We start from the raw sequence: 63,696 nt of genomic DNA on the forward strand, positions 1-63,696 counted from the left end.
GCGTGCACAGCCTGTGTAATAGGGCTAGTACATGCCACACTTCAACTTTCTATTATTTCTACATTACCATTATTACACTGGCTGACACCCGTGTTCCTGCTTTCATATGACAGTAGCTTTTCATTAATACTGCACCTAAAACATTATTTTAAGTGAGGTGAAGACAGGCTAAAAAGAAAAGATCCTCTGATTTTTGCAAAGCTAAGATTTTATTTCCCGTGTGTGCACTCTGAAATCCTGGAAGCAGCAGACAATACGTGATGTTTTTAGCAGAAAGCCTCACAAAGTGTATTCCCATATTCAGATGAACAGGCACAAATGTATAGATTGTTTTACAAGCACATGCAGTGTTGGGAGAAAGCAGTGTTCTGTTTTGATTTTGAGTGTGAAAAGAGTGGGTGCCTCGATCCAGCCAGTGCTCTGCAGAGTCTCCTTTTCAAACGCTGGACAATAACCTATTCCTCACAATCAAAGTTCAGTGAAGGGAAATGGCTTCCAGGAGAGCACAGTAGCCTGGCCAGCCCCAGAGCAATCTCACTACGTGACAGAAGGCAAAGCAGGAGCTATCAGAATAATTGTCTCTGGAAATGACCACAGGGGAGGGCCTGATCCAAAACCTCACCGCTCAATAAGAGGCTCCCACTGATGTGGGCTCACATCATCAGTGGTTATAGCCAAAAGATTTTTTTCCAGGGCAGCAGTTCTGATTTGAATGTTCTTTGCACAGAGCAACAAATAGAGATACCCAGCCAGCAGATGAGGCAGGGGCTGATTAGGGGTGGTGACGAGGTTGGCACAAGGCTGATATGCTCATCATACAGGGTTCACATCAGCTCTGCAAAACCCCACAGGTCTCTCTGCACTCACCCTATTCAACTACTGATACATGAGGTAGGCAGTAAAATGCTGTAGCCAGTTTTCCACACCTCCATTTTGCTGAATCCTGCAGCATTTGTGCAGGGCACTGTCCCCTCGGTGGGCAGGGACACACAGCCCTGTGTGCTGTCCTTGCAGAGCAGGCCAGAGCCCCGCAGATGCTGCAGGTTACAGATGTTTGTTTGTGCTCCATGCAGTGCTGACATGCCAGGCCTGCAGGCTCTCCTGGGACACCTCCCAGGCTGCAGCACCCTGAGCAGAGTGCAGCCCTGAGCCCCAAACGCCCTGGGCACTTGTCACTCACATCCCCATTGTGTGCAGCCCATTACAGGTTTTACAGTTTCCAGTGAGGGCGATGTGCAGCCTGGCTGGGGCCAATCAATATGCTCCAGGACCATTATCCTATAAAATTCCCACTTATTTAAAAAGGGAGTGAGGGGCACAGACCTTCAGTTCTGATCCAGCTCTGTAAAGTCAATGGCCAAACTTCCATTGATTTTCAGAGGCAAAGAGTTGGCATGTGCTTTAAAATATTCACAAGCCAGGAATAATAGCAACAAGCAGATATGGAAGCAGCATCTTTATTCCATATACTATGGTCAGTGTGCTACTTCTGCCATTAAAAAAATAAACAGTCAGATGTTTGGGAGAAAATAAGAGTACATAAGCAATTGTGCATCACAGAATCCTTCAAAGCAAATGCAGGGATTATAAGGGAGAAGCATAAAACCTGGGAGGTGTTTTATTTGCATGCTGTCACACTGGTTTTTGAACCACTTTTCCCTTTCTCCTCACTAGTGTTCTGCTCAGCCTCGCTGTTGTGCTCATTAGCCTGGTAAAGCTGCACTGCAGGATTCAACTTGTTGTTTTAAGTAAAATAATTTAATTAATCTTTTATTCCATGATTTATTTTATTTTGGGAAACAAAGATATTTAATCTGAGTGCAAGGGTGTTTGTTCCCTAACCCAGGAGCCCTGGATTTTAAGCAGAGCCAAGAGATAATTTTCAGAGGGAATTAGCCCAGCACTCCTGTCTGCAGTGGTGTCTGTGTCATGCCCCTAATCCTGCTCTGCTACTGTGCAGAAACAACAGGGAGTGCAGAGCTTGTAAAGACCTTTAGGAATTAGGTAACTTCCTCCAGGGTATGAAGTTCTGCTGTCAAAGGTTCCCAGCATCTGTGGGGTTAGTGCTGATTTGTGAGGATTGCATTAACTGATTCTCACTGTCATGGTGCCACTGCTGAAAAGGAACATGATAAAAGACTTTCCTGAAGAAAAAGTGCTGCCATTTTCATTTCAAACAAGACGTTGCTGTGGTAATTTTAGTTTCATGTTCACTGGACAGTGTGGATGAAAAGGCAGCATAAGCAGTTTGTTTTGTAGCTATAGAGGGAATGGCTGGAATTCCTGGTGAGTGTGTCCTTGGATGCTGGGGTGGGGACAACGTGCTTTGGGGGCTCCCCACATCTGTGCTGGTCACACAGGTGGGGTGCTGGGTGCTGGGCATTTCCCTGGAGCTGCTCACATGCTGTGGTTATAGGGACAAACTCCAAACAGGGGGGAATATATCAATCTCTCTCTCTGGAAAAGTTTCTAAAATCTCTAAAAACCTTCCTGCCTGGCCATGCCATGCACACAGCCCCAAGCCTGGGTTCACACTCTGCTCTCCCCATGTCTCTGAGTCTGAGCTTTGGCTCTGTTCAGTAACACTTTGCTATTTTTCCTGTAAATGCTGCAGTCCTACAGCTTTGTGGTGCTTCACTATGGTGCAACCATTTCTATCTTAACAGCCAGTGACCCGGGAGGTTTATATATATGGGAGGACACTAACCTTTGGTCTAAGTGTTTCATCCTTGTTCTCAGCTCAAAGAGGGATTTTTATTTTCCTCTAAACATCTGTGAAATACTTCTTGGCCATTTTAGAGACCTCCACATATGGGACTTGAAAAGACAGTTCCTTCTCTGTCAGTAGTATTTCAGATGCTTTTATACAAAAGGTAACAGGAGATGACTATTTGCTTGTGTCTTTTTTAATTACATCAGTGCTTGAATGAAGTGCTTGGCCAGCAGGGCCCATCCTGCCTGCTAGGTGAGTGCCTTTCTCTCTCAGTGAAATGGTCAGGCTCTCACTGCCCCCAGGGACCTTTCCAAATTGCATTTCTCAACAGGAGGGGTGAACAGCAATTTCTCTCCTGGTCCCCTCACAAGCTTTTCCTGTAGAATACAGTTCAGTAGCCCCAACTCCCTGAACACAAACCTCTCAGGCAGAAGAGGAGAAACCCAGGTTTCCCTCTGCCTTAACCACAGGGCTTCACTGGGAAAAAAATAAACCAAGGGAATGGCAGCACCTCTCCCCCAGCTCTGTGAAAAGAGACAGCACAGGTAAGGCTGGGGGATATGAACAAAAGCAGAGCAGATGGAAGATCATCCCCTTCTTGTTGGCACCTCAGGAGGTGACAAACTACTGAGCCTGGTCCTGCTGGAGGGTCTTCTGCCAGCACAGACCTGTGTCCACTCGAACCTTAAACTTGGAAAATTAAGTTTAAGCACCTCAGAAATTAAAATACAACCAGGTAGTATTTCTAAAATCAGAAAACTTCCTTTTGGACCAAACCTTTTACAGTCTCTACAAAATATTATAAAAATTTGTTCTTTATGGCTTGACAGAGTTTCCACATGATTCGAGAGTGCTGTTGTGTAGGAATGGAGATAAGTACATGTTTAAAACTTAGGCAAATGCACACATGCTTTTTTGAACCTGGGAGCCCAAGAATATGTAATGAAACTTCTCCTGGCTTGACCTGAGCCAGCAGGAACAGAAGGAGGGTCATCCCTTATGCTGTATTCCATTTATTCATTCCGAGTGTTGTTTTCCCTCTCCTTTGAGGTTGCATTGTAACCAATCAACTGGAAAATTTCCAAGCCATTAGTGTATCCCAAATAGGAAAGCCAAGTCTCCCCATGGCCAGAGAGGAGGAGGACAGGGCACAGTGGCAGCACATCAGGGTCCCAGCCAGTGGCCAAGAGGAGCCCTGGCCAGCACCAGCAGTGCCAGGCACTCATCCAGCCTGCAGGTCCCTGCCCTGCCACAGCCCAGGGTGGCAGGGCTGCTGGCTGCCTGGGCTGAGGCTGGCTAGAATACCAATTTCATGAGGGATTTATTGGAAACAAGACTTCAGATTGAATTATGGTGTAATTATGAACTGTTTTTGTGTGTGCTACAGGACTGGGCAGCTTGCCACTGGGCACAATCCACCGTGCATCAAGCAACCACAGGAGAACCTCACAGTGCTGCCAGCCCTCCCCTCTCCCTCAATTAAACACTCCTGGCTGCCAGTTACAGGAATTAAACTGGTTTAGCCTCATTTACAATATCATGAGTGAGGAGCGACAGGCTGAACCATCAAACACCCTCAGCTTTCAGCAGCCTTACTCCTGCAATCACCATATGCTTGTGCACAGTTGTCTTTCTCAGCTGATCTGATACAGAATTAATTGACACTCAGATTTTAGCTTTAACATACCAGCTGTTAGCTGTAAACCAACAATCAGGGCTGCTCTTTAATCAGAAAATGTACTAGCTACCTTAAGGCTCTAATTTTTTTGACAGCTATGAGTGATTTCTTATGCTTACATGATCCAGGCATAATTTTAGATGAAGCTGAAATAGTGCTAAATGTGCTGCTTAAAAAAAGCCAAGCATATCCCACTCTTTTTGGCTGGGTGATGTTGGGCAGCTGGCAGAGATAAAGGAGATAAAGGGTGTGTGGATGTGACAGAGGGGCAGATTTCCAGCCAGGAATCCCCCAGTCCTGGCTCCTGCCAACCAGCACCCTGAGCCTGATGCTTCTGTGGATATCTGGGAAACCTCCTTGGACAACTTCTCAGCTGGTATAATAGAGCATGAGTGATTTACCCCAGCTGGAAGAATGGGTTTGAATTTGGAAAATACATTTTACAATGAAACACTGCTCTTAAAAAGCAATTGTATCACAGGATAAACTGAGCTTTGAGGGCATAAATTGGACAGCAAATGTGGTTCTCACAGTACTTGGACATTTCACATAGGCAGCCAGTTTCTAAATTTGGGCACCTCAGTCTCAAAATATTTAAAAATATGATTTTTTTTTTTTTTGTTTTTGCTGATCTTTCATATTGCTTAGAATGATATTTTTCCTTGAGTTCTAATAAAATGAGTTAAATAATTAATGCCACAATCCAATAACTGATTATAGAATTTTTTTCAAAATTGCATGTAGCACTGTTCACATACTAAATCTTTTTTTGATTAATGATTTTTAAAGACAGCTTGTTACATCCATAATATAAAAAGGTAGAGAGATGTAAGCTACTAAAGTATAATTCTAAATACCTTTTATGAACAGTAATTCATTTTATAAGCTTGATCATTGATGTGTATGTAGGAAATACTAACATGGAAGAAATACTCAAAAGAAACTGCAGATAGAAGCCTCCTCTTCCATACCCCCCTGAAATCTAGTTTATGTCCATAGGTGAATTGCTGCTGTGAAGCCACTGCAATTTGACTTTGTACAAAAAGGGTCATTGAACAGAAGGTCAGGCAGCTGGCCATTTCCATTTCAAAGATGCTATCAAAAGGGCAAGAGGCAGTTCATCCAGCAGCCCTTTAGCAAACAAGATTTTCTCCTTTCTCATTTATGATATTTTTTTATGCTAAAATAGTTTATAGGCTACTGAGGGAAGGGCCTTGATTCATTTTCTTCGGAAAGAAAGTGGCCTAAGTGGAGCTTGGAAAGGACTTTGGTTCAAGAATTCATAGGAGCTTTTGAGTAATGAGGAGCCATTTGGTGTCCACTTATCAAGAGCCAGGCAGTAAGGCAATAAATCATTACAGGGGACTCTCTGCTTCAGCTGGGGACAATTGGAAAAGGTAGCTCTTTTATTACAAATTATGGCTTATCACCTCCTCAATGGCAGGCCTCAGCTTTATGAATACTTGAGCTTATTAATCAAGATAAACCAAACAAGTTCAGGAAAGTTTGGGGGTCCCACCTGCCAGCATGCCATCACGGGGGGAAGGAAGGTCTGCAGGCTCCTGACAGCCAGAGGCACAATCCATCCTGCCTGCCATTGCTGACAGCTCAAATGATACTGGTTCTTCTGGGACTAGAGAATTGCCTCTCACCAATGAGCAGCTAAAATTCACCCATTACAGCCATTAGAAAGGGGCTGCTCCTCCCCCAGTGCTCGGTGTGCACCTGCAGAGTGGGACAGAGCAGGAGCTCCAGCCCTGCCAGGGCAGCACCTGAGGGAGCCCCTGCTCTGGGAGGGGGTGCCAGCTTCCTGTCACCCAAAGGAAAAGTGTCCTGCTCTCAGGGAAAGAATGCTAAAAACGATTTGGTTCCCATATTTTGCTCTCCCACCAGCTCCCTTTGGGACTGATTACCAGACTCCTGTGGGCAGGAGGTGTGGGTGCCCATTCCACAGCCCAGCCCTTGGGAGGAGCAAAACACCAATGGGGACATTTCTGAAAAGCAAATTAACCAACCTTGCTCAACAAATCAGTGGGAAAATTTTGGGCTTCATTAATTCTTTTTTTATTGATGGATAGAACAAAGGATGATTTATGGAGCAAATTTTGCAAGTGGGTCCCCACTGCAAACAGACTCCTGACCTGTGCTTGGGTTTGAACATGCAAAACAACTGATAAGAGCCCAAAACTCTGGTGAATCTTTGGTCATTCTCCCAGCCCTTGCCATGTCAGAAATAACTGACTGAGCTCACAGCTTCCTCACCACCACAAATATTTTCAGAAACATGTCAGTGTGCATTCAAAATATGTCATTTTAAAATGTTTATACAACATTGAGCTGAAAATCTATCGATATATCTGTGCTATACCAATATATCCTGATAATAAGAATGCTTCATCACAGCAGGTCAATATTTATTGGAATAAATCAACCCCTTGCCAATGTGGAAATGAAGGTGTCTGTTACCTGAAATTGGAAGAGTTGTATATTCAATTATAAAAACTAACAAATGAAGGCTTTAGCTATAATACAACATCACTCCATTGACTTGATGGAGCTGCATCAGTTTACATCAGATAAGTCTGATAGGTCTTAAAAGCCTTTGTGGAATATCTGGAAAGGACTTAGGTGATCTTTACACAATGCAGTTGCACAGGGCAGTGCAGGCAGAGGTGCAGCAGGCAGAGGGGTCCCCTGGCACCTGGCAGAGGGGGTGGCACTGACACCAGCCCAGAGAGCAGCACTCCCAGGTGAGCACTGCCCCTCAGCCCCCTGCCATGCCCTGACACCAGTGTGCAGGAACACCAGTGTCCTGTCTGGAGACACCTCTGACAGGTGGAGAGGAAGTTCTGAGTCCCCACAGGCAGGAGCTGCATGAGCAGGAGCATCCTGGTCCTCTGGAAACCCCTCTCCCAGCTGCTTTGAGAGCAGTGCCAGCAGCACATCCCACTGCTGCCAGCTGCAGCCCTCAGTGCAGAGACTGAGATCAGGGATGTGCTAACAGAGGGCTGGGGAGGGCTGTGCAGATAGAAATGGATAAATATTTTCTGTCATCCCTCCATAACTTTATCCCTGTTAACCTTATTGATTGTGGAAAGTGAAGTACATAGTTTTAAATACAGATGTTGCGAGTCATAATTCAAATAAGGACATTTCAAACATGTCTGAAGCATGGCAGTAGCAATCAGCAGTGCAGGGACACTTGAAAATATGGTCATAACAGTCCTCTGAAAAGTATGAGGCAAATTGCCAGCTAAATAAGAACTAGAGGAGCACCACAGCCTGCTGTGTTTTCCAGAATGGTCAGTTCTGAGTTAGTTCATTACGTCCTTTGGGGAAGGAAAAGCATTTCCCACTGGCAGATTTCTCCCATGCCCCTGCTCCACAAGCTCAGCTGCTCTGCCACTGCCCCCCAGGCCTCTGGAGCACAGGGATGCTGAGGAGCACAGGGATGCTGTGAGCACAGGGATGTGGAGCACAGGGATGCTGTGTGCACAGGGATGTGGAGCACAGGGATGTGGAGCACAGGGATGTGGAGCACAGGGATGCTGTGAGCACAGGGATGTGGAGCACAGGGATGCTGTGAGCACAGGGATGTGAAGCACAGGGATGTGGAGCACAGGGATGTGGAGCACAGGGATGCTGTGAGCACAGGGATGCTCTGAGCACACGGATGTGGAGCACAGGGATGCTGAGGAGCACAGGGATGTGGAGCACAGGGATGCTATGAGCACAGGGATGTGGAGCACAGGGATGTGGAGCACAGGGATGTGGAGCACAGGGATGTGGAGCACAGGGATGTGGAGCACAGGGATGTGGAGCACAGGGATGCTGTGTGCACAGGGATGCTGTGAGCACAGGGATGTGGAGCACAGGGATGTGGAGTACAGGGATGTGGAGCACAGGGATGCTGTGAGCACAGGGATGCTGTGTGCACAGGGATGCTGTGAGCACAGGGATGTGGAGCACAGGGATCTGGAGCACAGGGATGAGGAGCACAGGGATGCTCTGAGCACAGGGATGTGGAGCACAGGGATGCTGTGAGCACAGGGATGTGGAGCACAGGGATGTGGAGCACAGGGATGTGGAGCACAGGGATGTGGAGCACAGGGATGCTGTGAGCACAGGGATGTGGAGCACAGGGATGTGGAGTACAGGGATGTGGAGCACAGGGATGCTGTGAGCACAGGGATGCTGTGTGCACAGGGATGCTGTGAGCACAGGGATGTGGAGCACAGGGATGTGGAGCACAGGGATGAGGAGCACAGGGATGCTCTGAGCACAGGGATGTGGAGCACAGGGATGTGGAGCACAGGGATGCTCTGAGCACAGGGATGCTCTGAGCACAGGGATGTGGAGCACAGGGATGCTGTGAGCACAGGGATGTGGAGCACAGGGATGTGGAGCACAGGGATGTGGAGCACAGGGATGCTCTGAGCACAGGGATGCTGTGAGCACAGGGATGTGGAGCACAGGGATGCTGATGAGCACAGGGATGTGGAGCACAGGGATGTGGAGCACAGGGATGTGGAGCACAGGGATGCTGAGCACAGGGATGCTCTGAGCACAGGGATGTGGAGCACAGGGATGCTGTGAGCACAGGGATGTGGAGCACAGGGATGCTCTGAGCACAGGGATGCTCTGAGCACAGGGATGTGGAGCACAGGGATGCTGTGAGCACAGGGATGTGGAGCACAGGGATGCTGTGTGCACAGGGATGCTGTAAGGACAGGGATGCTGTGAGCACAGGGATGTGGAGCACAGGGATGTGGAGCACAGGGATGTGGAGCACAGGGATGCTGTGAGCACAGGGATGCTCTGAGCACAGGGATGCTGTGAGCACAGGGATGTGGAGCACAGGGATGCTGTGAGCACAGGGATGTGGAGCACAGGGATGTGGAGCACAGGGATGCTGTGAGTACAGGGATGTGGAGCACAGGGATGCTCTGAGCACAGGGATGTGGAGCACAGGGATGTGGAGCACAGGGATGCTGTGTGCACAGGGATGCTGTGTGCACAGGGATGTGGAGCACAGGGATGCTGTGAGCACAGGGATGTGGAGCACAGGGATGTGGAGCACAGGGATGTGGAGCACAGGGATGCTGTAAGGACAGGGATTCTGTGTGCACAGGGATGCACAGCCAGCAGCACTGCCTGCCCCCAAGGTGCCCTGCCCTGTGCCTCTAATGACCCTGCTCTGCTCCTGGGCAGCAGCAGCAGCAGCTGATGCTGCTATTGTTTCTTTGATAATAATACAGATTTTAGACTTACCAGTCACGGAGACATTTTTCTTCCTCTCTTCCTAGTGCAGCATAAGCTACTTTGACACCCCAGGGACGGGCTTAGGCACAGCTCTGCCGTGGGTTTGGTGAACCTGTGACCCCTAGCACTGCTGTGGGCATGCAAGTGAATTCAGAGGGACCAAAGGTAACTCTGGGGCTCTGCATCTTCTGCTCATCAGCTCTGCTTCAGCATCACAGCTACACCTTGTGCCTTTAGGCTTAGCTCAGTTTCCACTTGCCAGAAGGGGAATGAATTAAAATGTTAAGATCTGCAAATGTAACTAGACCTTAAGGTGTGGCTTCCCCCACCAGACTGAAGGGTGGGCTCCTGTGGGATTGCAAACAGCAATTATAAAATGAACTATGCAAAAAAACTGTGAAGGAACCCATCAGCTCTCAGTTGGCTTTGAAAACGCTAGAATTTGTCCTCAGGTGTGTCAGAGGGGCCTCCACTCAGCCCCAAGTTAGGGCTCATTTCCATAAGGGACATATGTTAGGCTTTTAGCTAAACCTAAAACCTCTATCAGATTTTAAGGTACTGGCAACATCAGATTCTCACCTTGAAACATAATAATGTTTTCTCCTTAAATTCAAACATGGTTTTTGTAACCATCAAAGTCAATGAGAGTTTTGTCAATGAGACCACGCTTATGTAAAAATACTACTGAAGAGGCAATCATTTTGAGGTTTTGTATTTTAAAAGTGTTAAACAAAGAGACCTTCCTTTCTACAAAGCAATAACATGTCAGAGAACTGCAGACTTATAACCCAAGGATCTATACCAAAAACCTGTAAAGGGAAAAGCTAACAAGAGGTTGTAAGAAAAGGTCGATGAAGCTGTACAAAAGGGTAAATATTCTGATGGTTTCTTCTCAAATGCATTGATATTAGGTTCAGGAAGAATTCTCCAGGTATGTCTGGTGCTCAGTTTCCCAAGTAAATACTGTTTACTTCTGCTTTTAATCCAATATAAGGCCATTGGTAAAGGTCTGAGGAGTTTGGGAAAATTCACCTGAAATTTTCAATCTTTTCAGTGTGAATTCATGCAGGTTGCAGAGCTGCAACAACTGCTATTTTATTTTATAAAATGCTAGGATTAAACTTGACAGCAATTCCAGGGCACAAAACTTCAGCAGAGCAGTGGAAGTGGTAGAGCAGCTATCTTTGACCTTTGGGCCATCACAAATGGAGAAAGAGATGTTTGTCTGGAAGGGAGAAAGTGGTGTGCTTTTGGAGGCTCTTGCTGCTGTGCCCCTCCAGCTCTGGAGGATGCCTGCACCAAACCTCATGGAGGGAGAGAGCTGAGAAAAGCTCAATCAGACTTTTGGGTGTATAAGCCATACTGGGTTACCAGCTAGAGATGCCACAAAGGGCTCAGGAGTGATTTGGGCTGAGTGAACAGCAGTATTAAACCCAAGGTGAGTACTATCTCTGAGCCATGCTTCAAAATGTGATTTTTAAGAGCCTTGAAGTGCTGGGCACAGAAAATATTAAGGAAACATAAAGGACCAGAGACTTCTGGCTTAGCTTAGGGTGGAAGGAGGTCCAAGTTTGAGGGTATAAATTACAAAGGAATGTCTAAATCTGTAATATCCTCTGCAATCTGCTGGCAGCTCCCTGCTGCCCCTCCTGCCCCGTCCCAGCCCGGATGGGATGTGCTGATGATTCCTGCTCCTCCCAAGACAATTCCCTTCCCACCCAAGCGACCCGCCCCGGGTCCCGAGGGGATGGAACGAGGGTGGGGCAGGGCAAGGGCAGGGCGCCTGTGTCACCTGAAGGGGGAAAGCAAAGCAAACCAGCTCAGTGGATTTAAGGCTGGATTTTGCCCCCAGAGAAGCCATAACCTGGTACCTTGTATTCCTGTCAATTCTGTGAGTTTTGAAACTGGTGACTTTGAAACTTTCCTAATAATGCAGAAAATATTTTCCATGGTGCTAATGACAGCTGTAATATCACAGTTAAAATAAATAATTGGCACTTTTAAAAGCAGTATTTTATTTCAACTGTGTTCTTATGGTTCAGATATTTCTATGTCCATTCTATGGAATAGACATATTTTCTTTTGACACCTTTACAAGTCGGGTTCAAAATGTATCATTACAAAATATGGTCAGTTGCATTAAAATTATAATTTAAAAATTACTTTTTACCCTGACATGAAAAATTTAAAGCTGATACCCTGGAACAAAGTACTTTAACCTCCTGGGTAAAAGGAAAGCTATGTTTTATTTTAAAAGTGAGTTATTTTTCAAGAGTTTATTTTATAATAATGACATTTGTGGACCCTTAACCAGAAATATTAGTCCTCACAGTTAATTAGCTCTTAGAGGGAATTTTGCACACCCACAGTATGGATTATAGTTGCTTTTTTCTGGGTTCACAATGAGGCCATCAGGGAGGAAGCAGCACCCCCAAGAGCTGTGTGGGGGCCCCTGAGTGCCTGGGCAGCAGCACTGGGTGCAGGGGACCCTCCCCAGCCTGCTGCCCACCCAGGCACTGCAGCTGCTCTCAGCATCCCTCCCTGCTCACAGCACCCTGCCCAGCACTGCAGCGACCCAGCCACTCCTGCCAAGGGCTTTCCTGTGAGCACAGACTGAAAAAAACAGACAAGAGACTCTGCTTTGGAAAGGTTGCACAGGAAGGTTGATTGTGAAGGGACTCAGTGTGGGAAACACGAGTTTGAGGAGCCTTTCTCCTAGAAAGCCATGAGGTGATAGAAATTGGGATGGATGCGACTTCAAAACCGTGACCAGGAAACCCATGTGAGCCAAACGGTCTCCAAGAGGAGACACCACAGCCCAGGGAATAAGGAAAGCCAGAAGAGGGTGCTACAATATCTAATTATGCAGAGAAATTATTGAAATTAATTTAAAGATTTCTCTGATGGGGCTGGGGAACCCTCCATCTGCCATGCACACAAGACTGGCTCCTGATGGGGCATCACTCTAAATCCAGTTCCCTCCTGGGCTGGTGTGGGCTGCTGCACCTTGTGCTGGAGCCTGCACCCAAGGGGAGGAAATGCAGGATAAATTTGCCACACTGAGACTGAAATCTGAGGGGAGAACATCTCTCTGAGCCTCATCACTCCCACTGCCTGCCTCACACCACTTGTAGCCCTCACTGCACCAATGGTTTCAGCATTTGGAGGTGAGGTTTGAGGGGAGGCAGGGGGCTGCTGCTTGATTTCTGTATTTTTGCTTGTCATGTGGTGTTATCTCCAGGTGGTTATTGGTGTACTGGCCACAGTCCAGCTGATGTCAGAAATGGCTGCTTTGCATCCCATGACCCATTTTAATTCATCTGATTTAAACATCTACCTGACCAAAATGCCATAAAATGTACTCATAAGACTTGGATTGTTCATTACTTTAGAAAGTGCCAAATACAGGAGGTGGGACAAGTCCCTTTGCAGACAGGGAATTGTATTTCCCTGCTGCCAGCCAGGAAGGTGCAGGAAAGGACAAAGAGCCCTGGTCCAGTGATGACATGACACAAAAGCTAAAGTCAGGTGCATTTATAAATAGTTTCTGTAGGTGCAGGTTTAAGGTTTCTCTTCTCTGGGACACTGCAGAGAGAGTTGTCCACTGAGCACCTTGCACTGGGCATCTGAACTCTACAGGAAATCTGGCAACTAAAACAAGCACAGAACAGCCCAGTTGCACTGCTGTGAGTAAGAGCCTGCAAGCTGCTGGGACCACAGCCAGTGTTATAAAACATGAGGACAAGCCATGATTTCCTGTCCTCAGGAGCTTTGCCACAGGGACAGGACGGGTCAGGCAGGAGATGCAGCCTAGCACTGTTTGCAGCCAGAGCCTCTATGCAGTAATTACAAATTCCTGGATGCCATAACTATTAGAGCTGTCAGCATGTCCATTACAATTCCCCTGTGCGTGCAGCCAGCCCCAGATGCCCCAAGGCTTGTGCAGGTTGAGGTTGCATCTCTCAGCTGCATCAGCTTGGCCAGTTTGGGTCCCTCCTGGCCACCCAAACGTTCCTGAGGCACCCAGGATAGGAGAGAAAAAAGGATGTTCCAAATTCCATCTTAATGCTGCACTCAGCTCTTGCAGATCTTGGAACAACTCCTAACCAGGAGACACTTCCAGAGGACAAGAGTATGATGTTCAAGGTGTCAAATTAAATCCCAGGTGCTCAGTCTGAGAACTCAAGCTGCTTCCATCACACAAGCCAAGCAGCAATCTGCAGCAGTTTCCAAATGGAGCAGGTCACAAAGCAGCAGTGGAAATTGATGGGGAATGTTTTAAAGCTTATACTTTTTTCCTAATGTTTTACAAAGTTATGGAGTTTAGAATTTTTAAGAGAAAATATAATCTTCTATCACCATTTTTGGAAATAATTCTAGCAGTGAAAAGTGTTATTGGAACATGGGACACTGTACCATGTTTTTATGCCAGTTATTATATAAGCAGGAGATTTGGAGACACAGGGTGAAAATAGAATGTTTTTTCTTGTAGGACATCGTGTTTCTGTTCCCATTCTGTTATAGCTCACACTTGAATAAGTGTGATTTAATGCATACTATCCTTATAAAGGTAGTCTTTTAAGCCATATGTTAAAATGGACTTATAATAAAAAGAATCTGATTTGTTGTTCTTGGTCTGTTTGTTCCTCCTGTGAGCCTAAATACAGCTTTCCCTCCATGGTCATTGACACTGATTGCAGAGCTAGTCAGTAGAACAAAATGCTACAATACTAGGGCAATATGTGGCAAATAAGATGCTGTTTAAGCAAGAAAATATGTTAAATACCATGGAGACATAAAAATAAACTGCATAACCTTTTCCCTTCTGGTCCATAGGGGAGACACAAGCCTGGCACAAACCTCAGGAGTCTCTTCAGCCTTGCTCAGAGCATCACATCAAGTCCAGCACTCACATGCACCCCAGAAGAATTTGTTGTCATCTGAGGGGACCTGCTTTCATTACCTCAATAAGACCAAAATTAACAGGAAAATTAGGAGGTCTTAACCAAAAGGCATCAAACTGAAACTGCAAAAACACTAATTGGTTTAGAGAAAATCAAATATTAGAAATTCCTTTTGGATTGCCCAGGGAGAAGCTTGTGTGGGGGGTTGTTTGTGTTTTGAAATGCCATGTTATTTTAGGGGAGATTATTTATTTGTCATCAGTCAACAACTGCCTCAGCAGCATGGCTTGCATTTGTGAACAGTTTGCTACACCAGGATCTGAGCCCTGGCATTTTCTGGGGCCATTCCTGGTCCAAAGCTGAGAGGTGGGGACACAGCCACCCTGCCATGTTCCCATGAAACGCTGGCCCTGGATCTGAGAGCTGTTGGGAGATGCCAGCAGCTGGGAGGGCTATCAGCACTTGTCCAGTGCCTGCTCTCTGCAGGCTCCAGGCAGGGAATTGAGAGCAAGGACATCCTGCAAGTGTCCATTTCAGCTCAGCCTAATTGGCTGTGGCCTTTCAATGAGGCACTTCATGAAGACACTTAGGAGTGTGCCTGCTGCTCTTCTGCATGGGCAAGCTGGAGATGATTTGAGGCACAGGTTCAGAAGGGATGGGCCACCCCACTGCCATAATCACCCCTCATCCATCACCACGTCCAGCGTGGATGCAGAAAGGCTGGAGAGCAGCTAACAAGGCTTTGCCAGTTAAAAGCTGGAGCTGAGGGTATCACAAGAGTTAAAACACTCTATTTACTATATGTGAAGGTAAAGCAATCTATATCCCAGTCCTGGAGTCATCTGAGGCTCACAGTTTGCTGACAAATGTGGATGGACAGATATGTAAAGATGATGCGTCATGAGCTCTGCTGATGAGTTTACAGCAGAAGCCTCTGAATTCACATCAAATGTGTCAAAGGGTGACAGAACTACATCACACAAACCCTGGCAGTTTAATTTGGTGTCAGCTATTAGTGTTGACTTTCAGCACTATTGCTGCTCAGTGTTTCTGCCAGCAAGGTGACACAGCCTCCAGATTGCTAAATTTCTTTGTTGTAAGAAATAGGGTTTGCTCACTGCACAGGAGTCCTCTAATAGAGGAAATCCAGAAGGTCAGAAAACTATTTTTCCAGGCTGCAGCACTCCATTTTGTGACCTAGGCTTTTCATTACATTATTTTTGGTTAAGTATTAGATTGTGTCACTACATGAGGAAAATATCTGTGTCTTGGGTTTTTTAATTTGTCTCAGTTGGAAAGGTCTTATTCATGTTATGGGCTCTGCTCAGGGATGCTGGAATTTACCAGATGTGCTGAAGGACTGTGGAAGTGTGGAAGGATTTGAGAACTGAGTTTTCCAATCAAAACAATTTTCAAGGCAAAATGTTGGTTTAATGTGTTTTGTTTATCAAACATTTCCTCAGAAGATTCCAAAATGGAATTCCCCTTCTTCTATCTCTTCTTAGCTATTGTTGCTAACCTTGCAAAGAATTGGGGGGAAAAAGAAATAAAGGAATAAAGTGGAGTAAAAGGGGGACAAGTGGGAGAACAAAAGCTACACTACTTGAGAGCAGGAAAGGTTTTATGGGAAATGCACCCAAACCCAAAACATTTCAAAATGTGTCATGTACAGCAGTTTCCTTTATCAACAGAATAGGGTGGGCAAAAAGAACAGTTGTGTCTTCTAGAAAGACTTTCACTGGTATCTGGCTGTATTTGTATAAAAATGCCCAGTGTGAGCACAGACAGACCCAGCCCCAGGAGCTGCTGGGCTCCCTGCAGGGCCTGGCTGAGCTGCTCCCAAGGATGGAGATGAGAAAATACAGCTCCCATTGCAGGGACAGTGTTTAATACACACTCTCTATCATTCACCAGTGCAAGTTTAAGCAGCACATAAGCCACTCTGACACAGCAATATATCATTCAAAAACAAAACCTGTGCTCCCTGCACCAGGCATGGGTGGATAGATAGCTCATCAGAGGGGGAGAGAGTCTTTCATCAGCTGCCTTTCAGCTGGTGATGACAATAATCATTTCAACACAGAGTACACAACCTAGAGTGATGAAGGCAGCAGAACACATCTGGCCTGATCTCTTTAATGCCGAATATTTTAAAAACCCCAGAACATTTGTCGGCGTGGTTCAACACAATGCCTGAGCCTTAGGAGAGGAGTTACATTTATTAAAAGAAGAGCCAAGGAAAAGGAAGACAAACTGTTAGTGACAGAAAAGCACAGTACGTGCTGCATCTAGTTCTGACCCTGCCAGTAACTTCACACTGGGGATGTTATAAGGTCAAAGGAATTTTACAGCTCCCAGCACCTGATCCCAAACTGCCCAAAGTCAATTCATTGCAGTCCCTGTATGTCAGAAAGCTTGGGCTTGGGACTCTGCAGTTACATCAACTGTGTGCTGCTCTACACAGCAATATTCAGTCCTGAGCTTGTGCTTGTCCTCAGGGTACAAATAAAAGTGGCCAGCATCACTCCCCTGGGTCCCCAGCTGGGAATGGATGCAGAGCAGTGAACTTGATTAACCAAGGCCACCCAGCAGACTCAGGGCCAAGCCACAGCTGGCAAAAGGAAAACTCTAAGCCCTTAGGTAGCATTCAAGGATATTTGGGCTGTTTCCAGCCCCAAAGCAAGCTGCCAGGTCTGGGGTGGCTTTGCCAAGTGTTGTGTTATTTGCTGGCAGCTCACAAGTCCCACACATGTGAAATCCCATGTGAGAACTTCACATGGATGTCTCCCAGGTCGAGGGATATTTTTGGTCTAGAGCTCAAGGACTGTTTCCTGCTTGTCCACTTCCCTTCAACCAGCACACATGAAAAGGAAATAAAGACATCTTCAAACTCTGTGCTAGCCCATAAAGGACTAGGAGTATGGGAGAAAAGGCTGTGTGATGGGACACAGGAGCATGTACTTTCTCTGCCATTCAGTCCCTGATATTCAGGGGGAAAGAGCCTATCAAGGGCAGGAGATCATTTCTGAGCTTCTGAAGGAGCCTGAGTGGGTGCCCACACACAGCTACCTTGACATACTTTTTCTTTCATGTGAGGTACAAACAGTGTCCAAAAAAACATCCTGTTTGCATTCAAGTCAAATGTAATGGGTATAATTCAGATTCTTGATAGTCCTCCAGCAACCAGGAGAACCTCTGCAAGTCTAGAGATAAAGCCCTAAAATAGAAAAAAATTATATCTTTGAGTTTTTCCAAGGATTTTTACTGCATCATCCATGTACAAACCAGCTCTCTGCTCAGCAGCATGAGTTTTTAATTTTCTGTATTTGAGACAGTGACTTTATTAAAAGCACAGTTAAAGATGGATTAAAAATGGATTAAAAATGGATTAAAAATGAATTAAAAATGAATTGGTATGTTAACATGTTGGTCAGGAAAGAAAAAAAAAGAGATGGAGAAGGGTATAATAAACAAGATAATATGAAGAAACAAAGCTAATTGCCAGCCTGGGAGAGCCATGCAGCACATTCCTAGTAAGCTGTCTGTCTTAAACCCTCTGGATCAAAAAGTGATTAATCCTACAGACAAATGTAGCCTTGATGGTAGAGATACTCAAAATCCCCTAAACAGAGCAGTGCAGTGTTATACTTACCATTCTGAAGGCCTCAATTAAAGGGTCTTTAACTTTAGCCTTTCCCATTATTTCCCTGATGTACCAGGAAGCCCCCTCCTCGTGGCAATCTACTCTGAGCCTCAAAAAATGCCTGATGCCAAGGTTTTTCTGGAAAATAGCTTTTTTGTAAAAAATAAAAAAAAAAAAAAAACTGCTTTTCTGTTTAAAAAATACAGATAGCTTTTTGGCTGTCTTCTGGGTTATTTTATTCAGCACATCCCAATTTGGCTTATAAGGCATTGTGTTAAGTGAGTCCTTTCAGGGTCATCACTGGTGCAAGGCACTAAAAGGCTTTAGAAAACACATCACACTGGAAGCATGGGTGCTAGAAGCTCCTGGCACTATTTGGCAAAGGGAGGGGCAGTGTCTGTCAGAGCCAGGCAGCAGTGAAGCTGTTGGTTGCCTTCCAAGCCCAGTTCAGCAGTGGCACTCACAGCACACCTGGGCGAGGCTGGGGCAGGGCAGGGTGACCTGCAGCACTGCTGGGCTCCCACTGCTGTCCTGAGGGCTCTCTTGGATGCCTCTCAGTTATCCTCAGTGCTAAAGAAACGCTCAAAACAAACTGGCTAATACAGAGAGTGAAAGCAGAAATTTGAGGGAAGTCAAAGAGAGCACCTTTATTGATTGAAAAATTAGGATGGGGATTACATGGCTGCGCTGGGGCCTCTCAGAAATATACATGCCCAAGTTCAGGGGACCTGAGTAAACAGCTGAAAACTGGGGAGGCTGAACCCCTGATTGGATGCAAACCTGAGAGGTAATCAGTGTGGAACACATGTACCCTTCAATGCTTTGCTCCATGTGCCAGCTGAAACCAGAGCTGTGGTTCTCACAGAGAAGATCCTGGCTGTACAGTGCAAGACCTGAAGTTCCCTGCAGCACTGTGCTATCTCACATCCCAAGCACTGCTCCTCTACTGAGCCAAGCAGAAAAGACAGGAATCCCAGGGGAGGAGGGCAGGGAGTGAATCCCTTCCTGACCCCTACAGTTGCTCATTTTATGCCGTGAAACATGAAATTTGATTACTCTTATCATTAGCTTAGCTCACATAGCTACAAATGTTATTAGTAGCCATAAAATTATTGAGGCCCTTTTAAAATCCATTTTTAAAGAGTGTGTGACATGTATTAGCAGATCTGAAACCCTGATTTCAAATACCCTCACTCGAACATCAGAAACAAAATGTCGAGCTAAGCAACAGTGACAGGGCTTGAGATGTGCTAATGAAGAGTGGTGCCATTGCCTAAGAGAAACATTACACATTATTAACACATTAGCCCACTAAGGCACTGTGCCAGCTGTAATAAGCAACCAATTTGGCATGCTAACTTAGATACACAGGACCATTCAGGAAACCTTCATTCTTTTTTTCCTCCTCCATGACAAACACGTGCTGCAACCTGTTTCCCATTTCACTAATGCCCCAAAAATCTCTGCTTAGCTGGGCCCTAATTCCTGTGCACATTTGGTCACTACACTATTAATACTCTGACACCAATCTTTCTGATGTGAGGTCCAGTTCACAAATTGGCTACATATATTATCTGTGCATGGGAGTGTGGGAGGGATAAATCATATTCATTATTCACATTCATGAAATTCCAAACACATGGGAAGTACTGATGGTGTCCTTGGGGAGCAAGAAACAGCTTGTCAGAGATATCCAAGTAAAAGGGGTGCAAAATCAATTATGAAAGGAGGTGTTTCCTGCTCTAACAAGCTAATTACTGTACATCAAGTCACAAAAGGAAAACTGATGCTTTTTATTTTTTTAATGGAGGTGCTGTCAGATTAAATCAACTTGGAAGGACAATGTATTCCCTCAGCTGATGCTCTCTTTAACACATTTACATATGCAAACATGTTAATATTCTGTCAGAATCCATGAAATAGGGCTGGCAGGGCAGAACCTAACAAAACAGCTACATGACCCTGCTCCTGCAGCTTATTTACATCATTTACATACGCTGGTAACTCCAGCTCACACTGAGAGTGATTGGCTTGGGAGTTGCCACTGTGAGAGCAGGAGCATCTCAACAGGGAAATGACACATCCCTGCTGCTGGAAAGATCCATTTTAGGAGACAAACCAAACCTATAAATTGCTAATGAACTATCCCTTCCTGTCCAGCACAGCTAGCAAAATTGCAGATGGTTGATTCCTCCTGGGATAATAGGTGAAGCTGGGCTGTTCGTTAGATGGTTTCCAGGTTATCTGCCAGGAGCAAACAGCCATGTCAGGCTTCCTTTTCCATAGCAGGAATCTGAGCCAGGGGTGTTTGCTGCCCCTCTCCAGCCCCTTGGGCAGCCCACACCAATCTGGGCCCACTGGCTTTTCTCAGGAGAAAATGTGCTTGTCCAGGAGAATGCAGTGCTCCTCTGCATCCATTTCTCCATCTGTCTCTGCCTTTTCTCACAGACCCACAAGCCTGCAAAAGCTTGCAGTCAGCAAAAGCTCCCTGTGCACAGAAACCTTCACGCTGGGCAGTGGTGCTCACCTGTGTTAGGGGTCGAGGCACTAATGTTTCCATTCACTGCTCTCCAAAAGATTAATTGTTTTCATGCAACCATCTGCACTGGAGGGCAGGGGTTACACCCCGCCCACAACGATCCCATGTATGAGCAAATACCCAGAGAGCAGTGTACAGATGCACTGCTCAGCTCCTGCTGCCTCCCCAGCACGATGCTTCAACACCAGTCCTGAGTGGCAGGGCAGGTTTGCAGTGCCTGAAGTGCCCAGAGCCCCTGCCCCAGGCTCCAGCCAGCTCCTGCCTCCACCAGCAAGAACCAGCAGTGCCAGGGCTGCAGGGGCTGCTGGACCATGAGCAGACACCTCACAACAGGCACCTCCAGGACAGGGAAACAAACCCAGCCTCAGGTCTCAGAACCTCATCAGGGTGGGCTTGGCAGAAAGCAGCCTCAGTGCCTGGCAAACAGCCTCCAAGGGAAGGGCACAGGCTGTGCTCTGGCCAGCTGCAGCTCTGCTGGCTCCAGCAGGATGGCTGCACCCAGCTGTGTCAATCTGTTCCCACCTCCCAGCTGACTGTAGCTGAAAGACAGATGACCTGTTATATATTTTCTTACTTTTAACTATTCCCACATGATCAGAGCTTTTCTGAGGTAGATAATAGGTACACTCTTGAAGTCTTTATCAGGGCCAGGTTGTCACTGGTCCCTACAACACCAGGTGTACTGGGGAAGATTAGAAAGAGTAATCAGAATTCCATTTGTTCAAAGCAAAGGCAGAAGAAATTTCTATGCTTAGACGTGGTAACAAGCTGCTTTCCATTGTAGTCAATGGGCAAAACTTGTTTTAAAAGAACAGGAGCATCTCCCATTGCACACCATGCACCTGCACAGCCAGCCAGGAGAGAAGGTTGTATTTTTCAGGAGGTGTTTCTGCTTGGACACTGTCACATTGCTCTTCAAGAGAGAAATGTAATCAAACCCTTTACTCAAGCAAAACTACCAGCATAGCTCCACCTAAATGCAAGGGGAGTAAGGATTCAAAACCTGGTCCAAGGTGGGCCAAACACTCATTTATTTGCCTATTGTCTTCTCTCCTGAGTAAGAATAGGCAATGCTAGGGAAACCATGTCATTCATAAAATGGATTTATATCCTTGAAGCTGTTCAGCCCCTTCTTGAGGAAAATGCACAATCTGTGTCTTACACTCAGATGGATTCACTCACTTGTGGAATTTATCCCTTGATACCATTTTCTGACACAGGCTTTCCTTCACACACACATCTGCAGACAGCAATTTCCTATTACAGATGCTGCCCATCACCTCCATGCTCCTTTCTTCCACCCACAAGGAGCTCAGATGCAGGCAGCTCAGAGCAGACAGGGACAGCAAGGGGAGCCTGGCCCCAGCTCTCCTGTGATTCAGCACAGGCCCAGAGGCAGCTGATGGAGAGGGCAGGGTCCAGGCAGCAGTGAGCCAGCACACTGTGCCTGAGGCCACAGGCAGGCTGTGCAGCAGAGCCCCTCTCTCCATTCTCCATCTCCCTGTGCTCCCAGGCAGTGCTCTGCACAAACAGGAGTGGTGATGCTCTGAATGATGAGGGGCACTCCCCACAGGGAGGTGGGGTGGCTGAAACCCCAAAACATTCACCCTGGAGCAGCATGCATGCTTGCAGGCAGATGGGAGCTGATGCTGGCAGATGCTCTGTGCAAGGGCAAGGGGGAAGTGGAGAATGAAGAGATGTGAGCAGCAGGGTGTGCCAAACCCTGCCTTGCCACAAAAGGTCCCCTTGCTCTTTCATGGCTGGAGTAGATGACTTGAGCCTCTGGGAGCTCTCTAAAGAGCTTGCATTGGCCTCACTTGCTAAGATGCACTCTCCAGTGAAGTCTGTCCCCTAGATAAAGGAGAAAATGGAGAAGATAGAGACATCTGCTGGGAAGCTGTCAGGTTTATTAGATACATGCAGGTTTGGGGACGGAGCACCTAGAGGATCTCAAGGAATCCGAGCTCAAAGAAATAAAGGCAACTTCAAAAGGCACGGCCAGAGCAGCAGAATCACTTAACAACAGTAATTTTTTGCTGGAAATACAATTGAAAACACCTGAGAATCAAATCGGGATTCAGCCTATCCCCCTGCCTGGAATTGCAGCTGCTATTGATTCTGGGCACTAGATCTTAGGAAAGCTCCTCTGTAAACTCCTGACACTAGCCATCACAAGTGATCCCAGATGTGAAAGGATTTATGGGATCCCCACACCTTAAAATATGCACAGATTAAAGACTGTGCTAGCTCTAAAGCTAGAGGGAGATAGTGCTGGCTCCCCCCCCTCAGTGCCAGGTGTCCCAGAGGTGTCCCAGAAGTGTCCCAGAGGTGGCACTGGCTGGCAGGGGCAGAGGGGGCTCAGTCTGGGGACCATGGAGCCATGGCAGCTCATGGAGATGGACAAACACATCTACAAACACTCTGCACTAATCCATCTGAGATGACTTACTGTCTCTATCAGGAAATCTGGTACAAATCACGAGTCAGTGATTTGCTGTTAGTAATCCTTACCCAGGAGAGCCCTTGCTCATGACTTGAACTCCCTTGCCAGGGCACAGAGCAGGGCACACCTTTGTCACTGGCTGGAGGAGAACAGGTTCTGACAGGGTGCTGTAACCCACTCGAGTTCCTGCATGCTCCACACCAGCAACTTTTCCTTTTAATTTCATCTCACAACTCTTACCCAGGGATCCCAAGGCAGAAATGGGGAGGCTGAAGGATGGAAACAGTACTTGGAGACTTTGCAAAGAATAAAGCAAGCTGGTCCACCTTCCACCCATTCCAGTGTCCCTAATACCAGGGAAAAAAAATTGTATTGACTCAAGCCAGGAGGAGATCAGCCCCTTTGTGCTGCCAAAATGGATGAGGCTGTTCACAGTGGTAAATACCAGGTCAGCTGCATTCAGAGAAGGCAGTTTCTCTTCTGTGGTAAAAGACAAAAGTGTCTCCTCACTGTGTATACCTGTCAGTATCACTGCAAACAGCAGCATCACCAGAAGGCAGGTTGGTGTGATATAATTTTATTTTTATTTAACAAAACAGTAGTCTTTAAAGCGAAGAAAATACGATCTACCTGATTGGAAAGCTGAGTGCGTGGCAGTTGGTGGGGTTTGATTTTGGGCAGTGAACAGAGCAAAGCAAGCTGCCAGCTTGTGTTCACACACATCTCTGAATCGTCTGTGAGGGCTCAAAACTAATGATCAATATGTTGTCTGTTGTGGTAAACAGACATTTTTAAAAGATTCTTGCTTCATAGTCCACAGGAGAATTTGATTTCCATGCCTATTAAATAATGATAGATTTTATGACAGCAAATGTAAGATCTGTCATGTGACTGGGATCAACTTTTGCTGATAATCCAATATCTGACCCTATAGCAAACCAGTGTTTCACATCTCCAGTGCAGCACTCTGCTTTTACACCCTGATGGGCTGCACTGTCCCTCCTCCCAGGACCTTACCAGTCTGCTGCCAGCTTGTCAATAAGCACAAAAATATTCCAGCATTCCCTGTGTTTCTAAATAACTGAGGGATGAGGGTGTGAGGGAAGCCACACAGATTTGCAGGATCATTGCAGGCAAGGTATCATCTCCTGTTCTTGTGTGTATTTTAATGGAGGGATTGAAGTCATGTTCCTGTGCAAGCTCAAGTAATGACACCCGTGGTTGCTCTCATATGTTCTTGACACATCTAGCACAGTCTTACCATGCCCTGCTGTGTGCTTGCTCAGGGGCTGTCAGGAGGGATGTGAGCTCACGGTGTACAGTGCCTGTGTCTGCCCCAGGGATGTACCAAAGCACCAGGGCACTCTTCTTTAGAAGAGAACTTCACTTTTTGCCAGCAGGTGAGAGATTGAGTCAGCATAAGATACCCTAAGCTTCTCTAACAAATCAACAGAGCTCAGAAACAAAGGCAGCTTCCCAAGGCCTACTGCATCATATGAGCAGCATTGCTGCTACACAAATGCCTTAAAGATGCCAGACCAAGCCCCAGATGAGCTGTTTGGAGCCCCACAAACCCCTGCACTACTCTGGGTGACATTTTCTTTTGCTTCTACAGCCTCTAAGGTGAATAACTTGCAAGACTGTTACAGACAAGAGTTTCAAAGAGCTGCTCAAGTCCTTCAGAAAAACAGAGCTCTGTGACCATTAACAAATACCTGTGATGTGTTACTGTGTTGAAAGAGAAAATTACTATCCTTCAGCAGCAAACAGTAAGCATATCAAATATGAAAATCTACCAAACATACCAAATGGGGTATACAATCTGTCCTTGAAATGAAGGACACGGGGAGTTCACTTGCTAGGTATAATCCCAATGAAATTATAAATATTGTGGGTTTTCATGAGACAGAGGAATTTGTTTTCATTGAAAGAGAATGAAAATTCATTTTTCATTGCCTTGATCCAAAGTCAGAAATCTCTCCATCTCTGAATATGTGTGAAATCTGCTCCAGGCAGAGCAGCCCAATGTCAGGTGATGTGGCCAGAGACCTGATTTGGGGCACCATGTCAGCATCCTCCTAGGCAGAATTTCTGCCTCAGCTTAGCTTCTTAACACACCCAAAACAAGAAGGAAGGCTACCAGGGAGAATCTGCAAAATGACTCAAACGTGACAAGAGCCCCTTTTGGACCCTCAGGGGTCCCCTGGGGGAGGCAGGGACAGAGAATGAGATGCTCAGATTGCCCTAGCCACTTCTGGGGCAAACATTTACTTTAGATTAAGTGGCATGTAAAGAAGAGAGAAGCCTTCTCTGGCTGGCTGCTAGGGTTGATAGTTAAATATTTATAATGTCCAAATTAGCATAGTGGAAACTCAATTCATCAATTTGTTCAGGTCTGTTTTAGGAAGGAGCGGGGGTGCAGCCGTGGGTGGGCAGGGCTGTGTGCTGCCCCCGGGACGGGACTTGCTGCCCTTCCCTTTCCCTTTCCACGGGCTCAGGGAACTGTCCAGCTGCGGGCAGAGCTGCGGGGATCCCTCCTCTCCCCCGAACCCACCTGAGCAGCGGGGAGCTGTGGGGAGCAGCCTGGGCAGGCAGCACCAGCCCGGGGCTACCCGGGTGGGGGCTGGAGAGGGGAAGGGGGCTGCCCTGGAAGGGTTAAGGCTTTTCAGGCCAAAATCCCCCAACAGAAGGCAGGGTCAGCCTCGGAGCTGAAACCTAAGTGCTAATGACTGATGCCCTTCACCCCTCCGCTGCCTCCAAAGGCGAGTGCCCTGGATGAGCCGGGGCCGGAGAGCATTTAACATTTGAACTTCTTCTCGTCGGCGAGGCAGCAGGCCGTTGTGCGCGGGGTCGCTGACCCCCAGCCCCGCTCCCCCCAGCCCCTCAGCTGCCTCCCAGCCCTAATTGAATGACAGATGGTCAGCGGCAGGGAGAGGGCAGGAGCGCCGGGGGCATGGGGCCCTGCTCCTGCCCACGCACCCCCCTCGCCGGCCGCCCTGGAGGCTGCCGGGCACCCGACCCCGCAGCCACACACCTGGGGACACGGGGCAGGGCACCCCGACCCCGCAGCCACACACCTGGGGGACACGGGGCTGGGCATCCGACCCCGCAGCCACACACCTGGGGGACACGGGGCTGGGCATCCGACCCCGCAGCCACACGGAGGGACACAGGGCTGGGCACCCCGACCCCGCAGCCACACACCTGGGGACACGGGGCAGGGCACCCCGACCCCGCAGCCACACGGAGGGACACAGGGCTGGGCATCCGACCCCGCAGCCACACACCTGGGGACACGGGGCAGGACACCCCGACCCCGCAGCCACACACCTGGGGACACAGGGCTGGACACCCCGACCCCGCAGCCACACGGAGGGACACAGGGCTGGGCATCCGACCCCGCAGCCACACGGAGGGACACAGGGCTGGGCATCCGACCCCGCAGCCACACACCTGGGGACACGGGGCTGGGCTCGGTTGCTGCCCTGGGACACCTCGGGGGCAGCTCAGCCAGCCTGATGCCAGCCAACACCTCACCAGTCCTTCTCACCCCTCTGGCACACCACTAAACATCACTAAATCCATGGAGACCTGACCAGTGCAGCGCGCCCGAGGCCTCCCGCTGCTCCTGGCAGCTCCAGAGCAGAGGAAGGAGCTGGGCTGGGCTGCCGGGGCTCCGTGGGGACACGGAGCAGCCGCAGCTGTGAGCGGCCCCTTGCCCTGCGTGCCCCCGGGGCTCCGTGCCTCTCTCTGGCCGGGGGTTCTGGCCGTGTCCTGCCGTGGGAGGAGGATGCCACAGGTGACAGGAAGGGCTTTACCGCAGCCGCCCAGGGCTCTGTGGAAATGCTGCTCGCTGGGGCCCTGGTGCTGGCAGCCAGGCAGAGCTGGGCATCCAGGGCGAGCAGAGCTGTGCAGGCGCAGCCCGCGCCCCCCGCCGCAGCCCGCTGTCCCTTTAACGGAGAGCCGTGATTCCCACAATTACTGGGATTACAAGGAAAGGGTTATCGATTTGCAGCCTGCTCTGTGTGATCAGCGCCCGGGCGCCCCCCCCTCCCCCCCCACAGCCCACCTATCCTACTGTAAGCACGAAACCATTTATAAATGTTTTATTTCACTGATCGCCTCACCCTTGCTGCATAATAATAATAACCCCAGCAGCACGGCGATATATTCTCTGCACTCCCCCTCTCCCCGTGCCCGCAGCCTGCAAAAGGCACCAACGTGATATGCAGCAGCCCCTGATTTGTGTGTATGTTTTAATTACCGCCGGAGAAACCTGTACACAAGCATAAAAAAGGGTGAGGGAAAGGGAGAGCAGGCCCAGACGGCGCAGGCAATGGCAGCCTAATGCACCGCTGGCTGACAGCGACTTCCGCTCAGGCACCTTCTCCAGATCGAACCCTTCGATTGTAACTGAAACAATTTGCATACTGATTCCTCTCATAGCCTCCCGATCCATAACCAGCCAGGCAGCTATTCAAATGCAAGTAGCATCCCTAAATGCAAGGCTAGACTGACCAAAATGCGCTGTCCTACAAGCAGGAGGAGAAGAAAAACCCCTTGATTATTATTTCTATTTTTGTTCCTTTTAACCTTTAAAAGGTTTAGCTGGAAGCTGTTGGTTTATGGCTGGGGATGTAAGGGAAAGAATTGATCCTGAACTGGACTTAAAGATGAAGCAAAATGGGGCGCTGAAGAGATTTTTCGTTGTGGTTTTTTTCTTTTTTCTTTTTCCTATTTTTATTTTTACCTGAGCCACCATCTGAGGCTCTTTGGGGGGAAAGAGGATCTATCCTCTCTCTCATCCCCTTTCTCCACCAAAACCGTCTCAGCTCCTGCAGATCCAGGGAATACACAAATCGCTGCCTCTGCCTCTGGTGCCTGTTGGGCTGATGAAGATCGTGTAATTCTGGCTGTAAATTCTTGCATTTAAGTTGGTCCAATAAAAGATCTCTCCTACACCTTGTGAGGGTTTGGTGCATTATTTTTTTAACGGGACTGGCGTGGCAGCCTCGGCGGTTGCATTTTTTTAAATTTTTTTTCCTTCTTCTTTTTCTTCCTCTCGTTCTCATTTGAAATTATGCAGATAGATTTTTTTTTTTTTTTTTAATTTTGAGTTTTCTCCTCCTAGGGAGAAATGTAGGAGGCGATTGCCCAGCGGATGGCCGTCCCGGGGTAAGCGTGCGGGGTAAGCGTGCCCAGCGGGGCACGGCGCGGGCGGAGGGCCGCGGGCGGGGCGGGGCGGGGCGGCCGCGGCCGCGCAGCCACAGCGCTCAGCAGCGGCGGCCGCGGCCTCCTCCGCGCCCGCGGAGCGCGCAGCGGGGCAGGGAGAGCCTGTCCGGGGCGACTCCGCGCCTGCGGAGCGGCCGCGGGTCCCGCGGGGGCCGCGCCTGAGCACCGGCAGCTCCGCACCCGCTCCGCGCCGCGCAGCCCCGCGCAGCCGGTCCGGCAGCGGGAGCGCTCCCAGAGCGCCGGCAGCCTCCATGTTTGAGGCTGTTCCTTGCTAAATTCACCGTGAATTTCCCCGAAATCGATCCCGATAATTTTCTGCTAATAAGGGCCCCGCTTTGATTTCGGTCGGGCTGAGCAGCGCTAGGACGGCCATTGCGGGTCGGGGATGGATTGCGAGCAGGTTCCTCCGCAGGTTGGTGCGCCGCAGAGCCCAGCCGCACGGACTCCCGAGCGTGTGCCTGCCTGCTCGCTGTACGCGGGAATAAACGATAGAGACGCGTAGATATTTTATTATTTAGCGGCAGCCGAGTGAAAGTTTTTAGGATGCCGTGGAGCTGGCTGGCTCCTCGTCCCTCTAAAATTCCCATTTGCCTCGGGCTAAGACCTGTTATTTGACCTTTCGACACCCCGGAAGATAGCTGAGTTTTTCTTTCGAAATAGAAATAAACCGACGTGGTGGGATGACCTCGCCAAGGGGAGCCGGGCCCGGCCGGGGCTCGCCCTGCCCTCGCGGGGGTGCGCGAACAGGGAGAGCTCTCGGGTGGGGGCCGGGGGTGAGCCCAGGGTGACACGCGCTCATTTTGATTCCATTTGAAGACATTTGATGGTTGTAGATCTTTCTCTGGTTTGTTGCATCACCACAGCTCACTCCTTAAAACAGTAATTCAAGATGTAAGTAAAAGTGTTTTCATTTTTATTGATCCTGCTAACATCTTTCATTACCCAACACGTAACCACAACAAATGATTGCTCATTTGATACGCAGAATTTTATCGACGCTCTCCCTCCCAGGCCGGGGCGCGGATCCTAAATCCCGGCGGCGTTAGGCGCGGTGCTGCGCGGCCGCGTGGGGGCCAGGACGGGCGGGAGGGCGCTGCAAGAGCCCCAAACCCTGCCCGAGCCCCCAACCCTGCCCGAGCCCCCGGCCCTGCCCGAGCCCCCAACCCTGCCCGAGCCCCCGGCCCTGCCCGGCCGCCGCTGCTGCCCTGCGGCCCGGGCCCGGAGCGCTCCCCCCGCGCTGGCCCTGCCGAGCAGACCCCAGTGAGTCCCGGGGAAGGCAGCGCACCCCCAGCTTGCGGGGGGCCCTGCGGAGCGCCCCGGGGGTGCGGGGGCTGCCCGCCGCCGCGCTCGATCCCTCGCAGCCGAACCCAACAAGTAGCGGCAGGAGAAGCGGCCGCGCCGCCGGCCCCGCACCGCCACACGCCCGGCGGCGCCGGCAGCCAGGCGGCCCTCGGCTCTCCTCTTCCCTCTGCAGTTTTTCAGAAATACACTAATTACACGGGGTTTTAAAGGCGGATTTTGTTTTAAAAAATACAAATAGAAATCATCAAATCTTTTGGGTTAATAGAGAATACCGAACGATTTGAAACCGCAGATCCTGTTTTATTTACGCGACCCCTTTCAGCTAACGGCGTGGAAGGTTTTTCAGCCACCAAACAAATGCTACTATTTTGCCTCTATTTGAGAATATTAGTTTTGCTCTTAATACTAGAATAGACGGCAGGTTTATGAAGGAGAGGCTCGAAGAATTGGTTTCGATGCGAGAGACCTACAGTGAAATTAAACTAGGTGGATTCTTTATTAAATGATTTTCGGTCTTCTGTGGTTTTATGAAAATAAAAGGGAGCACTTTGTCATTTTTAACAATGTAAGTAGCCAATAAATCTAATTTTCACATTGATTTCTGTAGGAATTAAGTGATATCTACACTATCTGCTGTGAATTGTTTTTGGAAACAAGTGCGACTTTCTCCTGGCGGAAGCTTTTTTAAAAATAATAATTAGAAAAATATTTCTAAGTAATTCTTAAACCATCAGCTTTTTAAAGTAGGGGGAAATTATTTATGAGATTGATCATGTATATCTAAGATGGCATTTAACAAAGAATTTTATAAAATGCGCCAAGACAGGCAAAGGAAGAGCATTGCGTAGAAAAATATCTAATACGAATAATTACAGAGGAGAAGAGTTTACATAATCCTCGGTCAGGCGTCCTGAGAAGGGGAGAAAAGGATTTTTAAAAAAAAAAAAAAAAAAAAAAAAAAAAAAAGGGAGCGACTATATTCTCTCATACATGTAACTAATAAAGATCTCAGCTGAGGAACCCAGAGCGCTGCGAGCAGCGCTGCCAAATTAAAACGTGTCCCTGACTTAATTGCTAACTCGGGGCCACGTGCTGCCTGCGCGGCCAGGTGCCCTTCCCGGGGCCCTGGCAGAGCATCACCTCTGCGCACCCGCCGGGGATTTAATAGCACCTTTCACTAAATAATGACCCAGAAGAATAGTGCTCACCAAAGCGCAATTGATCCCCATTGTGTTACCCTCCGTGGGTTAGGACAGCCCGAGCCGCTGTGACCTCAAGGATTACTTCTGTTTCGGGGTACCAAGGCGCGTCCGTGGGGGCGAGGGGCGGTGGAGAGGGCAGGAGCCCCCTCGGCCCTCCCGGGGCCGGCCCGATGAGGGGAGGGGCACCGGGGCAGCAGCGGCCCGGAGCGGGATGGGCTGCGGACCCCGACGGCCGGTCCTGCCCGCAAACTCCCGCTCCGCGGGCGGGAGGCTCGGCCCGGCCCCGCGTGTCCGGGGAGCGCCGTGGGCGGCGGGTCCTGGGGAGGAGGAGCGCGGCTCCTTCCCGTTCTCCTCCCTCCGGTTCCCCCAGGTCTGCCCGGCCGTGTCGGGATGGGCTCCCCGGGCCATCGGGCGGGCACAGCTGGCGGCGGTCCTTCGCGCCCCGGGAGTGTTTTCCTGCGGCTTTCCCAGGGCATCCTCACAGGATCTGAAGCCCAGGGTTGCAGCCCGCACGCTGTCACCGTGTGTATCGTGCGCGGATTGTTTGTGGACCACACACCCTCCTGGGGCCGGGGGGCCGCCCCGGAGAGGGGCAGCGCCCGGCCGGTCCCACCTGCCTCCGAGAAGGCGGCAGTGTAGAGTTCAAACGCACCAAACTATCAGAAGTCATTTATCCGCTTTCATAAATAATGTTCTTATTATCTTCAGCCCCCTTAATTCATGCTCCTGTCCGCTTGATTGCGGGGTTTCAGCAGATAAAAAGTTTATAAGTTGGTCGGGTTCTTGTTTTCCTTTTTCCATCATTAACATCATTAATATAAGCTATCAATAACCCTGTCGTTTGGAGCATAGCTTCACAGTATTGATCTGCGCAGCTATTCATCTCTGCCATAGAAGACACGGAATAATTTTCGCATTACAGTAGCTTGGATTTGCTTTTAATTCATATTTAAAGCTGCAACTGGCTCTGTGGAGCTCTCTGCGAAAGACTAGAGGCGCCTAATTAATAATAAGTTAGAAACGAAGGAAGGCACCAGCGGATAAATAATTAATACAGACATCTCTGTCTCTTTGAGTATTGCTACTTTAAAAATTTAGACTTACCAGGGCCATACTGTAAGTCTGCAAGTTATATTGAGGAGATGATTTAAGAAAGCTATTTTTTTTTTCCTGAAATACAATGCTAAATTATTTACGGTGTTTTGCAATCTTCCATAAGTTCCTTCATTAACAAGCGCTGCGGTTTGCTCCGGGGGGTGCGGGAGAGCGCGGCGGCTCGGCCGGGCAGCGCCTCGGGGCTCGCTCGGTGCCCTGTGCCAGCTCCGCGTCCTTCAGCCGGCCGGACCCCAGCGTGGGGGCTCCGGAGGGGACAAGGGAAGAGCCCAGCTCCTTCAGGCGGGTGGCAGGGGCCGGCTCGGAGCGCGTTCAGCCGCCGCGCTGCCGAGCCTGGGTTCCACGAGGCTCCCCTCGGGCAGAAGCCCGGGCCCGGGGGCTGCGGGAGGGGGAAAGGCAGGACCCCCCCGGGCGGGCACCCGCAGCGAGCCCCGGCCGCGCCGCAGCTTCCCCTGAAAGCCGGGCCCTCCCCCACCTGCCCCGGCCGGCGCAGCCCTCTGTTCTCTGTCTGCCCCCGACAGATGTATATGTTTTTGTCGCCAAGCAAGTTTCCAAGAAGCTCGACAGGGGAAAGTCTGGAAAAGTTAATCCCCCCCGGCAGCTGTTGGCTTTGGGAGCCTTCGAGCGTCACCTTTGACACGCTCCCCGTGCGAGGGGACCCGGTGCCGCAAGCTGTCACCGCGCAGGAGGCGCGGGAGGGCGCGGGCGGCCGCAGCCCCCTCGCACGCCGCTAAAAGAAAATCGCAGTGGAAAAATAGAATACAAATAAAAGTAAATTAAAGAAAAAATAAATCAAGGAAAAGAAGAGGGAAAAAAAAAAAGAAATAAAATGAAAAGGAAAGAAAAGCAACTGTGCGCGGCCGGCTGCAGCGCGCTGCGGTCGCTGCCCGGCCCGGCCGCCCCGTCGGTGCCCGCGCGGTGTTTGCTGGCGTCAGGCGGGAGATTACGGCCGTTCGTGGTGTCATTAGCTCGGATTTAAAAAGCACACACACGCCACGCAATTCAAACAAGCAAAGTTGCGTTTTAAGTCCGCTCCGAGTATCTGCTGATCAAATAAAGACTTAAGGGCGGTAACGATTATTCTGTTAAATATATGGTACTTGACTGCACAAGCAGTAATTGATTAGCGCACCGAAATGAGCTCTCTCCGGCGCTCGCCCTCCGCCAGTGGGGCGGGAAGCTCCGCGGGGGAACCGTGCCCGGCTCCGCGACGAGGGGAGCCCAGGCACGGGCACACTCGACGGCGGAGAACGGAGGCTGCGGGGAGGTGTGCCGGCCTCGTCTGCCCTGTCCCGGGCTCCTGCGACCCCATCCCGGGCTCCCGGGGCACCCTGCAGCTGAGACGGGACCGGGGTGGTTGGGCCCAAGTCCTGCTCTGTCTCCGCGCCGGCGGCTTTTGCTCACCAGAGCCGCTTCGTCGTTGGGTTACCCCCAGAGTAGCGGAAAAAAATATTTTAAAAATAAAAGATGCATGGAGGTTTGGGGGCAGCTGGGTGCGTTTATACGGGCACTCTTTTCTAGGGTTAAAGACTGAACCTCGACGGAGGCCGGCGTGTCACAGGACTCTCCAAATTGTTTGCGGTCGGGTTTATACTCATTTCTTGAAGAAAAATTTGATGTTGCAATTTCCTACAAACTCGAGGGAGTAACATATTCGCTATGACGTTTGCTTGATAACTAATCGCTAAATACACGGATATTAAATATTTTTAATTAAACTGTAAATTGTGTACAGATATTGATAATGAAGAAGCTGACAATGTTTCGATTAGATCGGTGACATCACCTTGCGTTGGCTTGGGAAACAATCACAGCTGTTCACTTCGGTCTCGAAACGTTCTCGATTATTTAATTTTATTATTGTCTTTTATTTTTGTATTTTATTGTATTTTATCCTAAACATTTTCTGAGGTCGTTGATTAGGTTTCAGGTTTATCTTTTCTTCTTTCCTTAGCTATTCCTCGCTATCAGAAATGGAGTTACAGATAGTGTTAAAGCTACAAAAATTTAGAGAGCTGTGGAAGCGTTTAGGATTGGGGATGGCTGGGACGGTAGGAACAGTGCTAGAACTGTATGTGGGATATTTTTTAGCACAAAATAAAATACGGGGGAAGCTCCTTGCACCCAGGGAAAATGAATAGCAATGAACAATTGATTTATTTCGGAGACGGGGTTCAATAGCTCAGAATTCTTAAAAGTAAGTGTGTGCATGTGTGTGTATGTGTGTGTGTGAGCGTGCGTTAATTTCGGGAAATACATAAAACCGCTGTGGAAATTCCGAATTTATAGCGGCGAAAAAGTGTACTCGCTTCCAGGACCATACACGCAACAAACGCGCAGACGATAGTTGTGATTCTAAAAGTTTCCTGCGAGCCTGCCGGCGCCTGGCGATTTTTGAGCTCGCCGAGCGCGGGCACCGCAGGTTGTGCCCCCGCAGCCCCGCTCGGGGCCGGTCCCGGAGCGCAGCCCCCGGGCACGGTCCCCGTGAGCACCCCAGAGTCCGGCGGTGTCCGGGCGAGAGGCAGCGGGGCTCCCGCTGCGGGAGGACGGCCCAAACACTGCGGTGTGCGGCACGGACCCGCACCTGGTCCCGCGGGTGGATGGGCAGGAGCGGGGCCAGGCCTGGCTGCGGCCGTGGAGCTGCTCTCTGCTGCGGTGCTTTGGGCTCAGAGCGCGGGCGAGGGGTCTCGCTGCCTCGAGGAACCGGAGACAGCGAGACCCCTCGGGGTCCCGAGCCGTGCCCTTCCCTTCGCACCGAGGGGAATCTCCGCAGGCCTTGTTCCTAAAGTTAGGGCAATAGCTCAGAGAAAATAATCCCGGGGATTGATTTCAACTCGCTCCTAGCGGGGCTCTGCCCTGGGACTGACTCGTGTCTCTGTCCCTGTAGCCTGCCTTCCCCGTGGGGCCGCTGGCAGAGGCTCCTGCCTCTTACTGGGGACGGGGCCTTGGAGCTTCCAGCGGCACGCAGGGGGTGGCAGCGCTCCCGTCACAGAGCTCTGCACGGGTCCCGCGGGACCGAGCGCTTTGCCCTCGCTCTGTGCGCCGCCGGTGCGGGCTTTGCCAGGACAGGTGCTCAAATCCTATCCCCCCTCCATGGAAAAGACACCGGGCTCCCTGCTCGAGCCCCAACGCGGCGGGGATCCGCTCGCTGTCCCCGGGGCGATGGGGACAGGCGGCCCCGCAGGGTGCCGAGAGCAACCGCGGTCCCCGTTGGCAGAGCGGGGGGAAGCGGCGGCGGCCTTTGTGCCGCCCGGCCCGGTGCCGCCCGGCTGCGGCCCCGCGGCTCGGCCCGGCCCGTCCCTCCCGCCGCTCGGCGCCGCGCACACGCTGCACTCTGCCCGGCGTGGTTCGTTATTGTTAATGGGTGAACAATAGGCACATCTGCCCTTTCTTCCAGCATAAAGGCACCTTAGCTAACGAGGGGGGCCGGAGGGCGAGCTCGCTTGTTCTTTCTCCTCCGCCTCCTTTTCTTTCTTTTTGAAGAAAAAATAAAAGAAAACCAGCGGCATGTCCGGCTGCTGGGCGCCTCGGGACATATGCTCGCCTTGCACTGCCGGGCACGCCCGGGGTCCCCGGCGGGGGTTGCCGAGGGCCGGCCCTGCCCATCGCACCGCCCGGCCGGACCCCCTGGACCCCGGGGAGCGGCGGGGGGCGCGGGAGCCGAGCCGCAGGGCTGATCTGGGACACAGCGCCGCGGGGCTCCCACCGCCCATCCCCAGGCCGGGAGACGGGAAGTTTCCCCGCAGGGCACCTGAGAGGAGCGATACCGGGGCAGGCGGCTGCGGGACAGCGTGGGTGCATACTGCGGGGAGTGCGGGGGTCACGGGGGGCACGGGCAGGACGGTCCGGTGTCACCTCCGGAAGCTGCCGGTGAGGTGAGGAGGCTCCGCGCTCGCGGAAAACGCGGAGTCACCGAAGGGGCGGGGCGGGGCGGGGCGGGGCGGGTGTCGCTGCCCGGCGGGGCGGGGCGGAGGGGAGCGGCCCTTTGTGCCCGGGGCGGGGCCCGGGCCCGGGACAGCGGCACCGCCGCTCTGGGCGCCGCCGCGCGGGGCTCGCCCGCTTAATAGGGGCGGTGACGTCACGGGGCGGGGCGGGGCGGGCGGGGGCGCCGCGCGCATGCGCGGTGCGGCGGCGGCGGCGCTGCAGCGCGGAGCGGGGTCGGAGCGCGGCGCGCACAGAGAGCAGAGCCATGGCTGGGGATGGCGAGGGACGCGGCCACACACCCGCCGCGGCCGCGGCTGCGGGGCCCGGCCTGAGGGAGCGGCGGCCCTAGGACCGGCCCGGCGGCGCCAGCCGGCAGCGGGAAAAAACAAATAAATACGTTGCCACAAAATAAAAATTAAAAGGAAAAAAAAAAAAAAGGAAAAAAAAAAATAAAAACCAACCAACCAACCAACCAAAACCGGGAAAGCCAGCAGCCCGGCAACAGCAGCAGCAGCACCGCCACCACCAGCCCGCAGCGCTCGCCCGCCGCCGCCGGCCCGCGGGAGCAACCGGCCGCCGCCAAGAGCTCCGGGACGCCCCGCCGCCCACCAGATAGATGTGCGGTCCCGCCGCCCGCACGGCCGACGATGAACGCGCAGCTGGCGATGGAGAACATCGGCGATCTGCACGGGGTGAGCCATGAGCCGGTGCCCGCCGGCGCCGACCTGATGAGCGGCAGCCCCCACCACCGGAGCGCGGTGGCCCACCGCGGCAGCCACCTGCCGGCCCACCCGCGCTCCATGGGCATGGCGTCCATCCTCGACGGCGGCGACTACCACCACCACCACCGGCCGCCCGAGCACGCGCTGACCGGCCCCCTGCACCCCACCATGACCATGGCCTGCGAGACACCCCCCGGCATGAGCATGAGCAGCACCTACACCACGTTAACCCCTCTGCAGCCTCTACCTCCCATCTCGACGGTCTCGGACAAGTTCCCTCACCACCACCACCACCATCACCACCATCACCATCCCCACCAGCGGATACCGGGCAACGTGAGCGGCAGCTTCACGCTCATGCGGGACGAGAGGGGTCTGGCGTCTATGAACAATCTCTACACCCCCTACCACAAGGATGTTACCGGCATGGGGCAGAGCCTCTCTCCGTTGTCTGGATCGGGCCTGGGGAGCATCCACAACTCCCAGCAAGGGCTGCCCCACTACGCTCACCCCAGTGCCACCATGCCCGCCGAGAAAATGCTCACCCCGAACGGATTTGAAGCCCACCACCCTGCCATGTTAGCCAGGCATGGCGACCAACACCTCACCCCCACCTCCGCTGGCATGGTGCCTATCAACGGGATCCCACACCACCCCCATGCCCACTTGAATGCCCAGAGCCACGGGCAGATACTGGGCTCTGCCAGGGAGCAAAACCCTTCTGTAACTGGTTCGCAGGTCAACAGTGGAAGTAATTCAGGGCAAATGGAAGAAATCAATACCAAAGAAGTAGCTCAGAGGATCACCACCGAGCTCAAGCGGTACAGCATCCCCCAGGCTATCTTCGCCCAGAGGGTGCTGTGCCGCTCTCAAGGGACGCTCTCAGACCTGCTGAGGAACCCCAAGCCTTGGAGCAAGCTCAAATCCGGCCGGGAGACCTTCCGCAGAATGTGGAAGTGGCTCCAGGAGCCGGAGTTTCAGCGGATGTCTGCTCTGCGGCTTGCAGGTGAGCCCGCTGCGGGGTGGTCGGGGCACGGCAGCGGCAGAGCGGGGCCTCGGGCCTGGGCAGGCCGCCCCGGTCCCTGCCAGTCCCTGAGGAGCAGCACCGATCCCCCGCTCCGCCGCTCCGTTTCTCTCCCTTCCCCTCGCCCTCTCCCGGCTCGGCGCACGGGCACCGGCCGGTTCCTCTGCGCCGCGCTCAGACAAAGCCGGGCCGGGGCTCGGGCTGCGCAGTGCGGCTCCCCGGCTCTCCCCGTTCCCCGGCCGGCTGGCCTGCCGCCGGCAGAACGGCACCCAGCGCGCCCGGTAACGGGACGCGGCCGAAAGCCGCACCGGCCGGCGGCAGCGCTGCCAGGAGCGCGGAGGGCGAGGCGGAAATGCTGGAATTGGCGGCTGAACCGGGCCCGAGCGGGCCCGCGGACGGGGTACGGGGGAGCCCCGGTAATGCGCCACCGAGAGGAGTCGGTGCGTCCGCTTTGTGTCGGGGCCGGTGGGCTCCGGTCGCGGCGGGGCTTGGGGCCAGCGTCCCGCTCAGGTGGGGTGAGCTGGGACAGGAGTTTGGGGCGAATGAGCAGAGCCCGGCGGGCGAACGGTGGCTGAGAAATGCTGTTGGCTTAAATCGTTGGATTTTTTTAAATTTTTTTTTTTTAACTGGTTGTAGTTATGATTAGGCCTCGGAGTTTGAGTTTCGCGTGGGTGTCTCTGCGTGAGACAAACCGTGCGTGTCGTGGCTTCGCTGCTCCAGAGCCTCACCCCGCGGTGGTGCCCGCGCTGCTCCCGAGCGGGTCCCGCATTGTCTGCTCAGAGATGGCCGTCCCGTCCGTACCTGTGCTCTGCCGCCGCCTGCCCAAACCCTCCCGCCTGCCCTCCCGGTGCAGAGCCCGGCTTTAATATACCGTGAGCGAGGGTTTGTTAATTAAGTGATAGGTCTCCATTAATTTGTCCCTGGAGAACGCAAGACAGTCAATCCGAGTTGGAGCCGAGGTCACTGATCCGTTTCACAGACAAAAATAAGGGAAGGGCCAAATCTTTCTCCTTTCAAAAGCACAATTGGTCTTGCGCTTTCGGCTACCGAGACGTGAGAAGTTGTGACCGTTTCCCGAGTGTGCAGGGAGGCAGCTGGGCCACCACCGTGCCCCGTGCCTATTTTCAGTCAACCACCTTGTTCCAGAAACCTAAAGCAGAGCTAGGAAGGGTCCCGGGCAAGGCCTCCCTCCCCGCTGGAGCTGGCCCTGAGGTGCCCGCCGGTGGGAGGACGTTGCTCTCTTTGGCTTCCACTCCTGCGGAGTCAGTTTCAAAGGTCTGAGCTCTCAGAAACTGCCTTTCCGCCTTCCCTTTCTCAGCAGCCACCCCACCAGCGAAAAACTCCCGTATTGCTCGTGCTACCCAGGAGAGGAGGTTGGAGTTTATGTTTCCAATATCCCCGTAACGATTGCTAAGGCGAACTTTCTTCGATTTGGAGCGTATTTTTACGACAATTTGGTCGACCTGAATCTCCACTCATTTGCATAGATCGATACTGGAAACAACCCCTCGATCCGGAGCCTGCTGGCATCCTTTCCCTGGCGCTGCCGGCCGGGAAGCGCTGCCAGCCCCGGGAGGGAGGCGGCCGCGCTCTGCCCAGCTGCCGCTCCGGAGGGTCCCATTGTTCGCTTCTGCCCCCAAACCGCCCCTTCTTCCAGCCACCTCAGCGCTGCCCTCTCATAAACGGATCCCGGTAATCCCGTTAGAGACACAAAGCCTCATTATTCCGCCTTCCCTTTCCGATGAAGCCCGAAAGCTGGCACCTTACAGAAACAGCTTCCCCGGGGCGAACGGGCTGGCGGCAAGGGGGGGTCGGGATGTGCCGCCCGCACACCGGGGCGTCCCCGCGTACCGGGGCTCCGGGCCTCGCCCGGCGCTGCCCACCTGGGCGCCGGCAGCACGTGGGCATTTGCATGGCGCTGCGTCCCTGTCAGCGGGGCGGTCCCGGCCCCCGCCCCGCCCCGCGCAGCCTGCGCGCCCCTCCGCGCTGCCGCCGACCGGCTGCAAATGCATAAAGTATCGATTTTATTTTGTGCAGGTTTTAAATGTGTGATGATCTTGCTAAGTGGTAAAAATCTGCCCCGATTGATATTGATGTATGAACATCAATTCAAAATAACATAAATTACTGCAGCCGACGCAAATTAAATTTCACGTCCAAATTATAACTCACTCCCGGGCGTTTAGAGAATTATCAGGTAGATAAATACCCAGAGCTGCCTTCATTTCTTCCCTTTCTGATTTCCTGCAGACAACAACCGGGAGGCAGTGAGGGGGCTGGAGCCTGCTTATTTTAGGCCTTGCGGTCTCGCCTTGCACTTTATCTTGAGTATTTGCCCCTTCCAGCCGTCCCTGGGGGATTCCTACCTCCCAGATTACAGAAGCTCCGACAAATAGAAGAAAAATTGGTAGTTACATGGAAGCAGGATTGAGGTCTTGACACTTCCTGGGCTGTCTCTTGAAATGTAAGCAGAACTGCTAATTGCAAAGCTGACCTCTTCCAGCCTCCATCTTATTCATCCCATCTCCCTCCTCTTCTCTGTTCTTTTTTCCTTTGTCTGTCCCACTCTCTCTCTCCTCTCTATCACTGAATATTTATCTATTTGACTGTCTCTCTGTTAGTCTTCCCTCCCCCCCTCCCTTGCCTTCATTGACATTTGGAAGAGCTGTGAAGGGACTCCGAAAAAATAAATACAATTGAAAAAAAAAAGTACATCCCTTCTGCACTCTGCTGGGATTTAGGTTGAATTTATTTCAGTTTGGGTTTTTTTCGTGTGTGTGAGAGACAAAACAGGAGAGGATGAAGGAAGAAAAAACAACGACTTTGTCTTGCTCAGGAAAAAATAATCTGCTTCGAGCCATTCATTGTCGGAACTGCGACTGCCCGCCGGCCTCGCACGGGCCCGCCGGTCGGGAGGAACATAGCGGAGGGGAAAATGCAGGAAAGGCACATTTTGGGAGCGCACCAGAGGAGTGTAAGGGAGACCCGGCTCCTTAGGATCTACTGCCGGAGCGGGTCCTCTGCCGATGAGCGCCCTCCGAGCGAGCTCGTCCCGAGGGCCTCTCCGTGGGGCTCCCCGAGCGGTGTCAGCAGGGAAAGGCGCCGGGGCACCCCGCGCTCGCTCGCGGCTCTCAGGAGGTGATGGCCTGTCCCTCCAAACCTGCTCCGTGTTTGCCTGCGACCTGACTGGTATTTTTCATATCTGCACCTCTTTTCTTCCCCTCCTCTTATTCTTTCTCCCTCCTGATGTGAATCCCGGCTAAGCTGAAGCCTTGGGAAGCCGGCGAGAAATTCTCGCCAAATTAACTGTAAAGAAATCGATGGAGTAATCAGAGCGTTTTCCACATTAAATATGAAATCTAATGACGCCGTTTGCACCTCTCGCCCGCCGCTGCCCCCGAGCGCACCGGGAAGGTCGGGGCCGCCCCGGCCCCGGTGGCCTCATTAGGGGCTGTTTAATATTTACCCTGCGGGCACTTTGCATAAAGGCGTTTGCATCACGGAGGCGGGGGGCATCGACCGGGGCCGTCACCGCCGACAATCTGAGCGGGAACCGGGACCGGGGGAGAGGCCCTTCCCCTCCCGCCCCTGCGGACGGCCCGGGCCTGGCTCGGCGCTCCTCGGGCCGTGAAGCTGCCGCTCTGCCGCTGCGGTGCGGGGCTCGGCCGAGGCGAGGGGCCCCGTCCCGGAGGGATCGGAGGCTGGCAGAGGACCCGGAGCAGTCGCGCCCGGTGTGCAGCCCGGGGAGCGCTGGGGCGCACTTGTTTGCCGGCCGTGTCCTTCGGCAGGATTGATTTACAGCCGCGTTTGCCCTTCGTTAATGTTTGCCCAGCGGGAGGAGGAGGAGCGGGGCCGGGCGAGCCGCGTTCCTCCGCACCGGGCCGGGCCCGCCCCGCGCCCGTCCTGGCACAGCCCCCGCCCCGCAGCACGGCTTGTCTGCTCGTGCGTGCGTTCGCTCGCCTGTTTGTTTGTTTTAATTACCCGCCGCGTGGCGGGGCGGCACCCGGGGGCCGTGCCCCGGCCCCACCCTCGCTGCCGTTTGAATCAAACAGCCCCAAAACGGGGCCGGGGCCGCCCCGGGTCACACAGCCGGGCTGTGCGATGCCCGCCCCGACCGGCCTGGGCCATCCGCAGCCCTCGCTAGTCGCCCCTCGGTTCCCGGGGGTTCTGCGCCATCTACTGACCGCGGGCGGGCGGGAGCGGCCCCGCCGGGCCGGGCACGGCGCCCGCACCGGGGAGCGGCGGCTCCGGGAGCGCTGCGAGCCGAGGGCTCCGTCCGGGAGAGGCCCTGCCCGGCTTCAGCACCACGGCCAGCGGCCGCCGGCAGGCCCGGCCCCGCTGCCGGCCCGGCCCCGCCTCTCGCTCCCGGGCCGGGCCGGGGCCGGGCCAGCCCCCTCCCGGCTCACGGACGGGGCCGCCCGCAGCCCGGGCGCAGCTGCTTGTTGAGCCTCCCCACGGCTGCCGGCCCCGATGGGGAGCAGCATCGCATCGATTATCCGGAGCGGCAGCCGGCAATTAGCGCCGCCGGGCTGATCCACGGGCTGCCCGCGGCGGGAGCGGCTCGGCTGCGGCCGGGCAGAGCCCCGGGGCGCTTGTTTGGGGGTGAGCGCCTTCGAACGGGTGCGTGGCCAGAGGGGAAGCGAGCTTCCCCCAGCACGGTAACTCAGCCAGCCAGAGGGGTCGGGATACCCCGGGAGGAGAGGAGAGGTGCGTGGCACCAGGACTGTGCCCGCTGCAGGTGCCGCGGTAGGGAGCCCGGGCTGCTGTCGGTGCTACAGCCGGGTTCTGACATGTGCGACCTGCCTTTTACACAGCCAGGAAGGAACGTGATGTTCAGATTGAGACAAAATCATCTGAAAATCTACGGGCCAGGTATGCTTCGGTGCCTGGCTTTGCCGGCATTAAACCACCGCTCCTGATTCACCTCAGGCAGCCTTCACCTGTCTCCGTAGCCGAAGGGTCCGAATGAGCTCCGCGCAAGGGACAAGTTAGTTTGTAGGGAGTTCTTCGTTGACTGAAGCGCAGGAGCTGTTGCTGAAGTTCCGGTGAATTTCACCTGAAGACTCCAGGGCATCGAGGGGAGTTTTTCCTGAGGACCCACCGGGACCCAGCACGGCCGCGTGTCGGGTGCTCCCATGATCAAATCGATAAATGTCGATTCGCGTTTCAGACATAAATCTACCTGGATTAATCATACACGGACAGAGAAGTGACCGATGCTGACAGACTCTTTTGGAAAAGCAGACTTGACTTGAGCCTTTTGCTTAAGAAGAAATCAGTTTTATGATGCTGAAAGAATAATTTATAGGAATAATTTTTTAGCTGAACAGTAGTTTTCAATTTTTTTCCCCGTTTTAGGGCAATAGGAAGCCTCAGAGGTGACATTTTCCCTACAGCCCAAACGGCAATGGAAGCGCGATGGATGGCTGCAGTTCCGCGGGGTGCGGGCTGCTGGAGCTGGGAATGCTGCTGCTTCCGACAGTAAAATATTGAATCGGATGGCACGGGAGGCTCTTAACGCTTGGGTGCAGAGGGCACTGAAGTGAGCCCGGGTTCGGGTTTTGGATGTTTTTAGGGCGCAGAATTCTGCACTCTTAGTCACACGCACTACAGACCTGTCGATAAGGCCTGAGCCACAGGCGGGAGAGTTTCCCGCAGCCCTTTCCCCCTCATTTCCAGCAGCACAGGCAGGCTGCCAAACGGCTTCCTTAATGTTCCTGCCAACCGGAGAAACTTCTTTATGTCATCACTGACTTATTTCTCCTTTATTTGAAACATATCTCGTTATTTTGAATATACTGGAATTGACGGAGAGCTTAAAAATTAGAGCCGGGGAAGAGGCAGGAGGGGAACCAGGGAAACGACCCGGGTTTTTCAGTGAATCTGGCGATCCTCGATGTTGCAGTGAAGGTTTTGCAACGGATCGCGTCGCTTCGACCGCTCAGAAACTCAATTTTCGGCTGCTGTAGCAAAGTCTCTGACTGGGGATGCGGGAGGGGGCGGGATGACCCAGCCTGGCGCTGGGTCAGCACCCGAACGCCTCGGAGGCCCGCGGGGGGATTCGCTCCCACAGCTCGGGGCCGGCATCAGCGGGCCGGGAGGACGGACCCGGTGCGGCTCCGCACCGGGTGTGTCCCGGGCGGGGTGGGCCGGGAGAGCGGAGGGTTGGGGCGGCTCGGCCAGGTGCGGGGCGGGCGGTGCTGCCCGGGCCGAGTGGGCCGGGTCGCGGAGGCGGGGCGCGGCGCATAAGCGGAGCGCGGCACGGCACGGCACAGCACAGCACGGCACGGCACGGCACGGCACGGCACGGCACGGCACAGCACGGCACGGCACGGCACAGCACGGCACGGCACAGCGGGCGGTGTTTTCCAGCGCTGCGCTATGCGGAGCGGCAGCGCGGGTGAGGAGTCCATGGCACAGCGCGGTGCAGAGCGCAAGGCGCGGTGCCGGGTCCACGGCGGGATGTGATGCCTTGGGGAATCCGCGGTGCGGTGGGATACGCTGCGCTCCCCGCGGTGGGATGCGGTGGGATGCGGCGTGGTGCGGACCCCGCGGTGCGGAGCGGTGGGATACGGTGTGATAGGATACAGTGAGATGCAATAGGATGAGGTGCGGGACCCGCGGTGCGGAGCGGTGCTGTAGTATGCGGTGGGATGGGATGCGGTGCAGTGGGGTAGGATACAGTGCTATGCAGTGCGGCGCCCGCGGTTCGGAGCGGTGGGATACAGTGGGATGAGATGGGATGCGGTGAGGAGGGGTAGGATACAGTGGGATGAGATGCAGTAGGATACAGGGGAATGAGATGCGATGGGATGCGGTGCGGTGCCGCGGTGGGATGCGGTGGGATGTGATGGGATATGGTGCGGTGCCGTGGGATAGGATTCGGTGGGATGCGGTGGGATGCGGTGCCGCGGGGTGCTGAGCGGTGGGATACAGTGGGATGCGGTGGGAAGCGGTGCGGTGCCGTGGGATAGGATTCAGTGGGATGCGGTGCAGTGCCGTGGGATAGGATTCAGTGGGATGCGGTGGGGTGCGGTGCGGTGCCGCGGGGTGCGGAGCGGTAGGATTCAGTGGGATGCGGTGCAGTGCCGCGGGATAGGGTTCAGTGGGATGCGGTGGGATGCGGTGCGGTGCCGCGGGATAGGATTCAGTGGGATGCGGTGGGATGCGGTGCGGTGCCGCGGGATAGGATTCAGTGGGATGCGGTGGGGTGCGGTGCGGTGCCGCGGGATAGGATTCAGTGGGATGCGGTGGGATGCGGTGGGATGCGGTGCAGTGCCGCGGGATAGGATTCAGTGGGATGCGGTGGGATGCGGTGCAGTGCCGCGGGATAGGATTCAGTGGGATGCGGTGGGGTGCGGTGCGGTGCCGCGGGATAGGATTCAGTGGGATGCGGTGGGATGCGGTGCGGTGCCGCGGGATAGGATTCAGTGGGATGCGGTGGGATGCGGTGCAGTGCCGCGGGATAGGATTCAGTGGGATGCGGTGCGGTGCCGCGGGGTGCGGAGCGGTAGGATTCAGTGGGATGCGGTGCAGTGCCGCGGGATAGGATTCAGTGGGATGCGGTGCGGTGCCGCGGGGTGCGGAGCGGTAGGATTCAGTGGGATGCGGTGGGATGCGGTGCAGTGCCGCGGGATAGGATTCAGTGGGATGCGGTGGGATGCGGTGCGGTGCCGCGGGATAGGATTCAGTGGGATACAGTGGGATGCGGTGGGGTGCGGTGCGGTGCCGCGGGGTGCGGGGGCAGCCCGGGCCGCCTGGGCGGGGAGCGAGCGCCATCCCGTGGCCGGGGGCCGCCGCTGCCGCTGCGGCGCGGGGCGGGGCGGGGGGGCCGGACGTGCCCGACGCGATTAAAATATTGATGTAGTCGCAAAAATCGTTCATTAAGGCAATTTAATCTTTGCTATTAAATGTCCTTTCAATTCATTTGGGGTAATTAAGATGCAGTTTAAGTGATTAAATTCTAATTACTTATGCTAGGCAAAGAAATATTTGTCACAGTAATATGGTTAACTAAAGACCTAGCTGAAAAATTTTAACATTTACTTTACATGATATCGCAGGGAAATCAGGTGCTTTCCCCTGATTGATCCACTTAGCAGCATATTCTGTGACGGTGATGTCAGTTCGCTGAAGTGGTTACCGATCCATCAACACTAAGTTTGTGTAAACCCCCGAATCCCGAACTGCTGAGTCAGCACTCCGCAGTCAGATTCACTTCATTATTCCAGGAGCAGCAAATTAAGGTCACTCATTTTAATACAGTGCCCAGGAATGAGATGTTTACCATTCTGGCTCAGCTGGGATCTGTATGTTGGTGGGGTGATGTCATCCTGTGAGCTTTCCACATACAAACATATTTTCATCTCTTTTGATGCTATGAAACAACAAAAGAGTATTCCCTGGATTTGATGGCAGAGGAATGAGACATAGATCAAAAGATCTCTGGGTGTATGGAGACACCTACACCCTGAATAAGCATAAATCATTAGAGAAGCAAGTACCAAATGCTGAATAATGCCAGGATTAAAAGGTAATAGTTTAGTGTGGGCTCAGACATTTCAGAATAGACAATGCTCTTTTCAGCTGAAAGGAGAAAGCTTTGGGGAGCAACCAATGACCTGTGTCACCCATGTAGGTTTCCATCACTGAAAAGCTGTGAAGGGCCTTATCCCACAGTGGCTGAAGCTGAAGGGAATGCTCTTCCAAGCACCAGTGCTGCCTGCCACCTGCTGCAGCAGGAGCTCATGGCCACGAGCTGCTCCATGTGTGGAGGCTGTCTCATGCAGCACCTTCCACAGCAATTCCACTCCCCAGCACCTTTGAAGACCCTGGGGCAGTGGCAAGCAGGATGGGGCAGGAGAACACTAAATGGTGATGGATCAGAGTGAGTGTCACCCAGCAGGTGTGGTTATTATTCAGGTCAAAGAGATTTGCTTGTGTTTAGTTCATGTGGTGACATCTGACCCTCAGGTAGCCTGTGTCTCATATGCCCTTTTAATTTGTTTTCATATTCCCCCAAATATGAGGTTCTAGATAATTGGGAAAGATCCATTGTTTGAGTGTCTCTGTGCATGCTCCAGAGGTGTTATTCACATTCCAAGAATGTAACTTATCACACTTTATTATGTGTTATTACCACCATGAATTTACCATAAGCTTTTGGCTGCCTGTTTCCACTGAGCTGTTGTAGCCAGTGTGATTGGAGCAATCTGTGATGGTCAAAGTCCTCAAGCAAGTTCATCCTCCTTCAGAAATACTTCTGCTTTCTCCACCAGAAGGTAGAGCCTCCTACAGAATATCCTTCAGGATATTCTGAATACCAGTGAAGAGTTTTCATTCTCCAAACATACTATTGGATACTGTGGCATGCTTCAAAACTAGAAGCAGATGATTTGGAAAAAGATTCCTCAGTGGCAGTTCAGACTGTAGCTGAACTTTCTAGACCTGACACAACAGAGATTAGAAAATACACATTAAGGGAGACTTCTAAAAGGGCTTTTTATGTCTATAAGACATTCTTGTACACATGAGGTTGGGACAACTAAAAGACTTACAAGAGGAGGGGTGAGAGACCACCACATCATCTCATAATGGCATGTGGCCAGCAGTGACCCAGGCCAGAGCTGGGAATGTCACCTGTCACCTTGGGGTGAAAGGTCTCATATCCTGTCATGGTGACCTGCACACCATCTCCTCTCCATGCCCACAGGCTCTGAATCCAGCATGGCTGGGGAGTCATTGTGTGTGTGCCCCTTTCTTGCTGCTCTGGACCCACTCTTGGTGCAAAGAGAGGAGAAAAGAGGGTGAGGAAAACTTGTCAGAGACCTTGTTCTGTGGTGGCATCACAGTGAGCCACCAGCTCAGCAATGCCTCTCTCAGGGAGAGTTGCCCTCTGACATTAAAAGTAGCCACAGGTCTTGGGGCAGGGTTTGCCCAAGTAAAATTTTCCATTGTTCCCTCTGCTTCAGTGACAGTTTTCCAGAAAAGCAGCCAGCAGAACTTGTGGTGATATTTTATTATGTTCACAAGCCATCAGAAATTAGGTTTGTTGAGAGCATTACCAGTTTTATTCTTGGTTCTGTTTCTTGGAAAAGAAAAATGGAGTTTGCCAGAAACAGCTAAGCACATGTGTACACACCAAATGCTCCTGAAAATTGATGTATAGTAATCATGTTTTTTTCCTTCAATTTTAAAAAGAAATCCACCCTCTAGGGATGAAACACTAGATCAAGCATCAGGGTTAACACCTGAGCTTATTATAATCTTGACTTTTGGACTGACTGAATAATGTTGTTTGTATCACAGACAGGCAAAACATCTTCACTGTGTCCACCTAAAGATGCAATTAGTGCATTTTCATAGGGGACAGGATCCTGTTCACAGCCCTGGCAGAGCAGAGCTAATCCCACTGTGCTGCACCCAGCTGGGGCCACAGAAGAGCATCAACAGGCAGGAGCTGCAGAGGTGAGAGCCCACTTGTGCACCATGCACAGGCAGCTGGGCCTCCCTGGGATGCACAGACCTTGCAAGGTCTGGCAAATTTACTTGATCAAATCCCTCGGGTGACTTAGAAGGAACAAAGGGAGACAAAAATAGATTGATAGGCTGTGTCAGGAGAACTGCAAGTGTCAAAAATATCTGTTGCTCAGGGCAGAGGAAGATGGAAGTGACTGGGAGAGGCCAGAGTTCAGGACTGGATTTATAAGGCTCCTTCTGGCACTGATAATATTACATTGTCATATCTGCACACGTCTTGCCAGAGTCAGGGTGACTCTTCCTTTATCCTCTGCTTTTCTTTTTTCTTAACAAGATTTTTTAAAAGGCTTTTTCAAAAGGCATCACATGGAGCATCACTCAGCCAGGGCAGCCTGGAGACAAAGAACAGGGCTGCCTGCAGCAGGCAGTGAGGGCAGGGTGTGAGCAGGGGTGTCCTGGGAGAGGTGCACACCTCCAGGGAGTACAGCACCCTGCAGAGCACCGAAATTCACTGTCTGTGCCTTGGGAGAGGGTCCACTCACAGTGCTCAAGGGCACAAGAAGGACATCAGTGCAAATTACTGTTATTATCTTCTGCTATGTAAGATAAAAGAGAGATGGAGCATGTGATAAATTGTTGTGAAGACAGTCTCTTTTTTTTTCCAAAAAAACCATTTCAGTTGACATCTCTGGGGCTTGCCCTCAGCAGGCATTAGGGGAAGACCTGGCATCAGGGTGGGGCCTGGCCAGAGCAGGCACAGCTGCCTGGGCTGGAGCTGGCTCAGGCTGCTGTCAGAGAGCCTGGCAGCCCCCCTGTGCCACGGGAGCTGGCCAAGCCCCGTGCCTGCTCTGCATCTACTCTCATGCTGGAGCACATTTTATCCCAGGGTGTACATTTGCTCTCTGGCAAGCTGGAAGCTACAATTTATTATTAAAATTGATTGGCTCCAGTGCAGGGAAAACGATCGCAAGGAAACCCTATTACAGTTTTTCATTATCACCATTATTTATTTTTAAGTGCTATTAATATTCCTGAGCCTGGACAAGGCAGAAGATGAGAGGTGATATCCACCCCTGCTGCTCACATCCTGAGCAGTGCAAGAGCTCTTGGAACAACTGAGTGTGTTAGGAAGTTTTTGCCCTCAATCTGCCTCTGGCAAATGCTAATGGAAGTAGAGCTGAAAATATTTGCAAAACAGTAAAATGGGCTTATTTGTATCATAGGCTGGATAGTTTGGGGTTTTTTCTTTATAGTAATGAGCTCCTTTTTCTTACCCCTATGATGTCACTAGCATTAATTAAGAGTGTTTTGATGAAATTGAAGGAAGATGTTGCAACTCTTGTGGCACTTTCTATGGAAATAATTCTTCAGGAATACATTTCAGGAAATGAGCACTAGTTCAGGAAGACTATGTGTTATGCAAGCTAGTTTCACATTAGAGGGTTGATTTTTTGTTATTCCCTGCTATTTCAGAGGGCTCATGCAGTAGCTTGTGATCGAAGCCCCAGAGGCTCTCCTTGCTAATTGAGCTGGCTTTGTACCTACTGCTGTGACTGTCATTTGTGATGTGGTGATTCACACTGAAGCACTGCACAGCTCTGACTTGGATCACGCTATCTGTGCCGCCAGGACTGGGTGACAAATTATGGTCAGGATGGAGAATCTAGGCAGGAGATGGAATTTGTGTATCTTTGAAAAAGGAAGGTGTAAAGCAGCACGAGCAGAAATGAAGCACAGCAAATGTTGTCTGCACTGGTTTGTCTTCTTTTCTGCCTGAGCCTGTTAGCAGGGGCAGAGCTCGAGGCTGAGGCTGTTATAAAGCTGAGCTCTTGCAGCTGCTTTCCCAGGAATTATGATTATCAAATAATTCTGATTATCAAATGGTCAGACGTATATAAAAGACTGTTTGTATCCTCATTCTAAATAGTTGTCACTAAATAACAGACTATTCTTGCAAAAGCATTTTTAACCCTTGATTTGCCAATGCTAACCTCCAGTGGGGATGCAGATTATTTCAGCAGGCAGCAATCCCCACTGTGAATTCAGCAGTTTGGCCTCAGCAGGGGCTCACGTGCATGAGGAGACCTGGTTTTCAGCCCAGAAGCTCCTTGGTGTTTTAGAGGTCAGGATGTAACTTCAAAGCTTTCTTCAAAGGTTTTCAGATAAAAATACCTGTAGGAGACATGAGTTTGGCAGCCCAGTCTATTTGATTGATGTGTGACTGCTTATGAAAGAGTATGTGGCTGGAATATATATTGTTAGAGACCTTTTCAAAAGCCTTTCCTCAGAGGGGATTGAGCCACCAGTGCCTTGGTCCCTGCCTGGCCAGCAGAAGGAGCCTTCACAGATCCTGGCTCCTGATCTGTGCAGCTCCTCCTTCTCAAGTACAAAAGGTGGATGACCATTTTTATACCTCCTGTGAGCAATAAAATCCTCATGCCAGACCTGGCTATTGGTAGTAATAGAAGTTGTAGGAAGGACCTTGGTGAAGTAATTTTCTGTTTTCATTCCAATGACCATGGTGTCAGTGGAGATACTGCACAAAATTGTTCATATAGTCAGTACTGATCTCCACAGAAGCCAGACTAGACAAACACAGAGAAAAAACATTCATATTACCTTCAGAAACACTCAATCTCAATCAGAATTTAAGGACATCATTAGAGGAAAAACGGAAACAGACAACTTCAGACAATTTTGAAAGTGAGACAGAGGAATCTGTCCTCCCAAGGAAGCATTTATCCTAGCAAAGTGCTAAGGAGATGAGCTGGCAGACAGTCAAAGGCTGACAGAGGGATCTGGGAGCCTCCCTCACACCCCATCAGATCCTGCCTGGAAGGTGATCTGGGAGGCAGATTTCAAATTGCAAGCAGCCTTTAATAATGTAGAGCAGAATAATGTCCTCAAAGGTAAAGAAGATGAAATAAGGAGCAATTCTCCAAGGAAGATTTACTACACCATTGTTTTTTTTGTGACAAAACATGTTTTATTTTGTTCTGAATACATCTGACCTGTAAGACTGTAGTAGCACCCTGGTTTCTCACAGTTCCTTATTTCTCAGTCAACAAAAAGCTGCAGAAATGGATTGAAAGTCGCTAATGATGGTAAAAAATATGACCAAGGTTAACTGTAGAGTTCACTGAATTTCTACTGTACCTCCTAGAGATATTAAATAGTTAAATTTTCAGCACTAATGGATGGTATCAAAATGTAAACTCTCAGTAAGAGCATTTGCTGAGTTTTAACAAAGAACAACAAAGGTATTTTCTAACTTTTATTCCTTGTAGTTGTAACAGTTTATAATGAGTTAGAGGTTTAAATGTCCCATATCTCCTCCAAATTTGGAAGCTGACACGAGCAGTCCTTTTTCCCTATTTTTCCCTGTACTGTGTTCCCACATAGTCCCCTCCAGCCCTCTCTAACCGTGCTTCCCTTTCTTGCAGCGTGCAAGAGGAAAGAACAAGAGCACGGGAAGGACAGAGGGAATACACCCAAAAAGCCTCGGCTGGTCTTCACCGATGTCCAGCGTCGAACTCTACATGCAATATTCAAGGAAAATAAGCGTCCATCCAAAGAGTTACAAATCACCATTTCCCAGCAGCTCGGGTTGGAGCTGAGCACCGTCAGCAACTTTTTCATGAATGCACGGAGGAGGAGTCTGGATAAGTGGCAAGACGAGGGCAGCTCCAATTCAGGCAACTCATCTTCTTCATCAAGCACTTGTACCAAAGCATGAAGGAATAACCACGAACTGAAACCTCGGTGGAAAAGCTTTAAAAATAAATAAATAAATAAATAAAGACAGACCAGGACCTCGAAATAGCAGGTTTATACTTAAAACTATTTGAAAAAAAAATAATATTTATAAGTCCAAAGAAACCAAAGACTTATTTCACCTGCATTATGACTTTGTTCTAAGACACACACTTTAGTAGGATGACGACTTGCAAAAAACAGAGAGGAAGAAGGAAGCGAAATGGAGGGAAGGAAACGGGAAGCGAAGAGAAGAGGAGCAGACCACTGGTCTTACACCTTTGCCCATCATCATCTTCACCGTACTTGGCTGTTTAGTGGTTTGGAGCATAGTGGTTCCCTGTCATTGAGCAGACATCTCTTTGGATACAGCTCTTCACGTCCACAGCAGTGCCATGGAGGTGTTGGGTGTATCTGCACGCCAGTGGGTAGGGACCTAGGGCTGGTCTCAGAGAGGGCTGTGCCCGGGCACAGCTGACAAAGCGTGGAGTCGTCTGAATTCCTTGGAATGGTAGTGTGATTTTTGCTGTTTCACAGTTTGAGCTTGACTGGTGCAATGCCTTGAAACAAGTTCAAACTAGGCAAAGAAATTTTGAATGGTACCTAAACCAGTGCATTCTCTTTGTTTGTTAAGGAATGTTCAGATTTAAAAAAGGAAAACTATTCCATCCATAAAAAAAATCGACTAGCTACCAAAGAACACATTTAATAATTATATTGCAGGTATTTTATTGCAATGATTTTAATATTCCAAAGCTATTTTTACACAAATACTATGTAGAATTATAGGTATAAACTAATCTAACTGTATAACACATAAAACTTGTAACCAAGACTGTTATTTGCAATTAGTAAAACCACATTATTGTTTCTTTCTGCGGTTGGCAAGAAAGAATGTCACCCGAGGAGATCACAGCCCCTGGCAGAGCACAGGAGCTGAGAACGGGACCCTGCTCACGTTGAACTCAGTGAGCCCTTCCCTCACTGGCTTCAACGGGAGCACGAGGAGCCGCGCGCTGGAGCCGAGTGTGACACTGTGTGACACTGTGTGACATGGTGTGACACTGTGTGACACTGTGTGACATGGTGTGACACTGTGTGACACTGTGTGACACTGTGTGACATGGTGTGACACTGTGTGTGACACTGTGTGACACTGTGTGACACTGTGTGACATGGTATGACACTGTGTGTGGCACTGTGTGACACTGTGTGACACTGTGTGTGTGACACGGTGTGACACTGAGTGTGTGACACTATGTGTGACACGGTGTGGCACTGTGACAGTGTGGCACTGTGTGACACGGTGTGACATGGTGTGGCACTGGGTGACACTCTGTGTGTGACACTGTGACACTCTGTGTGTGACACTGTGTGACACTGTGTGGCACTGTGGCACTGTGTGTGTGACACTGTGTGTGACACTGTGTGGCACTGTGTGGCACTGTGTGGCACGGTGTGGCACTGTGTGTGTGACACTATGTGTGACACTCTGTATGTGACACTGTGTGGCACTATGTGACACGGTGTGACACGGTGTGGCACTGTGTGTGTGACACTGTGACACTCTGTATGTGACACTGTGTGGCACTGTGTGGCACTGTGTGACACTGTGTGGCACTGTGTGTGTGACACTATGTGTGACACTGTGTAGCACTGTGTGACACGGTGTGACACTGTGTGGCACTGTGTGTGTGTCACTCTGTGTGACACTCTGTGGCACTGTGTGTGTGACACTCTGTATGTGACACCGTGTCACACTGTGTGGCACTGTGTGTGTGTCGCTCTGTGTGGCACTGTGTGACACTCTGTGTGACACTGTCACTCTGTGTGGCACTGTGTGACACTCTGTGTGACACTGTGTGACACTCTGTGTGGCACTCTGTGTGTCACTCTGTGTGACACTGTGTGACACTGTGTGGCACTGTGTGTGTCGCTCTGTGTGACACTGTGTGACACTCTGTGTGGCACTGTGTGTGTGACACTTTGTGTGACACTGTGTGACACTCTGTGTGGCACTCTGTGTGACACTGTGTGACACTGTGTGGCACTGTGTGACACTCTGTGTGGCACTGTGTGTGTGACACTCTGTGTGACACTGTGTGACACTGTGTGACACTCTGTGTGACACTGTGTGACACTCTGTGTGGCACTCTGTGTGGCACTCTGTGACACTCTGTGTGGCACTCTGTGTGTGTGTGGCACTCTGTGTGACACTGTGTGACACTCTGTGTGACACTGTGTGACACTCTGTGTGGCACTCTGTGTGTGTCACTCTGTGTGGCACTGTGTGTCACTCTGTGTGGCACTGTGTGACTGTGTGTGGCACTCTGTGGCACCGTCCCCAGGCCTGTCCCGCCCGTCCCGCTGGCTCAGCTCTGCGGTCCAGCCTGCCAGCAGCAGCCTGAGGCGCTCGGGATGCAGAACCACCCTGACAGCAGCGAGCTTTTCTGCTGCCTGTGCACTTTGCCAGCGAAGGGACAGTGGCAGCTGTGGAGGCCCGTGGTCCTTTCCTGCTGGGAACAGTGGTGGGACACCAGTGAATGCTCTGGGAGGAGCTCCAGGGTGCTTTGGGAAGGAGGAACTGTGATCCCTCGGAAGAGCAGCATCCCCATCACACCGAGATACAGCCCGATTCTGTGGCTGTGTATCTGTGTGCAGCAGGCTGAGCTCTTGTCCCATACATTCTTTCTTGCTCGTCTATTAGTCAGGATAATGCATGAAATAGTTTCAAGTTTGTAGCTGAAAAGCTTTAAGTGCTTTGTTGCTAACAGACCCATAGGAGAGAAATCATCCCATTCCTACTCTGATAAAATTAAAGAGAAAAGCGTGCAACATCTGCATATTAAATTTTAATGTAAGGAGAAAATAGACTTTAGAGAACATACATGTGCCTGTTAGGTTTCTAACTGGTATTTCAAATTACTGTAGTAATTATGCTAGGTATATTAAATTCCACAATAACCAAATATGCAGGTATAGGCCCAATGCAAGGACTAGAAATAGATAATCTTACTTTTTGTTTTTAAGGGAAAAAAAAAAAAAGATAGAGGAAAATTCAAGGTAAACTAGAATCCAAACACTATAAACAGTGGCAGGTACTGGTTTGGGGGATGAAGCCCACTCAAAATACCAGTGACACCAAAGTAGAGCAACTTTTGTAGCACCAGTTATTTCCCAAGAGGACAGGGTCTACTCAAGGTTCAGGGTATACAGTTTATTTCCACCTAGTGTTTAAAATACAGGTGAAATATCTCTTTATTAAAATAAAGTGAAATAAACCCAATATTTTTGGCACTGAATATTTCTCTGTATTTCAGTATGTTAAACCCACTTTAAGGCTGACAAAGCAATTATCTATGAAAAAGAAATCTAATCTGGACATTTTTTGAGTCTAGCTTACCTTAAATTTTAGCAAGCTTTCTTTTGAAGTGTCCCATCCCCACAGAGACATAATTGACATGGAAACACTGATAAGCTCACACATAAATTACCTTATGAATGCAGTCTCATTAGTGTAAGGTTAATATCAGACAGTGATAACTAATGGTTTATTTTTTTTCCAGCAAAACACTGCTTTGTAACGTACCTATAGTTTAGAGAATAAAGCCTTATTTATTTAAAACTTGAGAATTTAAAAATGCAGGGAAATTCAAAGTACATTGCCGCATTTTTAGTATTTCCATTGTATTGTCTTTATAGACTACTTGCTGAAACCAAAGAGAACTTTCATACCAGCATTAAATTTGCACCCAATATGCAATTTCAGGATCTCTGATACACACACATGCAAGCCCCTAAATAGGACTGTGTATATGTACATGCACACACATTTCTATGGGGTGTATGTATGTATGTATACATGTGCACACACGTGTCCACACACACTAAAACTGATGCACAAGCTATAGATTTTAAGTGTTTTGGGTTTTTTACATGTCTGTTTAAGTAGATATAAACCTTTTGGTTTTCTCTAAGCCATTAGGAACAAACCACTCTTCCCATAAGCAATATGCGCCTCATACTCTGAATAGGCAAAGAACACACTTGTCTTTAATTTCCTTCAAAACATGAAGCAAATAACTCTGGAACTGCTCAGTCTACCTGGAAAGCTGTGTTACCTCTGAGCAGACTGCCCAGCCACGCTGACTGAAGCATGGACAGCTTGCCTGGTGCTCCCTTGCTCTGACTGGTGCCATTACCCACCAGGGCATCCTTGAAGGGGAGTTTCTTCTAATGCTGCATTTAACATTAGCCAGGAAACCTGTCTCTGTCTGTTCGTGTTAGTCTTTCAGTTCATTTCATTCCTGACAAAATGAAAATTGGTTTCAAATTCGACAAGAGGATCTAAAACTCTGCCAGGAAGGATTAGGAGAGGGAGCAGAACCCGAAACAGTTTGGGAGCATCAGGAGATGGGGCTTCAGTCAAAGGTGACTCCAAGGGCAAGAGGGCATTAGGAACATGCATCCAGCTAGCAGGCTGCATCCAAACATGACTGCAGTGACCACAGGGGGAGGCTGGCCGAGAGGTGAGCTGTCCACATCCATCCCCATTGTAAATGGCATCATTCGATTTCTAGGAAAAAAAGAGCAAAACAAACCAAAAAAAAAATTCTCCTTCAGACTGCCCCACAGCTCCCTTAGCCCTGTGGCTTTCCAGGGCTGCAGCCTCCTCTCCTTACTCAGGTAAAGCAAACCCCACCAGAGCCAGCCAGCCACGGTTCTCCTGCTTGGGAAGGTGCTCCTGCACACCCAGTGCAGGAGCAAATCCCCAGGGCTGGGCTGGGCTGGGCTGGCTGAGAACAGCCCCAGGGCTGGGCTGAGAGCAGCCCCAGGGCTGGGCTGGGCTAGGCTGGCTGAGAGCAGCCCCAGGGCTGCCCTGGCACCGATCCTCTCCTGGCATTGCAGGAAAAGGCTGCAAAAGGTGGAGGTGGGCACTGCCCCAGGGGCTGCTGCTGCCCGGAGGGCTCGGAAACACTGCTGAGCTTATACCAAAGAGTCTTAGGACACCTCTCCTCACCTGAGTTGTAAACAAGACATTTTTACCCCAAGAAGCGTTCCTTCTTTCTACTACTCTTCCTCTTATCCTCCTCCTCTTCCTCCTCCTTTGTACATAGGGATGAAAACTATGCATTTAGCAAACAAAGAGAAAGCACTTACCCTTTTCTATCTCACTGCGTTTGGGTGCATTCAAAGGCCCAGGGGCTAATTTTGAGACTTTGCTTAGCCTCCTGGTTTATTATTGTGGTGTGGTTAGCTTTACAATACATTTGGTAACTATTTGCTAAAGACAAAGAAGCAAAAGGTAAGGAATAGCTACTTCCACGTGTTAAAAAAAAAAAAAAAAAAAAAAAAAGAAAAAAAAAAGAAAAAAAAGTGTGTAAAGATCTACTATTTATAGTGTGAACCAAAGACGCTACCTCACTCGATTTCCATTGGTGATTTTAATCACATTGATGATACCAAAGAATACCAAAGATTTTTCATGCACGGCCTTGGTCTGGAAAGGGAACTCATCCTCCTTCTTACCCCCATCCCCTGACCCCCTTCCTCACCTTCACTCAGTGTGTAACCTTGTCTTCATTCTTAGTGGTAATGCTAATAACCTTACAAATACATCTCTTGCTACAACTGCTACTACTGACGATGATAAGGATAATAATAATAATAATTAATAATAATAATAAAGCTCTTGGCAAACATGTTGCAAACTTTGTAAACTCATAGGACGAGTGCCTTGCTTGAACCAAAGTGTTAAACCGCTGTTGACCTCTTTATCTCTCACCTTATACTCTTTGAATACCTCAGCCTGTTAGAAAGGCCACTAATGAAAAAAAGGAATAATTCTTCACCGTGGTGCTTTTTGCCGTGCAACCATGCAATGAAACTTTCTTTGATACCAAAGGAAAATGTTTTTTTCCACTTTCTTGCTGACAAACCAAAGGTTCCCTCTTCTTTCCCCCAAAGAAGCTTGAGTCCCTCAGCCCAGACAGGCCGTGCATCGCTTTTACCAATTCCTCCAAATACCTCATAGTAATAAATCTTTAGGGTTATGTTGTATAGAGAGTCTATGTGATAAGGCAGAACTTACTAGTTTGATAATTGTTAAGGTTACTTAAAAAAAAGCTTTATAATTCTTATTTATTTTGTAGGGGTTGTTTTGTTTGTATATTCCTTTTATATTGTTTGGTTTGGGTTTGGGTTTCTTCTTTTTCTCCTTTTTTTTTGGCAGAACTTCTCTGTTATACTCAAGGAAGATCTTGTTCCTGGGAATGTTTCAAAGTGGGTAAAGATCGCTGTTTGCAATGAATGCAAGAAAGGGAAACGTGGCTTTGATTACTTTTGTTTCAACTAGGATGCTTTGTGTTTGCTAGTCGATGTTCTTTTCACAGGGTAAAAAAAAAAATATTCTCTGCTGTGATAAATGGTTCCTATTTTTTCTCTATAATGTGCTGTGACTTTTAATTTAATTACATTTTGTATACGCTTATTTAATCACTGCTTTAATTTATGACTATGTAGTTTAAAAAAAAAAAAAATTGTATATAGTAGATTCAAAAATGGCCAAAGCTTTATGTTACAATCTTTTCATTCTTGATGCTGAGATGAACTGAAGGAGAGTGCTTCTCTTGACTGCAGGGTGTATCTTCAGCCTTGTCTTGGCATGCACTTCCACCCGTGTTACAAACACTGCCAGGTTACCCCCCAGGCCTCCCTTCCCCCCAACTTGTACATGCCAAAATGAGTGTTTCAAGGTAGTACTTTTGTCACTTAGAAAGCAGAAAGGCATTATTAGTGTGTTTTTCCTTTAATTTATTTGTCTTTTTCTAGAAAGATTGCTTTTGTGGGTGAGACCCGCACATCCAAAGAATTTAAAAGTCGTTTAATGTTTAAAAGCACTGGCATTTGTGAGAGATTTTGCTGAGTTTTTATTTTCCTTCGCCATTCGCACGGGTAGCGCAAGCGAGTAGCGGGCGCGGGCCTTGGGAGACAAGCGGACTTGAATCTGGAAACCTTGCTCGAGGAAAGGCTTTTGTGGTGGGACAGCAGAGAGCTTGGGGCCACCCCCGGGCCACCAGCAGGCCACCAGCAGGCAGGGATGGCACCCTTGGGGCACGGCTGGGCTCGGGGCCGCAGCTCCAGGGAGGACAAGGCATTCAGAGCTGGAAAGCAAAAAAAAAAAAAAAAAAAATAAGGAAGGGTAATGACAATGATGCTTCTGCAAAGCTGATGATGGCATCACGGCACAGAGAATAGGATGCCACTCACTTGTGTTATATTTTGCATAAAGACTAGGTTCTGGTTCAGCGAAATGTTGTGTCCTGACACGGTTTGTGGTGGCTGTAAATATTTCCTTTCCCGTGCAGTAGCTGAGCCCCAGGTGTACCTCGTTTTCCTTGAGGGGATAGTGAAGGGGGTGAGGGAGGGAAGGACAAGGGCAGGGTCTGAGCTTTTGGTCAGAAGTTACACTTTCTAGGTACATTTTTATACTTGGAGTATTGCAATGGGGCAATAAAGACCCTCTGAAAGGAAGGATCATTAAATGATCTGTTGGTGGGCATTGGCTCAGCGTCTGCTTTCAATACAGGGGCTAATGCTGTGCAGTGAGCTTCACATGTAGGGGGAGGCCAAGTGTGAGTCTGTGATGAGCATGAGCCATGGAGCCCTGGACAAACCGTGCTTAGGGAGCCGCGCCCGCCTGTCCCGTTCCGCTAGTTTGGTTTTTCACGGAATGTTCTGCATTTCCTGCACTTCCTGCATCGCCACCGAGGGGCCGCGCTCGTTCTGCAGCCCGAGCAGCGGGGAGCGCTCGGTGCAGCCTTGTCTGAGCCTTGCCCGGGGAGCTGCGAGCAGCCCCGCCACAGACAATCACAGCTCCCAGCTCCGCAGGGCTAGGAAACCTTCCCAGAGCAAGCGGGAGTTCTTCCAGAGCAACGGAACAAAACAAAAAAACAAAAAAAACAAAAAAAACAAAAAAAAAAAAAAAAGAAAAAAAAGAAAAAAAAAGAAAAAAAAAGAAATTTAAAAAAAAAAAAAAAAGAAAAATAATGAATACGAAGCGAAGATTTTGCTAAAGCCCTTTGCTGCCATCTTTAGTTCGCCCATTAGGAAGCAGCAGTAGTTTATGCGTTGCATCTGCATTTCAGACTAAATGATTATTGTACCTAATTACGGTTGATTGCTGATATTTCCTCACTCTCTCTCTTAGTCAAGCGCTTCTTCTGTATTTTTGTGTGTAGCGATGACAAGTGCAGTGCGCTAGGCATTGCCCTGGGTTGGGTATGAGTATCTCCTGTACTGCGTTAAGGTTTCCTTAAGTTACTTTTTTTAAGCTTTGCTACTGTTCTCACTTTATGCCGTGCAATATCATCTGCTGTGTTTGCTAAGCAAAAAAATTAAAAAAAAAAGAAAAAAAGAAAAAAAGAGAAAAAGTTAAAAAAAAGAAAAAAGCAAGTGATGATGTCATCATGCTTTTCAGTGTTACAATGTTTCAGCGTTACAATGTTTCAGCGTTTATGTAGTCACAAAAATGTAGTAAATAAAAGGTTGGATTTTCCAGCACTTTAAATTTAGACATTTCTTGCCTTCTTTTGTTTCTCCGTCTGCAGCCACAAGGCTCTGGGGAGCCAAGGGGAGCAGCCCCATGGGCAGCCCCAGCTCTCCCGCGGGAGGGGCAGCTTGGGAGGGACACCCAGGGATGGGGGAGAAGGGAGGACACACGAAAGGGCACCCAAGGCTTCCCAGCACTGTGTCCTCTACCCGCACAACTGTGCAGCCCCCACCCCAGCAAGCACTCCCCATCCCATTCCATCCCATCCCATCCCATCCCATCCCATCCCATCCCATCCCATCCCATCCCATCCCATCCCATCCCATCCCATCCCATCCCATCCCATCCCATCCTACCCCATCCCATCCCATCATGGTGGGCTCTGGAAAGATAAATGCCAAGTATCTGAGAAGCAAGTGTGGCTCATACCAGATGCATTTCTCTAATTGAGGGAAAAAACATTAAGAAAATAAGCGAAGCAAATAATCTTGGTTTCCTTTATATCATCTAAGGGTATGGATGTCACCAAACTAATTCACAGAGGTGTTTCCTTTTGTGTGATGGAGTCCACCCCAGGCCTGCAGGATCAATATTTAATTGTTTAAAGGGATATTGTATTCCTTTCCTGTCACTGTTGTTAATGCCTTCGCTCTCTGTAATCCCACGGGGTCTTTTCCTGGGGATCTGATCAGAAAGATTACCCATCACTCGGGAGTGGTGGGAGGAGTGTCCCAGCCATAAAAGATTCAGGAATGCATTGAACCATTTTCTCTCTATCTCCTAATGAAGTGATGAAGCGTGTGCCACAAAATTTAACAGGGTTTTGTGGCAAATCAGGTTGCACTGCTGAGAGGAGGATTAAACCTTCATCGTTGTCCCATAAATCATGGCATCAGCTACATTTATTCTGATGGATGGCCTGGACTCTGCTGACAATATTTTATCTCTGGAAGCGCCTGCAGCCTGTGCCCTGATGTGCAATTTCTTTTTACTGCTAAGCTGAGAGGCACTGAGCGTATCCTTTCGGAGGCCTCCCCCTGGGCTTGGTATCTCAAGACCATGTCAGAAACCAAAGCATCACCAAGAACCCCTGTCCAGGGCAAGCACAAAGGCAAAGGGGATATAGGAAGCCAGAAATATCCTCCAGCAGGAGTGCCTCTGGGATTTGTTCATCTGCAGCATCACAGCAGCCAGTGCTGACTCAGGTCAGGTCTCCATGGGATGGCGCTGCCCAGGTGCAAGGTGAGGGCTCCAGCTGTGTTCACCCTCACCTGGCAGACAAGGGGACACAGTAAAATGCTTTTTCTTAAAAAAAAATCCAGAGATGCCACAAGGGCTGAAGCACATCAGGCAGACGGGGGGATTGTTCCCAGATTCTCATCCCATGGCTCAGGGGACAGCAATGGGCAGCACATGGGCAGAGCCTGTCACAGCCACAGCAGGGCCCCTTGCTGGGACCTCTATCCACACCTCCCATCCCTTGTTTCCCTCTCACATGAGTCTTTTTGGCCACTAATCCCTGCACAGGAGGTGTCCCTGGGCTGCACCCATCCCACACAGTGGCTCACTGCCCCACATCCTTGGGCACCCCTGGCCCCCCAGCCCAGGCTGTAGGGACAGGCCAGTCACAGGCAGGGGCAGCTGGGGTGCCCAGGAACCTGCACAGCTTCCCAGTTACTTCAGCAAACCAGAACTTTATTTTGGAGCTGTGTTTAACTCTGGAGTGTGTTTATGCCAGCATGCTCAGGGCTTTTCACAGAAGCCCACAACCCAAACGCCAAAATGAGCTTCACAAACTTTATTTTCTGAGCACTGGCAGAATGCAAGGTGAGCATCTGCCCAGGACAGGGAGAGGAGTTGCTCTTGCCTCAGTTGCCCCTAGACCCTTTCAGGGATGGACACAGCAGCAGCAGCTGGGCACTGCCTTCACCCACCCTCGGTGGCAGCAGAGGGGATGCAGTGCTGCAGCCTGGTTATACATGTGGCCATAAAGGCAATAAAGGCTGCCTGAGCTGGACCTCTGCTTCCCAGCCAGAGAAGCTGTGCCTGGTAAGGGGGGGAGATCTGCTATATTTGGGGGGAAATATGGGCTGCTTTGTGTTCAGGTTTGAGCTCTTTAGGGATTTGTGTTTATGTGTGGGGAGAGGAAGAGATGGGTCATGGCTCAGGTGCCCTGTGTGTGATGGGGCAGTGCTGCTGTCAATGTTATAAATTACCAATAAATGCTAAAAGCCTCCAGCAGGGCTGTGGAGGGGAGGTGGGTAATGAGGCAGGGGACAGAGCAGGAGGGATGTGCTGCTGCTGGGGCTGCAGCTGGGCCTGTCTCTGTGGCAGGGACAGGGAGGCTGTGCTGGGGCTGCCTGAAGACTGGGACAGGACCTGGACAAGTCCTGAGCAATTTTCTTCCTTGTAGGGCACTGCTGGGGAGAGGAGGCTGCACAGTGCCCAGCCCCTGTGCCAGGGCAGGGGGGTCATTATTCTCCCTGGTGACAATCCCTTTTTGGATGGAGATGGCAGTGTCACACCCATGAACCTAGGAGCCAGCACAGTTATTTATGTACAGGAAAAAGCCCTTTGTAAAAAACCGTCTATTCATCAAGCAAAATAATTTCCTGCCCAAGGGAGGTGCCCAGAATTTGAGTCTCAGTTATGCTTTCAGTGCTAATTATCACTTAAGGTTAAAGATGATTGGGAGGGAAAATTAATCCCTGTTATTGGCTTCATTAGAAGTACTGCAATGCAAAGTATAAGCAGCTAGTGTAGATGAATCCACAGTGGCTGCTAATACATAAACCACACACTGCTCAGAATATCAGCTGAAAGTGGTTGGCAGTGGAGAGAGTACCAAGGACTGCCAACCCCACATGCCATTTGCACCTTGTATGGCAGAAATGTACCCTTGGCCTGACTGAGGGTGGCCATGCTTTTACTTTGGTAGCCTCATAAAGAAAATACAATCCCAGACATATCAGCTCTCTCCCCAGGGCAGCACTGTTCAGCCAAGGTCTGTCTACACAGGTAGGAGGGGCTCTTGAAAGAGCTGCTGATGTGACAGGGTTAACAATCCCTTCCCCTGGTAGGGGTGAGAAGGTTTTTCTCTGCTAGGAACAGGCTATTGGCTGGCAGCCAGGCTACACCACTTTGTGAACCTGATCAAAGGTTTTATGCCTCTGGTGTTACCTCTGGCTTGGGCTCTTGGCATGCTGTTTTCT

General features: G+C 50.6%; 1 protein-coding gene across 5 annotated transcripts; it reads left to right on the plus strand.

The window, feature by feature from the left end:
* Window positions 1-36,170: 36,170 nt before the first annotated feature.
* On the plus strand, window positions 36,171-60,506 carry ONECUT1 (one cut homeobox 1). Of its 5 annotated transcripts, XM_056499829.1 has the most exons (3): window positions 36,171-37,683; window positions 40,047-40,165; window positions 40,538-40,971. In XM_056499829.1, the coding sequence occupies exons 1-2, from the start codon at window positions 36,603-36,605 to the stop codon at window positions 40,130-40,132; spliced, it is 1,167 nt and encodes a 388-aa protein (XP_056355804.1). In that variant the 5' UTR covers window positions 36,171-36,602; the 3' UTR covers window positions 40,133-40,165; window positions 40,538-40,971. The 5 variants fall into 5 exon arrangements, with proteins under 5 accessions (XP_056355804.1, XP_056355801.1, XP_056355805.1 ...); XM_056499826.1 differs by lacking the exons at window positions 40,047-40,165; window positions 40,538-40,971 and adding an exon at window positions 51,624-60,506; XM_056499830.1 differs by lacking the exons at window positions 40,047-40,165; window positions 40,538-40,971 and adding an exon at window positions 43,060-43,657.
* Window positions 60,507-63,696: the final 3,190 nt, after the last annotated feature.

The sequence above is a fragment of the Oenanthe melanoleuca genome, chromosome 10 (assembly GCF_029582105.1).
Source record: "Oenanthe melanoleuca isolate GR-GAL-2019-014 chromosome 10, OMel1.0, whole genome shotgun sequence".
Taxonomy (NCBI): domain Eukaryota; kingdom Metazoa; phylum Chordata; class Aves; order Passeriformes; family Muscicapidae; genus Oenanthe; species Oenanthe melanoleuca.

Bases quoted from the DNA above. Each gene is read 5' to 3' on its own strand.
- ONECUT1 (XM_056499826.1), top strand. From the start codon at position 36,603: ATGAACGCGCAGCTGGCGATGGAGAACATCGGCGATCTGCACGGGGTG. The intron at 37,684-51,623 runs GTGAGCCCGCTG...CCTTTCTTGCAG, and splicing joins GTCTGCTCTGCGGCTTGCAG to CGTGCAAGAGGAAAGAACAA.